General features: G+C 37.3%; 2 protein-coding genes and 1 non-coding gene across 3 annotated transcripts in view; 2 read left to right on the forward strand and 1 right to left on the reverse strand.

Moving 5' to 3' along the window:
• Positions 1-3,110, forward strand: part of Rab39b (RAB39B, member RAS oncogene family) — a 6,057-nt gene extending 2,947 nt beyond the window's left edge. The window contains exon 2 of the mRNA XM_046452295.2: positions 1-3,110. This exon is cut by the window's left edge and continues 18 nt beyond it. Coding sequence (XP_046308251.1) covers positions 1-409 — 409 coding nt within the window. The 3' untranslated portion in view covers positions 410-3,110.
• Positions 3,111-24,034: 20,924 nt separating this feature from the next.
• On the reverse strand, positions 24,035-59,389 carry Vbp1 (VHL binding protein 1). The gene is made up of 6 exons (XM_046452300.2): positions 59,234-59,389; positions 52,699-52,823; positions 42,580-42,646; positions 40,710-40,808; positions 27,234-27,372; positions 24,035-25,044 (listed from the first exon to the last, which is right to left on the reverse strand). Exons 1-6 carry the CDS (start codon positions 59,321-59,323, stop codon positions 24,974-24,976), a joined length of 591 nt encoding a protein of 196 aa, XP_046308256.1. The 5' UTR covers positions 59,324-59,389; the 3' UTR covers positions 24,035-24,973.
• On the forward strand, positions 29,385-29,492 carry LOC124098873 (U6 spliceosomal RNA). The gene has a single exon (XR_006853731.1). It is a non-coding gene; the product is annotated as a U6 spliceosomal RNA (small nuclear RNA).
• Positions 59,390-70,626: the final 11,237 nt, after the last annotated feature.

Here is a 70,626-nt window from a genome sequence, read left to right on the forward strand (position 1 = left end):
CTACAGGAACTCAGTAGGTGGTCTTCTCTTATTTGACATTACCAACCGCAGGTCCTTCCAGAATGTCCATGAGTGGTTAGAAGAGACCAAAGTACATGTTCAGCCCTACCAAATTGTATTTGTTCTGGTGGGTCACAAGTGTGACCTGGATACACAGAGGCAAGTGACTCGCCACGAGGCCGAGAAACTGGCTGCTGCATACGGCATGAAGTACATTGAGACGTCAGCCCGAGATGCCATTAATGTGGAGAAAGCCTTCACAGACCTGACCAGAGACATATATGAACTGGTTAAAAGGGGAGAGATTACAATCCAGGAGGGTTGGGAAGGGGTGAAGAGTGGATTTGTACCAAATGTGGTCCACTCTTCAGAAGAAGTTGTCAAATCAGAAAGGAGATGTTTGTGCTAGTCAGCCCTTTTACTTCCAAAACATGCTCTCCCATTGGAACTTAAAAGTGATTGAAACAAATAGAATTCTTATGTGACTGAAGAGAATTGAACCTTTCGATACCAACTGAGCCTCCTTCCTGAGAGTTGGGAGGGTGACAACAGGCCCACATGTGGATAGATGGGGGAGCTTGGGTACTGTCATTGAGATTAAATTGCTGACATGAGTTGGGCCAGACACTGTTTTGTGGCTCATACTTGGTAATGGCTACTTGTGTGCCCTTTGTGGACCACATGTGAAGGGCCTGGGGTTTGGGAAGCTAGGTCCTAGGAAAACATACCTACAGACAGGACAACTGTTCCTTGGTATTTAAGTTTATTCTTAGGTCATGAACAAAGAAATATATAAAGGGGAAAAAGTATCACATTGGGAATAATTAACATAACTAAAAAAGAGTAAGAGATAAAGTTACTCAATGAGAATATCTTATGCCAAATGTGTGTGCTGGATTTGGTTAAATATTACCAATTAGCTTCTAGAAGCTCACTTGCAAAATCAGGGACAGGGACCAGCTATTTGCCAAGGCCCTTTGAAGATATGATATCCTAGTACAAATGATGTGAATATGAAAAAGGAGACCATTTGAAAAAATGTACACCCTTATGATAGAGTTACCAGCTGTGTCAAAGAAGTTGTCCTATGCAAGTAGAAAAGAAAACACCATAATCCAATTGCCCTTTCACCTCTGACCACACATGGGGTTTCACTGCATTGGCAACTGCTTCTTCAGTTATCAGAAAGTGACAATATAGGGGTTGTCTATGAAAAGAACCTGAGGCAAACCCTAGCTCATCAATCCTGTTTAATAGGAGGCACTGTTAACCCTTACAAACACATCATAATCACTTACATAATTTATTTGATCATCACAACAGGTCTGTGAGGTTTTGGTCCCCATTTTATGGAATAGTAATCTAATAGCCAGGATACTCACTTGGCCAAAGTTAAGGACTCCTGATTCATAGTTCATCTGTCTGATGATTAAATTATTAATTTGTTTACTTTGGAAGACATAATGACTGTAAATAAACGTTCTTTACGTGTTAGGATATATTTTCCTTATTAATTACAACACAGCTAGAATCATGAGGGAACCTGGGAATGAATGAAAGGTAAAGTCCATTCAGGTATTATTGACAAGAGGGCTTTAAACGAGTGATTAATTGCACAATGAAAATACATTATAACTGTGTGGACTATACCATTGAAACACAATGGACATTTTATTGAAAGGAACCAAATACAGCAATGGGAAGTGGGATGGGGAGAAAAAATACTCACCCCACAATGACCTTGGCCACCTGTCTGCCATATACCTACACTGGGTTCCTATCTATCCTAGAGAGTCAACTCTTAATTCTCAGGTGAACAGACAGCTAAGTGCATCAGCAAATTGGAATGGCTGGCTTGAAGGTTCCATTATCTTCTTGAAGACAGGTGATGCTTTAAATTACTTTTGGGATTGTAGCCAGTTCAGCCAGGCAAAAAGCCATACTTTTAACATTAAGAACACTATTCTGAATAGAGTCAGGATTCTTATAATCATTGTGGTACAAAAGCCTAAGGATGGCAAATTGCTTTGAGTTATCATAATGAACTTCAGTATCAATGTGATTAAATCTGAGAGTTTGGGAATTTGCTTCATCCAGAATAAAGAAGCCAAATAATGAAAATTATAAAACACTATTCTGCTATCTATATCCCAACTTGGATGAGCAAACCACTTTGACCAATTCACAGTAAACTGAACATTTTCGCTGTATTCATTTTACACAACCAGGCTTGGGTAGAGTAGATTGTCAATTTCTTTTTTAGAAGGCAAATAAAAGACAGTTAGTTGGTTCAATACAAATTTCAACTACTAATGTCTACAAGATTCTGAAAGCAAGATCATCCAATGGATAGATAAGAGTTGATTAGGTTCTTGACAGTTCAATAAAAAGGATAGAAACAAAACTTCTCTGCAGTTTTCCTGATTAAAATACATTAACTATACACTTTTCAATTCCTGGTATTTTATAAGCAGGTTTTAAAAATACTCAGCATAGATCCAGCAGAAGTGGCTGAACTTAATTGCTTAAATGAGTTCTAGAAATTTTAAAATCATTTTAGTAGAATTCAGTGCTGTTGTCACTGCAATAAGTGGGTTTTAGAAAATAAGTGTGAAAAATCAGGTGTTAATATAATACTAAGGATAAAGCTTTAGGAGCTATTTTACTACATAGGTAAAGAAAAGATTAACTTGTAACAAAGACCACAACTGCATGTTGGATTAGATTGTCTTATATTCCAAAATAAAATGTACTGTATACTTTTCTTCACTTTGTTGTGCAGTGTAATGAAATGTGAAAAATTCTTTATTTAGTTGTATGTGAATGAAAACATGCCTGTATTTAGTAAAATTATTGATTATGTGACTGTGAGATTCTAAGTGTGTGTTGTAACTATTTCCAGAATTTTGTCATTTCAGTGCAGCAACCACTACCAAGGATATCAGTAAGGTATGACACATATTTTGCACAATAGTATTCACCAGTATCTCAAAGCCAGAAAGAGAATATGATTTTTGGAAGTTTTATTATGACGATATCAAGTCATATAAACTTCATGGTCAGCCCTTGCCAATATAGGAAAAGTTGATTCTGTTAAGCCTAAATCTTCATTATCACAATTTTTAATCAATTTAATAACTTAATTATGTCACCAGGTAATTGATGACCACTATGTTCTTCCCTGGAAAGTGTTTTCGATTGCTAAATTGCTTTGGATTTTTCAAATCCTACTATGGCACACTTTTCATGTCAGGATTACTTGGAGTATAGGTCCCAGATTGAAACACAATCATTTAGGGCATTTCCTATACTGGGTTGATAGTATATATGTTGGGGAGGATATAAAAGGGAAAGATGTTTGACTCTTCAATAAATGGCAAGTTTTTGCTGCCATTTATTCCAAAAATTTGTAGTAATTCATCCTTAACTCCTTTTTTTTCATAGCCTACATCTAATCTATCTGGAAATTATGCTATCTTTACCTTAAAAGTATAACCAGAATCTTTTCATCATTGTCATTGTTAACCCACTTATTACTGAGTTATTGTGATAGCTGGTGTCCCTGCAGCCATTCTTGTCCCCTCAACTCACTACCAGTTTATTCTCTACACAGCAGCCAGATGGAACCTGATAAAACATTAGTTATAAGAAACAATCTGGGGCTGGGGTTGTGGCTCAGTGGTAGAGAACTTGCCTCACACGTGTGAGGCACTGGGTTTAATCCTCAGCACCACATAAACATAAATAAATAAACAAACAAAATAAAGATTTTTTTAAAAAAAGAAACAATCTACTCATAATTCTCCTATGGTTATCCATTTTACTCAGCTTAAAATGCAAATGGTCTACAGAAGAACCAACCCTTAAAAATGAATTCCATCTTCATCCCACCACCTCTGTAATCTCATTTCTTACTGCTTATCCTTTATTCATTTTTACTCCAGCTACATAGTTTCCTTTCCTGTCCTTCAAACACACTAACCACATTACCCACCTTAAGGCTTTTATGCTTGCTCTTTCCTGGTATGTCTGCATGAATTGCTCCCTCATACCTATCAAGTTCTAGAACTAGCAGCTTCCAGATCCTAGGGAAGATGTGGCTCCAGAAGTCATTATTGACAACTCAACCCAGAGTCTTACTCTTTAGACTTTTCTGGAGAACAACAAATTTAGTGTATACAAAAAAGGGAAAGGCAAGTTTAGAAAATAATGGAGATCTTAGACATTACAGTTTCACAGGAAGGAGTGAACAGTAGCATCATAATACAGCAGTGAATTCAGGAGGATAAAAACTACAATGTACCCATAGGATTTGAAGGAGCAGGAAGTCATGATAATATTATTGTTGGTGGAATGATTTATTGCCTTAACCAAACGTCTCAGGAATTTGTTCTCATTTATGTCAGAGGCCAGTTGTGTTTTTTTTTTTTTTCTCTCCATCCTTTCTTCAATTACTGCTTTTGCATTTCTGACTCTCAAATGAAGGACTTCAGCCCACGGTTTGAACATTATACCACAAATTTCTCAAAAGGCAAAATATCCAATGCTAAAATCAACATCTATCAAAATGTGCTCCATCTACCTGTCATCCTCATCTCTATTCCTTTCTTTCACTATTCACAACCATGCTTAACACAGAAACTTAGAAGTTATCCTTAATTCTTTTTTTTTTATTTTTTAGTTGTAGATGGACACAACACAATGCCTTTATTTTCATGTGGTGCTGAGGATCGAATCCAGGTCCCACCCGTGCTAGATGAGCACTCTACCACTGAGCCACAATCCCAGCCCATCCTTAATTCTTTACTTCCACTCACCTCTCATCAAATTAATCATCATATTCTATGTACATATATGATACACCACAATGAATATCACCACCATGATCTCTCCACAAGACACTAATTAAAAAGGAAAACTATGGGTGAATGGCACAAAGATCAATAGAGGGAAGGGAGCAGGGGGTGGGGAGGGGAGGTGCAGGAGAGGTACTGGGGTCTGAATTAGAACAAGATATATTCCATGCTCTTATAATTATGTCAAAATGGATTCTACTGTCATGTGTAACTAAAAAGAACCAATTTTTAAAAAAGAACTGTTAAGTCTATCTTCAAAATACACCTATCCAAAAAAAAAAAATCCATCCACCATTTTTCTCCGTACTCATTGCTATCACCTTTGTCCAAGCCACCATCAACTCTTATCCAATATCATAATTGTTCATCTCCCTACTTCTGATCTTGTTCCCACACCCATGATACTCTCCCAGCATAAGAGCCAGAGTGATCCTTTCACAATGTAAGGTAGATGAACTCTACTGATGTTTTCTCACCAATTTTTTAAGCATAAGTTTGCATACCCTTTAAATATTAAACATAGCTACAGGACTCTGCATTATTTTGCCTCAACAGCTATGAGTTCTATAAGGGTAAAAATCTCACTCATTTTGTTCAATAGTATTTATCCAACCTGTAGCATAGATACGTGCTTGAATAATCAATAAATACATGAATGAATAATTTTATTGCCCTCCAATGACCTTGAGAGTTTATTTCAATAAAGGACACATATTGCTCTGTCCCAAAGTATTATTAAATTGTATATAGCCTCTGGAATTCTTCCATAATTCTAAATTCTTCTATGATTTCAAGCTCGTTTTGTCCACTGTCTTCCATAAGCCCCGTTTTAAACTTCTTTAGGACCTTCAGGTAATGAACCACTGCTCATTGCCAGTATACCAAGGTAGCCTTTGACTTTGTTTCCCTGTATCCTTCTCTTGGCCTCTGTAATCAACTGCATTCAAAGGAAATGATTATTAAAATTTAGTCTATTTTCTAGATCTTTATACTTCATTTTTCAAAAGTTTGCTTAACAGAGTGAATAAGAATATAGATTTAGTAAAACATGGGTTCACATTCTGACTCTCCTAGTAATTATACTAGTAGATGGTTCAAAATTTCTGAGTCCCAGTTTATGTACACACACACACACACACACACATATACGTAATTGGATAATGATGGTATTTAACTTATAGATTTGTTGTGAGGATAAACTTACATAATCCATATAAATGTACTTAATAAACATCATATAATACTCACAAAATGTTAGGCATTATAATATGATTGCACCCAGAAAAAGAGAAAACAGAAAATAAAAACAAAAAAGAAACAAATAATACATTTGCATCTAAAAATATTTTTCATAAATGAATTATTAGATAGTTAGTCACTAATGGGTGAGCAGGGAAAAGAAAATGGATAGCCACAGGGAGCATTATCTGACAGAAAAGCACCTGGAGAATGGAGGTTTGGTATGTTAAAACCTCTCCAGCCTTAACATTTGGTGTTTCTGCCAGGTTACAATCAGTTACCCCAATTCTTTTCTGGTTACTTTCATCACCTCAGATTTTGGTGACTAGAGAAAAGATCTTTAGGTAAGAGATGGATTTTTGGCTAGAGTACACTCTGGTAAAGACCCAAATACCAAATATCTCTTGATTGGAACTCAGATGCCACAGCCTTTAGAGAACATCTTAGGACTTCACTCAAGGCTCAAATCAGTGGGAACTCTAATTTGTGTCTAAGTAAAGATATACCCTCCATCTCTGGGTCAGGGTGCCTTATTTAATGCTCTTTGCCTCTCATGTTCAAAATGGCAGGTTTCCTTGATGCTTAGCTGCCTATCATATATATATATATATATATATATATATATATATATATATATATATATATATTCATTCCAGATGCCACAGATATATATATCTGTGGTATCTGGAATGTAAGCTATGTAAGCAAATGTCCAAAATTGGTTTGATATCAGGAAAAAACAAGTGCCACTTTTAAATCCAAGTCACTGTGGAACACAAATGGCTGTTTTCTCTTTTCTTATACTCTGGGTTCTGCTTGCACAGTAAATTGCTCCCTAAATGCTAGAGAAATGGAGTGACAGAGGGTAAGAGATCTAGAAAGGCTGAATGCACCAGGTCCCAGACATTTTGAGGATGCTTAATAAGTCTACATTTTCCTTTAGGGACAATAAAGGCATTTTCCCAAAACAAGCCCAGGAATGTCAGGGATACTGTACTACCTGTTAGATTTTCTCTTCTCTCCCGATGGGCATAGGGAAGGAGAATGGAAAGATCCTATATGTACAAATTTTCTTTTTCTTGGAAACTTTTCCTGAGTTCCATCTTCTCCCTAGACCTTACGTGCTCCCACATTCTTTAAATATCTGGGCTTACTCCAATCTGATCCAAAAGTGCACTCTGGTCTGATATAGATGTTCCACATGCTCCCTTACTAGAGTGATTATGGCTGGGTCATTTTTTTAAAAGCCTCTTTTTAAAAATATTTTTTAGATGTTGATAAACTCTTATTTTATTTATTTTTATGTGGTGCTGAAACTTGAACCCAGTTCCTCACACATGCTAGGCAAGCACTCTACCCCTGAGCCACAACCCCAGCCTCCTCTGTCTTTTTTGACCTCAAGATTTTTCTTGTGAATTCACCTTTGGTTGTGCACATCTAAATTAATGTATTTTTATCATTGGTCTTGTTTTTATTTTTTTCCAAACTGGAGTTTTTTAGCCCTCTGTTTTTTATTGCCATTTTGATTCAGAGGTCAATTATTCAAGAGTTTACTCTCAAATACACTGGGAAGAGATTGTCCCCTGTAGAAGGTCCTAAAAAGGAGAATAAACAGTGATAATCACTGACATGTATCTACCTTACAGATGGACAAGTGGCCACCTGAACAATTATTCAGTGTCCACACTTGATTGGTAGACTCTGCCTCAGCCATCCCCAACTGCACAGGCCTCACCCAGGTCTATGTCATCTATTCTATAATCTATTGCTCACTGTGTCACACAAGACAAATTGTGACAGGCTATTTTAATCAAAAGAGTTAATCTGATAGAGATGTTTGTAATAAACATCTGTAGCTCTTTTTCATCCTACCTTTGGGAATCTAATATCTGATAAAAAAGCTGTAAAAGTTTTGTTCCTTTTTTGTATATATATATATATATATATATATATATATATATATATATATTTGTAGATACCTGTGTATAATATGTTGTATCTCCACATATATTTTATTCACATGACACCAAAATTGGCTTATAGATGAATGAGTAATCATATTTTATTTTAGAAAAGAAAGGGAGAATGGATCCAAATGCCTTTTAGTTCACATGACTTAAACCTTTAACCAAAAGGTCAATTTAAATTGGTTAAATAGATAATAGTAAAGATATCTTTTAAATTACTAACTCACATGGTTTTCTAGGTGGTTAGTCAATTAAGAAAGTGTTGGTTTCTATAAAATGTTTAAAGTGTAATGTTCACTGCTTTTAGGATTTTTCATTGGCAGGATAAAGATGGCTTAACATGTTAACTAGGCTTGTCTGATCTTGGTTTTCATGAGTAACATAAAATTCACAGTTAAAATTGGGTAAAATAGATTTTACATAATTGAATTTGTTATGGGAGACATCTGATTAACTTGCAAAGTTGATTACTCTCTTAGCCTATGTTAATTTGCAAAATTAATCGCTCTCTTAGTCTCTCTATTTGATTCATGTTTCAGATGTAATGTTGTATTATGTTAACTGATATTCACATAGACTCAGGAAACAATACACAAGAACTCTGTAGATTGATATTTAAAAGGGGGCAAAAGTGAACTTCAGAAATAAAACACTTTACTTAATATTTGTCAAGAGGCCAGCCTTACCTGAGGTAAGACTCTGGCCCTCACCCTCCATGTCAAGATGGCTCCAAAGTGCGCTAGAATTAAAGTTACTTAACGTTGTGTTCAAAAGATAGATCTTTTTTTGTTGTAAAGATTACTATAATCTCAAAATAAACAGGGGGTATGAAACAAAAGTTAAGTAAAGGTTTTGGCAAATTGTAAAAGTTATGTAGGTTTCTTAAGAGTTTTAAAAGAAAATAAACTTATAAAGGGTTTCATATGTGATTGGTTTCATATGTAATTTCTATAATAACCTTAGTGTTATTATAGAAATTGTTTTTTGGTTTGAAGCTATTATACAAATGATGTTTTTACTCTGGTTAATTTCATTTTGAATTTTCTAAAATATTTATTTTTTAATTTTAGGTGGACACAATATCTTTATTTTTATGCAGTGCTTAGGATTGAATCCAGTGCCTTATGTATTCTAGGCCAGCACTCTACCACTGAACAACAACCTCAGCCCTCATTTTGTATTTTCTTTTTTTTAAAAGAGAGAAAGAGAGAGAGAGAATTTTTAATATTTATTTTTTAGTTTTCGGCAGACACAACATCTTTGTTTGTATGTGGTGCTGAGGATCGAACCCGGGCCGCACGCATGCCAGGCGAGTGCGCTACCGCTTGAGCCACATCCCCAGCCCTCATTTTGTATTTTCTTTGTAACACTTTTTAAACATTTCCTGTTAGAGTCTGGCAGAAGTACTACTTCTAATAGGACAACCTGAGTTTATTTGAGACAATTAGCCATCACCTACAGGACAAATGAGATTACAGTACTAATGCTGACCCCAATTAAATGGAAGGGGTAATTATAAAATTATAGCTATTGAAGTTAAAATCCAGTATCCTAACTTCAAGACTGGTGATACTGACCTGCTGGATATATTTAAAACCAAAACTTGGAGACCAAAGTTAAGGAAGTAAAAGAGCCAAGGAAAAAGCAGGCAATATTTTGCCCCTGTACCTCTAAGATCAGACAGCACCCTTCTCAGGGCTGTGAAACTCCAGTGAGTCATCTGACCTCCCGAACAGGGGGATTGAGATGACCCTAGAGAACAGGAAACCAACCAGGACACATTCTGCAAGGGGGGGCCATTGGAAAGAGAAATATCCCTGATGCTTCAAAAGGAAGCCACATGTGGTCAGCAAGACCCTGATCCATCCTGGCAGATGACACAACTGGTAGAGGAAATGGTAAAGGAGCCAAGAGGCTTCTCACAAGTTCCCAAGAGTGATCCCTGACAAATCTCAACTGACTCTAACAGTGGATGGAAAGAAGTCAATTTTGACCAACTTGATCTTAAACACCTGGCAGGAGAGTATAACCAAAGCACAGCCTTACATGGACATTTAAAAGATAAAATATGGTTCTTATAAACTTGAAATGTACACTTGTGTCAGTCCTACCAAAAGTAAGTAAAGACAGGAGGAGCCTAAAAAGGAAAGATTCTTATAGAGGAGTGCCTGAAAATGACTATCACAAAAGACACTACCAGTGTCACAAGTTTGTCCTGCATTAATTTTAAGTCCAATGTTACAGACCACAACTCTTCCTCACATCCTACCCGGGTACACTTGATCTGTTTTTCACTGGTATCATTATATAGCCCCAATATTTACACCTCATATTGGCCTAAAAGATGTAATGTGGCATATATAAGCCCTAATTTACTTTATCAAGAGAGCCCTAAGTGACACACTAAAGGGATCCCTCTATTAAACACAGAGGTAACACTAATAAGAAATCTGTTTTACAAAATTAGATAGCATTAGATATCTTAACTATAACTTAAAAAGGACACCTGTGCCATTATAAAAACTAAATGTGTGTTTCTAAAAACTCTGCTCATGTTTCTAAAGCCTTATATGGCTTCCACTAACAAATCATTGGCATGTTGGACCCCACCTTAAGCTTTAATGAGTTGCTGTCTTCATGATTTTCAGAGACGGACTGGTAATATTAATTGCTTTTATGCTAATAGTTTACAAAAACAGTAATGCTTTGTTGTCTTTATTGTTGTCTTAACATGATCCCTTCCCTATGTATGCCTTGTCCAGTCACCTGCCATCTGCCACTGTGGACCTCTGGACTGCTCTGAAGCTGAATGCCCTTAACTGTCCACGTCCCATCTGATATAGAACAAGGACTTTGGGTGACTTCCCTCAACTTTACCCTCTCTTAGCAGGAAGCAGCCGGATCCAGTCAATGTCCAAATATCCTAAAATAATTGAGGGACACAAGTTGTTAGGAGGGGAATGTTAGGTAACTAGTCATGAATGGGTAAGCAGGGAAAAGACAATAAATTGTGACTGAAATTTACCAGAAGCCTTCTCTAACAGAAAGAGCACCTAGAAGATTCGAGCTTGGTATGTTAAAAACTATCCCAGCCCTGTAACCATATCATGTAACACACTGTGCTGTTACCTTTTTCACATACAGTATATTTTTGTAAATACACAAGGACAGGGGCTATATCTGTTTTTGCTAATCATTATATAACCAAAGTCAATCAGTATCTTAAAAATGTATTGGACATCTTCAGGAGAACAATTAGTTGACATACTGAAGATGGCAGCACAGAGATGAAAGAAAATTTGATCCTTGGTGATATCATTAAGCAACAGATTTAACTACACTGAAGGCACCTTATATAACACTCCTGTTTTTGTTTCTGCATCTTGAGTCTGTTGCCTCAGGTCTGGTGTCATGAAGTCTCTCTGGAAGCTAGCTATAGTTAATCTCCTGTTGCTGTGACTTTGGGTACAATGCACAAATAGGCCATAAAGTCTACCATATTCTCACTTATTTCAAGTCAACTGAAAAGTGCTGACAATTGGTGATAGGTATTTGCTTCCCAATGAGATATTTCTGGGATATGGATGTCCTATAACCAACGTGGGACAGTGTGTGTGTGTGTGTGTGTTTGTTATATACATAAAGTTACATTTTGTTCTTTTTGTTTGAATGAATTAATATTTCCTTGGTTCTTCATATGCCAAGTAATATTTTTTTTCAGAGTTGGGGATTGAACCCAGGGTTGTTCTACCACTGAGCTACATCCCCAACCCCCGTTTTGTTTTGACTGAGACAGGACCTTGCTGTCTCAGCTAAGTTGCTTAGGGTCTCATTAAGTTGCTGAGACTAGACTCCAATTTGTGATCCTATTGTCTCATCCTCCCTAGTCACTAGGATTACAGGTTGTAACAGAATATTATATATATTCATGTTATAAGATTATAAGTCTTGATTAAATTCTATGGATAATGTATTGATATTTTCATTTTAGCAGGCAATCAGCCTGGGTAAATTCAAGTCACACGTTCTGACCAGCTCTCTGTGGGCTATGGTTCTACTGTCAGTTCATCTTTGAAAGCTTTCCTGTGTTCGTGCACCAACCAGTGGCTAGTTTTGGAATTGAGCCATGGTCTATCCTTTTGCACTTCTGAGAATCTAGGAACAACATATCCAAGGACATGCAACTTGGAGGGAGATCTGGGCATTCATAATCAACACTATTGAGTGGCTTTCTAGAAGTCTTCCCCCTACATGTTCCCTACCCCCTGGTACTTCCCATTTTCCTGGGGGCTACCCTTTTGTGTTCCAGGAAGAAACCTGGGGGTTTTCATTATTTTGCTGTGCTGCACCTTAGGAGCCATGTGGCAAGATTAGATGGAAAACAATGTCAAGCTCACAGCATAACTTTGAACTCTGTTTTTTTTTTTTTCTTTCCTGCTGGCCTACTGATATTTCCTTTCAGTGTGCAAAAATAACTGTTCCATGCATTCCATCTAGGTTTTATAGCTACATTCAGTGGGGGAGACAGGGGACTGTACTTCCTTCATTTATCAGTTTATTCTTGACAAAGGTACCAAGGTGATTTCATGGAGAAAGGATAACATTTTTAACAAGTTGTACTGAAAGAATTGGGCATGCATATGCAAATAAATGAACTTCAACTCTTGCCTTACACCATACACAAAAATTAAGTAAAAATAGAATGTAGAACTAAATGTGAGAGATAAAACTAAAATTTCTAGAAGAAACCAAATAGAAATTTAGATAGGATAAAAACCAAGACAGGGGCTGGGGTTGTGGCTCAGTGGTAGAGTGCTTGCCTAGCATGTGTGAGGCACTGGTTTGATTCTCAGCACTGCATAAAAATAAAAAATAAAGGTTCATCAACAACTAAAAAAAACAAAAACAAGAGTTTTTTAAATGAAAAAAATTACCAAAATTGAAAACTTGTTTCTCAAATGACTGCTCAGAAAATGAAGTCAAACCACTGTCCTAGAAAAAAGGATTTGCAAAATCTAATAAAATTCTTATATCTAGAATATATAAAGAATTCTCAAACTCACTTCTGTAAACAACACAATCACTGTACATGATGAATATTAATATGATCACAGAAGAGACTGGTATACTTACTTCTTGCTAAAAGTGTAATTTTCTCTCACAGCTCGAGGCAATGCGTATCTACATATTTCTCTAAGCCATAAAATGCTTTTTCCTTTCTCAACTTTTAAGCAAATTTCTATTCAATACCTATTAATACCTGATCCAAATATCAATTTGCAGAAATTTTCTCACCTCATTAAGCAATATTCAGAGGTCTCTAGATTGGGGAGACTGGTGGAAGATAAAGATTTTTATATTAGAAGAGATATCACACTGTATCGTAACTGTATCTATTGTAAATTTGATTTTATTATGAAAACACAAGCTCTTCAAATTTTAAAAAAAACTTTTTTTGGGGAGTGCTGGGGATTGAACTCAGGGGCACTTGACCACTGAACCACATCCCCAGCCCTATTTTGTATTTTATTTATGGACACAGTCTCAGTGAGTTTTGCTGAGGCTGGCTTTGAACTCTCAATCCTCCTGGCTCAGCCTCCCAAGCTGCTGGGATTATAGGTGTACTAAAAATTTATTGAGGAAGAAATAGAGCTGAAACCTGAAAATAAATTTTATGTCAAGAAGGCACTGACAGCAGGGCACAGTGGCACATGCCTGCAATCCCAGTGGCTCGGGAGGCTAAGGCAGGAGGATTTTGAGTTCAAAGCCAGCCTCAGCAACTGCGAGACTCCAAGCAAGTTAGTTCAATCCTTGAGTTCAATCCCTGGTAACCGCCCCCCACCCGCGCCAAATACGACACTGACAAACTAAACAGAAAAGAATTCATTTTGAATTTAAGAAATCTCAAATTTTTCTTGGGACATAATGAACTACAGGATAATGTTTTGGGCCAACTATTAAACTTCCACACTTTGTGTATATTCTAGCTTCCAACAGTTTCATAAATGTGTTTTGTTTTTCTACACCAACAGCAATTTCAAGGACATTTGTTCTCATAAATGCTTCTATAAAGAGGCCAAATTCAGACTTCTTTTTAGATATTTAAGCATATTTTATCATACAGAACCAGTTTTTAAACATTTCATTCATGCATGCAATATTTGAATTGTCACTATATGCCAAGCACTGTTAATAGATACTAGGGATAGGTGAAGAATAGAACATAAATCCTTACCATCAGAACTTATATTGTACGGCAAGAGAAACACAACAATTAAGATCAATGAAATATATAGCATGTCAGATTTGGTTAAGTAGGTTAGCCACATAGCTTATCAATAGGGATGGGACACTACTCAAAGTAGAAAGGGGTGTCCCTGGTAAATGATGGTATAAAAATACCCTAGAGCTAAGTACTAAGGGGGAAGTAAAGCAAGGAAAATATACTAGCATGCATTCATATGGGGAAAGAAGTAATAATTGCAAATTTACAATCGAAGCTTATATGTGAAATTATATTTATGTACAGACCAAACAGAGTTGAGGAGCACACCATGTAGAGATATCTGTATGTTCCTGGAGAAGCACTTTCATGAAAGAGAATAAGTAGAAAAGTCCTGTAGTAGGAGGTATGTTCCAGAAACAGCCAAGAGACAAGTGTGTTGAAGTAGAATCAGCAAGACTAGCAGGGGGTAAATAAGACATCAGGGGACTGGTTCATGTAGATGCATGTAGAGGAAATGGGAGGCCCAGATTGGGTACAAGTCTTTCTTTACAGAACATTGCAAGGACTCTGGTTTTGCTCTAAGATGGAAGGCACAGAAAAGTTTTGAGTGCATGTGACATCTGATCATAATTATACTGGACTGAATGGGGGCAAGAGTTGAAGTAGAGAGCCAAATTGGAAGGCTGTTGCAGTGATCCAATTAGAGATGTTGGTGACTTGGACCAGAATGGTGCCTGAGGAGGTAACAAGAGGCAGTCAAATTATGGATATGCTATAAAGTTAGAGTCAGAATTTGCTGATGTACTAAGAACAATATGTAAGAGCTTGGATGGGATTTAAGATGAAGAGAAGGAAGAAAAATCAGAAGTTTTTTAACAAATTAAATTTGAGATATTAAGTTTTGCAGATGAAGATGTCAAGTAGGCAATCAAATGTGAATCTGAAATTCTGAAATCTAGATGCCCATACTAGAGATAAAAATCTGGGCATTCTCAATGCAGAAATAATATTGACACAAGACTGGACGAGCTCCACAAATACATGAGAAAGAGGTCCAAGGTGTACGTTTAAGGAACACCAGAATTTAAAGGTCAAGGAGATAAGTGAAATCACATACAAAACTGAGGAGCCAGTAGGGAGGTGGGAGGAAAACCAGGCTACTTAGGAATCAAGCAGCCAGTGTTAAAGAAAGAGAGCAATCAAGTGTCAGATCCTGTGATCAATATAATAAGATGAAGACTGACCATTGGACTTCACAATGTGCAGGTCTGGAGACCTTGACTGGAGCAGTTTCTGTGGAGTATCACATAAAAAACATGGGGAAAAAGGAATGGTGAGTACAGATAACAATTTCAAGGAAGTTTCTCTGAAGGGAAGAAGATACATAAAGATGACAGCCTCTGGAGATTTCAGAAGAGAAAACTTTTTAAAGATTAAGATGCAGCGGAGAAAGATTGAAGATCCACAAGAGAAACAAGTTGAAAGGGAGAATCTTTCTTCTCTACAAGATTTCAGGGATGGTTTATCCATAGCAACAGAAGGGGAAGTAGGGTGCAGAGGGCTCTGCTATGTACTACAATGAAATGTGTGTGGTTCTAAAACATGAACATTCTGAAAAATCACACCTACTTTTAGTGGTTGAATTGTGTTCCCCAGAAGTTATGTTGAACTCCTAAGCCTAGGTACCTGTAAATGTGACCTTATTTGGAAACAGGTTGATTACAGATGTAATTAGTTAAGATGAAGTCCTAAGGAAATAAGACAGGGCCTCTAATCCAATATGACTAGTGTCTTTATAAAAAAGGGAAATATGGGACTGGGGTTGTGGCTCAGTGGTAGAGCACTTGCCTAGCATGTGTGAGGCAATGGGTTCAATCCTCAGCACCACATAAAAATAAATGAACAAAATAAAGGTCCATCAACAACTAAAAAAATTTTTTTTAAAAAAAACGGGGGAAATATGGAGGGAGACATGCACACAGGGAGAACACCATATGAAGACTGGAGTTATTCAGCCCCAAGTCAAGGAATTCCTAGAAGCCCGGGGAGAGGCCTGGAACTGATTGATGTCTCTAGCTCCTGAAAAGGAAACACAGCATTGTCAACATTTGATCTTGGACTTCAGGCTTCCAGAAACATGAAGTAATAAATTTCTGTGTTTTGTTTAAGCCAACTGGTTTGTGGTACTTTGCGTAAAAGCAGCACTAGCGAATTAAAACACAACAATAACAAGGCATAAGAGGAAAACAAGTTTAGGACATATCATTTAAAATCAATACAATTTTATAGCCAGAACACTCAATAAAAAAGGTCACATGCTGCCAGGCACGGTGGTGCACACCTGTAATCCCAGCCACTCAGAGGCTGAGACAGGAAGATCGTGAGATCAAAGCCATCCTCAGCAATTTAGCAAGGCCCTAAGCAACTCAGCAAGACCCTGTCTCTACATAAAATATTAAAAGGGGCTGGGCATGTAGCTGAGTGGTTAAGCACTTCTGGGTTCAATACCAAGTGCCAAAATTAATAAACAAACAAATAAATAAATACCTAAAATAAACCCTTAAAACATTCAAGGAAAAAAAGGCCATTAGTACCTGGGAATAACATGCACAGTGCCCAGGCCAGAACTTAGCTGTCTGGAGGCTGCACTCAGGATTGTTAAAAATACACCATATAGGACTGGGGTTGTGGCTCAGCAGTACAGCGCTCGCCTACCACGTGTGAGGCCCTGGGTTCGATCCTCAGCACCACATAAAAATAAATAAAATAAAGATTCTGTGTCCAACTACAACTAAAAAAATCATTTAAAAAAATACACCATACACTGCCCTGGAAATGCTTATAATGCTTCGTTTAGGGAAGGAATGGGGGGGGGGGAGTGCTGAGATTAGGAGGATGGAGCAGAACCAGTGGGACAAAGCACAGAGTAGGTGCAGGGGCTTCTCCTGCTAGCAAAGCAGTTGTGCTGAGGGCTTCAGTTATAATTCTTGTGCTATTCTGACCCACCTTGCTGAAAAACTACTTTGGAACCAAACACAGTTTCTATTATATTAATATTGGACACTATTTTTCAGATGAACTTGAACATAGGCTTATAAATACAAGCAGATCAGGGTAGATGTGAGATGATAGAATGTATGGAGATTCCTCCAGTTGCTTCCATCCTTTTGGCCAACAAAGAAGCAGGGACATCAGCTGATAGCAATAATGGATAGAGAATATGTCAGAATTTGAGGCCAAGAAAAAAGGGTACCTACCAGTACTGAAGAAAAGGGGAGCAAGGAGATGACTACACAGTGTCAGTGGCCATTTGCAATCTGCAGTCATGACTTTTTAGCCACATTAAGCTATTCAGGAATTGGATTAAACCAAAACTGTGACCTATCCAAGTCAGTACAACAAAACTGGATGGGGACATAGGTACTAACAACATGTGCAAGGAAGTGATCAGAATGTACCACAAAAGGAGAGAAGTGGGTCTGTGGTTGTGGTTCACTGGTAGAGCACTTGCCTAGTGTGCGTGAAGCACTGGGTTTCACCCTCAGCACCACATGAAAATAAATAAATAAAATAAAGGTATTTTATAATTTAAAAAAAGGAAAGAAGTGATCTCACATATAGAAATCCTAAAGAGTCCACTAAAAACTATTAGAACTGATAAGTTAAAAAAATTAAGTTACAAAAACAAAGTACAAAATCAGTATCATTTCTATATGCTAACGATTAATTGCCTTAAACAGAAACCAAGAAAACAATCCCATTTACAATATTTACAAAAAATAACTAGGAATTAATTTAACCAATGGAGTAAAAGATGCACATACATAATACTATTACAGAAATTGAAGAAAACACAATAGAAAGATATCCCATATTCATGGGTTGGATGAATTAATAATGCTAATTCATATCCAAAGCAATACACAGATTCAAGATGATCACTACTAAAATTCCAATACCATTTTTCACCGAAATAGAAAAAAAATAATCTTAAAGTTTATAAAGAAGCACCAAAAATCCCTAATAGCCAAAGCAATCTTATGTATAAAGAACACAGCCAGGGGGCTGGTGTTGTAGCTCAGTAGTAGAGCACTTGCCTCACATGCATGAGGCTCTAGGTTTGATCCTCAGAACCACATAAAAAATAATAAATAAAGACATTGTGTCCATCTACAACTAAAAAAAAAACTGAAAAAAAGAACACAGCCAGAAACATCATACTACTTGACTTAAAATAAATTATAAAGCCACAATATCAAAACAGACACATAGACCAATGAAACAGAATAGAGCACAGAAATAAATCCATCTACTTTCAGTCATTTTTTTTTTACAAAGTTACCAAGAACACATAATGAGGAGAGGAAACTCTTTAATAAATGGTGCTGGAAAACTGGATCTCCATATGCAGAAGAATCAAAATAGAACCTCATATCTTCCCATATACAAAATTTAGTTCAAAATGTATTAAAGATGTAAGATAAAAAACCGTAAACATTACTAGAAGAAAGCACGGGGGAAAGTGTTATGGTTTGGACAATATTTTTGTTTTTCTGGATAGAACTCCAAAAGCATAATACAGTAAAAGCAAAAATAACAAAATGTTTTTTTTTAATTTTTTGTTATGTTTTTTCAAAGTAAAAATCTTCAGAGTGAAAGAAACAATTAACAGAATGAAAAATATGGAATAGAATATATTTTTGCAAAATATACATCTGATAGTAAGTTAATAACCAAAATACATAAGGAACAACTCAATAATAAGAAAATCCATTTTAAAAATGGCAAAGAAGCCAGGCGTGATGGTGCACCCCTGTAATCCCAGCAGTTTGGGAGGCTGAGGCAGGAGGATCATGAGATCAAAGCCAGCCTCAGCAAAAGTGAGGCACTAAGCAACTCAGTGAGACCCTGTCTCTAAATAAAATACAAAACAGGGCTGGGGATGTGGCTCAGTGGTTGAGTTCCCCTGAGTTCAATCTCCAGCAGCCGCCTGCCACCCCAACCACCAAAAAAAAAAAAAAAGGCAAAGAAGTCAGGTGCAGTGGCACACACCTGTAATCCCTGCAGCTCAGGAGGCTGAGGTAAGAGGATTGCCAAGTTCAAAGTCAGCCTCAGCAACTTAGCCAGGCCTATCTCAAAATAAATAAACGAAATGAAAAGGGATAGGGGTGTGGCTAAATGGTTAAGCACCCAAGTTCAATCCTTGGTACCAAAAAAAAAAAAAAAATGTTAAAGAACCTGAACAGACATTTCTGAAAAGACAGATAAATGAGCAACAAGTATATATGATAAAAGGCTCAACACCACTAATGAGGGAAACGTAACCCAAAACCACGACTTACCGCCTCACTTTTGTCAGAGTAGCTTTACAAAAAATATGAAACATAAATGTTGGTGAGGATTTGGAGAAAACCTTGTATGTTGGTGGTGAGAATATAAATTAGTACAGCCATTATGGAAAACAGTATAGAGTTCCTTAAAAAAATAGAACTATGGTATAATCCAGCAATCTTGCTACTGGGTATATTATCCAAATGATACAGAATCAGTACAAAGATACCTACAGTCATATGTTCACTGCAGCATTATTCACATTAGCTAAGTAGGGGCTAGGGAGTGGGGTGATATTTGCCAAAGGATACAAATTTTCACTTAGGAGGAATAAGTTCAAGAAATCCATTGTACATCATGGTGACTATAATTAATAAAGTAGTTTGTGTACTTGAAAACTGCCAAGAGTACATTTTGGTGTTGTCACATTAAATAAATTAAGTATATGAATGTATTGGTGGGCTTGTGTTACCATAATGAAATACCTGAGACAAGTTATTTTATAAAGAAGTTTATTTAGCTTAGAGTTTTGGAGGCTGAAAGTTCAAATGGCATAATGCAGCCTTGGTAAAGGCCACCCTTCAGTTGTTATCACCTCCTGTAGCAGGCAGCAAAAGCAAGAACCAAGCAAATGATAACTTCTCAAATCAGATCAGAGAGAAGCTGGGTGGGGCCAGACTCACTCCTTTTATAAATTCTCCTGAGAACTACCTTCAGAAGGCATGACCATGACATCACAGCAGAAGTACATGCAAGAGGGAGAAATCACATACCAAGACAAAAACAAAACAAAACAAAAAACAGATATTCAGGGACTAGGCTTATTCTTCTTATAACTCACATAAAACATATAGGATTCCATAAGGAGTACATTAATCTTGTCTAAGGGCAGTAACTCTAATGACCTAATCATCTTGCACTAGACTCCAGCTATTAAAGGATCCACTACATGTCACCAATGTCACACTGATGATCAAACTTCCCACATTAAACTTTGGAGGACACACTCAAACCATGGCACCCCACGAGGCAAAAAAAATGCCACACAATCACCCAAAACAAAACTGTTTTAAAACCATAGCCAAGAGGCATGATCTTAGGGGATTGGGGATGCAGCTCAATGGTAGAGTTCTTGTTACGGTTAAAGCATGATTTTTTATAAACAAACTGCTCATATATACTGTGAACACCAGGTCCATCCTTTGGCTTAATGTGTCTATAACCATATCTGACATCAGACAAGTCAGAAGGACACAAATAAAAGTATGTTCTTTAACTGAATTTCAGTTTTCATATGCAGAAAAACCCTAGGCAATCTGCTAACACCCAAACAAAATGAGCTCTGTGCACATAACACATGAACCAATTTTTCCATCCTTTAATATTTCTAATTTCAAACTGGCAGCATCTCACAATTGGTCCTGTAAGCAACTCTCCCCAGGTACAGAAAAGAATATTAACATACAAAAATATGGTTAATTAGCAGGCCTATGTACTCTATGACACTGGTTGTACTGATCCTAACCTGGACAGAAATGCTCCCATCTGGCCCTTTAAAATACATAAACTATTACTACCTTTTCTGCAGAGGCAGTTATTAGCTAAGGGACCTTACAAAAGGAACCAAAAATGCAAGCGGACCAATATAAAAAACAGGGCCATGATTATGCAATACATAACAGGTTAGGTGGGATGTTCCAATCTCCATTCTCCTACAAGGGATAGAACTGACCTTGGTTTAGCTTTCTAGCTCAGTTCCCTGAAAATCAGCTGTATGACTAAGCAAACCTGCTTTTGGTAGAATGCCCTGCATCCAAGTGCAAAGAGCTGTAAATGATCATAAATATCTGCTAGGCTCCACAGCTTGGGCTCTTTGAATTCGTGTACTAATTGTTCCTACCCTTGTCCCTGGTCAGGACTCAAAGACACTATAAACACAGGGCTGTTAAAAAGGGGAGTAGTCCCTTATGGACTCTACAGCTAGAGTTGACACATTTTGGGTGTTTATTTATATTTGCTGAATGACTGATTTTTGCCCTGCATCCTTCTATGTAGTCTGTGGGCACTGTTGTGATATTTCCCATGGAGGCAATGTACACTTAAGTTGCCCCGGCAAGTTCCCTGACCTTCACAAAGTAAAGTGGTGCAAGATGTGGTCCTTCCAGGTCCTGGGAGTTTGTATAGTTGAACCCAACCAGCTATGATGGGTGTTGCACACACATCAGCAGTCTTTAGAGACAACCCCATCCCACATTAACACCATGCATAGACATGGCTACCAAATGGATTTGGGATTAGAACAAAGGAAGACAGATCTTTGAAATATGGGTTACAACCTTAAAGATATCACAAAGGTTTGGGAATAAATATGGCAAATATACAGAGAGAGGATAATATTTATCCATTAAGAGATTGCACTTAACATACTTAGCCATTAGCTGTTTCTAAAGGATGTGGGTTTTGTTCCAGTTGTGTATGTAATCACTACATGTTTTTATATGTAAGAAGAGAGGTAAGGGAAACAGGGAATGTCAGGAAACACAAATCAAGTGAGTGTGAATTTTTAAAAATGTTACATAAAAACAACAGCTAGAGGAAAGAAAACATTAGTTTCACTTGTGTCTGTTTTAAATTGTCAAATCTGCAAAAGAACATCACAATACTAAGCTTTTAGAATGAGAATAAAAACCATTTTTTAAGCTTCTGCCTGTTGCTCTTAACAATATTTCAATCACTTATCAACATACTCATCAGCCTCTATATTAAAATTACTCTCTAGTTAAGTCAGTAACAAAATGCTAAAATCTCTGACTCCATTAATTATATTTCTGGTAATCTAGACTCAGGGAAAAATCCTAAATATAAGAAAAAGTGTTTATAAAAACATAAACTGCTAAATTATTTACTTATAATATAAAAATTTTATATACAACCCAAGTATCTAACTAGAAGAGAATGGCAATTTATTATGGCTCAGTCATGAGAATACTAATATAAAACTACTAAAATGATGTGAGTACAACAGCATTATGTGATAAGTACATTTCATGTTAAGTGAAGAAACTATGAATAAAATTATAAAGACAATGGGCTGGGGTTGTGGCTCAGCGGTAGCACTGTGAGAGGCCCTGGGTTCAATTCTCAGTACCACATTAAAATAAAGGTATTGTGTCCAACTACAACTAAAAAATAAATGTTAAAAAATTTATAAAGACAAATCAATTCACCTGTTTTTAAAAATCTATATGAAAAAAGAAGCCATAGAAATGTTAAGGAGAACTATAAGTGAAACTTAAACATCTTTTCTTTTTCTGTTTTCTGAATTTTCCCAAATGAACATCTGTTTTATAATGGAAAACACATTACACAGTATCAAGTTTTGTAGTCAATCTTTTGCCCAATCTATTCTCAGTATACTGTACCAATATTAAGCTTAAGGATTTCACATCAAACCAGGTTATGTTATTCTGAAAATGTAAACCACTACAATACAAACAATCTAGCAGAGGCAGGATTTAAATAAATTTCTTTAATTTAACTAGCAGAGCCTAACACCATTATTGACATATATTGGGTGTTTATTTATATTTGCTGAATGATTAATTTTTGCCCTGTAATTCATATCTCTAAAGAGCTTTATTTCTTGGTATTTCTTGCATTACCTAAAAATATTTAGTTTAGCTCTATATGAACTTTTAAGAAGTTCACAGAAAATCATTCCTGTTCTAATATTAACAGGGACAATTTGTACCAATATATTTACCATAATAAAATTTGGAGAAAATAGCACTTGCAATAATTCAAGATCAAATTCTGAAATACGAGAGTTTAAAATAATGAAAGAAAAACTGAATCAAGGAACTCTGGTATCTTTCAGCTTAACCTCTTAATTGCTGTATCCATATTTCTTCCAAAGGGATTTTATGTTGTTTCTACAAATATAAGAAGTCTTGGAACATGCTAGTTATGTATAAGTAAATAAACTCCACAAATACGTGGAAAGATCCATGTTAACTTTAGAAATATGCTGTATGAGTGTTTGTGTAGTCCCCAAATTTTTATGTCGAAATCCTAACTCCCAAGGTAATAGATTTAGGATGTGGGACCTTCGGGTAGAGCGTAGATTATAAGGACTCATGAATAGGACCGATCAGTGCTTACATTAAAAAAAAAAAAAAATCCTGGCCCCTTCCACCATGTGAGGACACCATGAAAAGGTGCTATCTATGAACCAGAAACTAGACCTCACTAGACACATAATCTGCAAGCACCTAGATCATGGGTTTCCCAGTCTTCAGAAATGTGTAAGATTGATGTCTGCTATTGATAAGCCACCCAGTCTATGGTATTCTGTTCTAGCAACCTGAACAGATTAAGATAAAAGAGAATCTATGAAAAAAATATCATGACACAGCTTCAACATCAGTGTTTTAATAATATGAAATACAAGTACAAAACATTGTACAAGTATACTTTTCACTACATGGAGATGGAATAATATATTTTTGTGTTTCTGCCAGAATCGGTATCATCCAGTACTTTCCACTGTACCAATGGCTTTCCCCAGGGATTCTTTTTACTATTCATATACAGTTTTATTATCATGAATAAAAAAGCTCACAAGTTTTTTAAATCATTGCAAATATTCAAGATGCTTTGGAGAACTGTTATGAAATACAGAATCACTTTAGCTCATGAGCTTTGAAATGGGTAATATTATTTCACATCAGCCAAGATCTCCCTTATATTAGCATTGCAAAGACACTGTGCACTTATTTAGGGTTTTAAAGTATCGTCTCAACTATGAAGGAAGGCAAATTGCCATTTTCTGAAAAGTCCAAATATCTTGATACTTATTGTTTAAGAAGAACTCATATAAACCCCACTTACAGAAGACAATGGCAACAAAGGACCATAAAAGTTCTACAAGTACTAAAGAAAAAAAAGTTTACATATACTGAAACTGTCTTTTCTATTTCCAAAGTGGTTGAACCACATCAAGTACAGGTAAGATCAATCAATAAAGAAAAAGTAAACTGTGCTAGTTCCCAACAGTCAGCCTCCATGGCATACCTCACAGTTTTCGGCCAATTTCAGTTAAGAGTTGTCTTATGACAGACAAAATTATGAAAGCAGTATGAATTTTGCTGGGAAATGTGAAAAGAAAATACTGTAATTTCATAAAATATTTGTAACTTATTTTATTTTTATAAATAAATAAAATGGTGTTTATTTTTAAGGTTTTGATCAGTTGCTGTTAAAAAAAACAAAGTTATGTTACTCTTTACGGATAAATGCTGGAGTATTTAAAATAACATGTTTGAAAAACTGAAACACATTTTTAATTTTCAGCATTACGCTTTGTTCTTGGTAGAATCGTCTTTGTTTCTTCTCTTTACATCCCAATTATAAACCCTGGCCATATCTGCAAGAATTGTCAAAGAAAATGCAAAAGCAGTTCTAAAGAAAACATATACAATGGCTAAGCCTTCAATCACACAATGAATCAAAGACCAAAATCATACGTACACAAATACTGATTATAACTAGGGTTGCCAGCCATCCTGCTATAGTATCAATTGCTAAAAAAGTAATAGAATTAAATTCTACCAAAACCAAGTTAAGAACTACAATCAACAATTGTCAACTATGGTAGTATATTTAACAAGTACATGCCAGAAACTCTCAATATTTTCTTTTTTTGTTTTGTTGATAAAAGGTCTCACTACATTGTCTAGGCTGTCCTGGAATTCCTGGGCTCAAATGATCCTCATACCTCAGCTGCCCAAGTAGCTGGGACTAGAGCTGTGCACCACTGTGCCTGGTTCAATAGCTTTAAAGACAGTCTGTCATCCATGAAATTTCAAAGATCACTCAGCACATATCTTGCCATATAAGAAATTAGTACAAATTTCAATAACTTCATCTCGTATCCTCTCTTTAGCTTAACAGGGCGTTCAGTTTATTAAGCACCTATTGTGTTTCCAACTAGACATTATACAAAACCTTGATTTCCAGTCAGTGTTATCAGAGACTGGATGCCCTAACTTACTCCCATGTCTGTACACCATGCTATCTTTTCAAGCTCTAGCAATAACAAAGCTTGCAGTCAATCTTATGATCCCCCCCCGCTTTTTTTTGGTTCCTGTAAGTCAATAGATCCTGTTTTTCTCTCACATTTAACATCTTCTCCTTTCCAGAAATACCAGTTCTCCTAGGTCCTTGTCATCTCACAGTTGAACGAAGTCTCTCCACATCACCAGTTAAGTGATGATCCCTACACTAGCCCTCAAATTGGCTGCCTTCCCTCACCCACGCACTAAGCACCTGTCACACACTCATGCTACACAATGGAGAAAAGGGCAGCTCCTATACTTGAAGAGCTCATGGTTGCACAAGGAAAACAAAGTACTAAGTTCAAAGGTTCAAAGTGCTAAATAAGCACAGAGGGACAAAAAAATATCCTGAGGGGATTAGAAAATATTCAGTGATGTTCTGATGCTTGAACTAAGATATGAAAGATAAAGGAATACCTGCAGGCAAATAAGGGGAAGTCATGCCAGGTAGGAGAAACAGTGTGTGGAAATGCAAAAGGCATTCTACATTTTAGGGGTGAGAAGACCAACTGGAGTTATTTGGACCCTACTGTGCACTGGGGAAGAATCACAGCAGAAAAGTCAATGGCATGAGGCAAGACTGGCTGGGGACACTTCAGAGTGTCTATATGCATACCTTACATACAATAAACAACCACTGAAATATCATAACCAGAGAACTAAAAATAAGATACATTAATGACTTAGTAAATTCATGCTGGGGATAGCATGAAGGACAGTTAGAAAACTACTAAGTGCATGCTCTAGAAAGCCAGAACTAGAATAACTAATGGCACTGGGCAGAGAGATTTATGAATGAAATTTGACAAGAATCTGGTCATTAATTCACTCTTAGTAGTGAGGAAGAGAGATATGTGAAGGATAACCCTCCTCACCAAGGTTTTTGTCTTTAAACATGACAGGAATAGGAGGAAGATACACATCAGAAGAGAAAGGCAAAGAGCTTGACTAGAACACCCCACCTCACTTCTCTGCTGATGTAAATTCTATACTTCCTGTTTCATCTTCTCAACAAAGCCTTCCCTGACCTAACTCCAGTTCACATCTCTTTTCTAAACGTCAAATACCCTTGGTGCTACATATATGAACTTAACACTTTGCTATGACATTATCATTTAGCTCTTTGGCATGTGCAGTTTTAATACAGAAAGACTTTGTCACTCCCTGCTCACCCCGCCCCACTGATTTCTCTATCTTATATGGGTTAGAACAGTTACAAGAACACAGAAGACTTTTAATTTATAAATGCTTATAGAATTAAACTATCCAACTAGCTATAAAAGTGTTAGGAAAGTATTCAAAAGAAAAATACTCAATCACCAAGGTGAATTTGCTTTTTCCAAATGTTCACATTTCAAATTTCTTGATCAACCTATAAAGTTACTCATGTCTAAGTTTCAAATATGTTATTTCCTATGACATCTACAACCTCACAATAGCCTTAAGGACATTCTTCACATTATTTTTTTTTTCTCTTTGTGTTTTTAAGAAAGGATACTGACTTCTGTAGTAGTAAATTGATCTCGAAGAAAGTCAAGGTCTTCCTCAAGAGAATCAAGATTCTTTGTAGCAGTTGATAAATTCTTTTCCAACAATGCCTGAGCTTCATCAATATCATATTCAAGCATTACATTAGCCTAGAGAGAAAAAAAATCATGATAGTTACTAAACAGTCACATAATACTTTTTAGGTTAAAGCAGGTATCTGAAAAGTATAGCCCTCAGGCCAAATCCAGTCTGCTGCCTTAAACTCTCCTGCCACTGTGGCAGAGCTAAGTGTTGGGGAAAAAAATCATGTGGTTGGCACAACAAAAAAAATTATTATTTGGTCTTTTACACAAGTTAGATGACCTCTGGGTTAGATTCTAGATGCACGAGGGTGCATGTGTGCGTGTGCATGCACAAAACCCTACCTTTCTACTACCTCCATCATGACACTGAACAGTTATTACTTTTGAAAATTTAAATAGTTATTTTTAAGCTATAGATACATTGATTTGAAAGTTTCAAGACTTTTTTTTTTTAATCTAAATTTGATCAGGTAGAAAACAGCTTAAATTTTACTGACCCCTTCCTACTACCTCCTATAGATGCTAGGGGCAAGATGAAGTGATACTGTCAATACTGGGGAAAACAGACTAAATGAGACAACATGAAAGTGTTGGGCATAAAGTAAGTGCAAGATAAATACAGAGGGCTGGGGATGTGGCTCAAGCGGTAGCGCGCTCGCCCGGCATGCGTGCGGCCCGGGTTCGATCCTCAGCACCACATACAAACAAAGATGTTGTGTCCGCCGAAAAAGTAAAAAATAAATATTAAAAAAAAAAAAATCTCTCTCTCTCTCTCCCTCTCTCCACTCTGTCTTAAAAAAAAAAGATAAATACAGAATAACCCACTCTAATAATTAGAAAATTGTAAAATTCATATAGGACAAAAAGTATTCAATCAAAAATATATGAGCTGGGTGCAGTGATGAAAGCCTAAAATCCCAGCGGCTTGGGAGGCCGAGACAGGAGAATCGCAAGTTCAAAACCAGCCTCAGCAATGGTGCGGCGCTAAGCAACTCAGTGAGACCCTGTGTCTAAATAAAATACAAAATGGGGCTGGGGATGTGGCTCAGTGGCTGAGTGCCCCTGGTATCTGACTCCCTCCCCCACCAAAAAAGTACATGATGGGCTGGTGTGGTGTGTGTAATCCCAGCCACTTGGGAGAGTGAGACAGGAAGATTGAAAGTTCAAGGCTAGCCTAAAAAATTTGGCAGGATTGTCAGCAACTTAGTGAGACCCTGTCTCAAAATAAAAATAAAAAGGGCTGGGGATGCCCCCAAAAAACAAACGGCAAATGTTTTCTGATATAAGGTGACTGATTCACAGTTGGGTAAAGAGAGGCAGCATGGGAGGAATTGATGAACTCTAGATAGGGCAGAGGGGTGGGAGAGGAAGAGAAGGGGCAGGGGTTTAGCAATGATGGAGGAATGTGATGGACATCATTATCCAAAGTACACGTATGAAGACATGAACTGGTGTGAACATACTTTATATACAGAGATATGAAAAATTGTTCTATATGTGTAATAAGAATTGTAATACATTCCACTGTCATGTATTTAAAAAATAAAACCAATAAATAAATAATTTCTTTAAAAAAAAGCAAGGAAAAAATAAACACACACACACACACACAGGGATGCTTTACCACTGAGCTACATCCCTACTCCTTTTACATTTTATTTTGAAACAGGGTCTCACTAAATTGTTGAGGGTCTCACTAAGCTGCTGGGGCTGGCCTTCAACTTGCCATCCTTCTGCCTTTCAACTTCCTGAGTCGATGGGATTACAGGCATGTGCCACCATGGCTGGCAGATTTGCTGTGTTAATAATTCTAACTTGAAATTTGTATTGATATCTTTTATTTAATTTAAATAACATACCCAATGATCATTAAAGACTTATGAATTTAAAAAAAGGGGGCTGGGGATGCAACTCTAGTAAAGCACCCTAGGTTAGATCCCCAGTACCAAAAAAAAAAAAAAAAAAAAAAAAAAGGACATGTTGGGCTGGGATTTTAGCTCAGTGGTAAAGTGCTAAAGTGCTTGCTTAGCATGTGTGAGGCCCTGGGTTTAATCCCCAGCACCACAAAAAAAAATGTCTTTCCAGAACTCAATTCAGTAACACATACTAAAATTGGAATGATACAGATATTAGCATGGCCACTGTAGAAGGATGACAATCAAATTCGTGAAGCAGTCCATATAAAAAATAGAGAAAAAGATGTCTTTCCAATTGCAGGCTCCCAAGCTCCCAATTTAATTGTGAGGGTCAATTACTATTGTTTCTTATGATTTATTTTCCAGAAATTGTTGACACTATGGAATTTCTATATTTATTACTTCATTTTAATTATCCATAACTGTGGTGTTCATTTTGACATATTCATGAATATATAATAACAGTTTGCTCCATTTTGATCCCCAGTATTTCCCTCTTCTCTGTCCCTGATCTCCTTTCTCTACATTATTGGTCTCCATTCATTTATTTATTTTTCCAATTGGTACATTATAGTTACATGACTGGAATACACTGTGATATATTCATGCATGCACGTAGCATAATTTGGTGAACTTAATTCCCCAGTTCTTCCCCTTTTCCACCCCTCCTCACTCCCCCTTGGTTCCCTGCTTCTTTTCTACTGATCTCCTTTCCATTTGCCTAAGATCCCTTTTTTTATTACTTTTTTCTCTCTAGCTTCTGCATATGAGAAAAACACTCAACCCTTGACTTTCTGAGTCTGGCTTATTTCACTTAGCAGGATGTTCTCCAGTTCCACTCATTTGCTAGCAAATAACATCATTTCGTTCTTCTTTATGACTGAGTAAAACTTCATTGTGTGTATATACACCACAATTTCTTTATCCATTCATCTGTTGATGGGTACCTAGTCTGGTTCCATAATTCAGTTATTGTGAATTGTGTGCTGCTACAAATATCAATGTGACTATGAGTATAGTATGCTGCCTTTAGTTCTTTTGCATAAATACCAAGGAATAGGACAGCTAGATAATATGGTGGACCTATTCTTAGTCATTTGAAGAATTTCTGTACTATTTTCCAAAGCAGTTACAATAATTTGAAGTCTCCCCAATAATGAATGAGTGTGTCTTTTCCCCCATATCCTCACCAGCAATGGGTTACTTGTATTCTTGATGACTGACATTCTAACTGGGGTAGGATGAAATCTCAGTGTAGTTTTGATTTTCATTTCCATGATTGCTAAGAATATTGAACATTTTTCCATATATCTGTTGGCCATTTGTATTTTTTTCTTTTGAGAACTGTCTATTTAGGTCATTTGCCCATTTATTGAGTGGGTTATTAGGTTTTTTTTGGTGTTAAGTTTTTTTGAGTTCTTTATTATCATTCTAGTTATTCATTGCACTGGAAGAGTATCTGGCAAAGACCTTCTCCCATCGTAGGCTCTCTCTTCATACTCTTGTACAAGTGAAAACTAGAAGACACTTAAAGAGATTTCATTCATTAAAAAAACATTCATCATTCATTCAGCATGTACTCTATGATAAGTATTTCTCCTTAGCTGATTCTCTAAAATATAGCCTTCCCAGCTTCTCACTTGACATCTCAAGAATGACATGCCCCAAACACAACTCCAACTTAAACCTGGCTCCTCCCCCATTCTTCCCAAGTCAGTAAACTACACAGCTATCCACCCATTGGTTCAATCCATAGGGGTCATCCTATAAATCCTCTTTTTCCTTTAGTCTACATTCCATCAGCACACGGGGGCAAGATGATTTTATAAATAAGACTGGGAAAACAGGGAGTTCTCTAATAAGAATTAGAGCTAGGGCCCACATCATAGAGGATGAATTATATGGATCAGATACTTACATGGAAATAATAACATCATCAAAGTACTGTGTCTAAATATTTTGAAACACTGGAAAGAAGATAGTTTTTCTAGAACACAAAACCCAGGAACCATAAGCAAAGTCAAAAGACAAACAATGAACAGGAAAAATGTTTGTAACTAATTTCCCCTAACATATATAAATCTTTAAGCAAAAGACCAAGTAGCCCATAGTCCAACAGAAAGCTAGGCAAAGGACATGAGCAGAGTTCACAGTAAAGAAATTAAAAATCTGGGAGTGTAGTTCAGTGGAGGGCACTGTTTATGTGTTTCCACAGGGAGAACAGCAGCCAATTTGGATTCCAGAGAGATTAACTAAAGCGATTTCTACAGACCAAAAAGAAGATGATTTGGCTCAAATCCATAACAGCTGATATCCAGAACTCCTGTTTGGCTATCCTTACATCTGCGACAGTGGTTCTCCCACACCTGGAGGCTAATGAAACCAGGATTTTTTTTTCCAAGCAGAAAAGGCAAAGAACCTCACCCCACCACTAGTACAAAGGTCTATCCACAGGTGTGGCTGTATGCTAGACTGGTAGTCAATGAAGGGTAAATCCAATTGCAATGGTACCAACCTAAGACAGGAGGCTGACACCTTGAGGTCAGATAATCCAATGACAGGTAAGGACCATATGTAGTATTGGACAACCTAAGGCAGGCACGGTCCCTAAGCCACATGCTTGTTGTTTAATTAAACAGAGAGGGGGAGATGTTGAGAGCCACAGCCTAAGCGGCCCCAGCAAACTTCCAGCTGATTGGCTCACCATGGCCCCAGCAAGCTTCCAGCTGATTGGCTCCTCTGTGGTGATGCTCATTGGGCTGTTTCCCCACCCTTTCAGACCACGGAGCTGCTCATTGGGGGACTCTTTTGGCTCCGCCCATGCGACCCAGCCAATCGGCCTCAAGAGCAGGAGGAGTGGGGGGGTTGAGAGGCTCGCTGGAAGCCCGAGGTGGCAGTTGGGCTCTGAGGGAATTCCTGAAGAGCTCCTGTGGTTCAGCGTGTGTTTTAAAAATAAAGTTCGTTTCTGCTTGACAAGTGGCTCGTGAATTGTGCCCAGCCAGGCTGCGGCATTGGCACATCCACAGGTCACCATTTGTGTATAAAAGGCGGAAGATTATATATATATATATATATAATTTCTCCAGAAGGATACCAAGAAATGAATTTTGTTGATTGCTTAACAGGAGGTTACTAGGCTAGTAAGGATAGGTATACCCTTGCTAGAGTTATAATTTATGTCTCTCAAAATTCATGTGTTGGAACTTAATCCCCAAATTCATGTGTTAATGGTAATTACAGTGGGACCTCTGGGGGGAGATAATTCATTTTAGATGAGGTCCTGAAAATGGGGGCCCCAATGATGGTATGAATGGCTTTGGAAGTAGAGGCAGAGAAACCCAAGCTAGCACACTTGTTTTGTCTCATTATGTGATGTCCTCCACCATGTTATGATGCAGCATATAGCTCTCGCCAGATGCCAATGTCATGTTCTTGTACTTTGCAGATTCAAGATCCATGAGCCAAATATATCCCTATTCTTCATAATTTACCTAGTTTGTGGTATTCAGTTATAGCAGACAGTCTTTCTGTACCTTTTTTAAGGACATGTAAGTGTATTAACAGTCTAAAAGTTGTACCAAAACCAAATATCTGACAAATTTCTGTCTCCAAAAAGAAAAAGCTAATTTGAAAAAACAGTTTATCTACCCACAATTATTATATTATTATACAACTATTATACAACCATTTCAAAAGTGAATGTATATATAACAAATTAGAATAAAAAGTTTTTCAAAAAAGTGAATGGAGGCAGGAGTGGTGGCGCATGCCTATAATCCCAGCAGCTTGGGAGGCTGAGACAGGAGTATTGTGGGTTCAAAGTTAGCCTCAGCAAAAGTTAGGCACTAAGCAATTCAGTGAGACCCTGTCTCTAAATACAAAATAGGGCTGGGGATGTGGCTCAGTGGTCAAGTGCCCCTGGGTTCAATCCCCAGTACCAAAAAAAAAAAAAAAAAAAAAAAAAAAAGCAAATAGAGCCAGGCACAGTGGCACAGGCCTGTAATCCCATTGACTCAGGAGCCTAAGTCAGGAGGATGACAAGTTTGAGGCCAAACTTATCTCAAAATTTAAAAAAAAATAAAAAGGGCTAAAGATGTAGCTCTGTGGTAAAGCACCTCTAGGGTTCAATCCCTAGTACCAAAAGAAAGTGATTTTAAAAATCAGCTCCTGACAGGGCTGGGGATGTGGTCAAGCGGTAGCGCGCTCTCCTGGCATGTGTGCGGCCTGGGTTCAATCCTCAGCACCACATACAAAGATGTTGTGTCCGCCGAAAACTAAAAAATAAATATATATATTTAAAAAAAAAAAAATCAGCTCCTGCCACTTCGGTCTAAAATTTTTCAATAGCCTAAAATCTTTCAATAGCTTCCGATTGCATTTAACATGAAACCCTTCAGCTAATATCACTTGTTTTTGCCCCACCATCTAGCACTCTCACCCTCCATTGCAGTACCAAAGTCAAACAAACCTGGCCTTCCTTCTGTCTGTCCCTTCAAGGCAGGTCCTGCTTTGAGGGCCTCTGAACGTACTATTACATTACCTGGAAAACCCTCTTATCCTTTTGCAAAAGCAGCTCCTTTGGTCACTGTGATATTGATTAGGAATAGACAAACAGAACAAAGGAACAGAAAAGAACCCAGGCAGATAGGAAAACTCAATCTGTAGAGAGAGAAGGGACAATTCAACAAATGGTGCTGGGACTAGTAGCTATCCACTTGAGAGAATAGACATCAAAGTTAACACTCCTCCTTCACAGTGTTTATTAAAATAGTTTCCAGATTAATTAGGGCTCTAAATTAAAATAAAACCAAGCAAAGCCAGGGAGAAGATGGTGGCAGCAGTGGCAATTGTTGAATCTACTGTTACTTTAAAAACTCCACAAAAACTAACATTAACAATCAGGACAAATATATACCCAAGATAACTGAAAACATATGTCTGTACAAAAACTTGTACGCAAACTTTCACAGCAAAATTATTCACAATAGCCAAAAAAGATAGAAACAAACCTAATATCTATCAGCTGATAATGAATCAATAAAATGTCTATATATACAAAGGAATACTTTGGCAATAAAAGAAGAAGCTCTGACACATGTCTCTACATTGATAAACCTTAAAAATATGATGCTCAGTGAAAGACCACAAAAGACCATATATTGTATAATTCCATTCATGTGAAATGTCCAGCATAGGTAAATCCATAGAAACAAAGTAAATTAGTGGTTACAAGAGGCTGAGAGAAGAAAGAATGAGGAGTGAATGCTAATAGGTATGGAGTATTTTGGGGAGGGGGGGGTGAATAAAATGTTCTAGACCTAGACAGAAGTGATGGTTGCAGAACTCTGTGAATATACTAAAAATCACTGAGCTATACACTGTAAAATAGTGAATTTTATGGTATGTGAATGACATCTTAATAAAACTGTTAAAGTAGATCTGAATGTAGAATAGTGCTTATTAGAGGTTGGGAAGCAGGGGTCAAGAGAAGTTGGATCATGGGTAGCAAAAAAAGTTCTAGTGTTCTAAAGCACAGTAGGGGGACTATAAATTACAATAAACTGTTACATATTTTATGAAAAAGTATGAGAGAGGAGGTCTAAAGATCCAAAAACAAATAACAAAAAACAGACAAAAAATAAAAATATAATAAATATCTCACAGAAAAAAAAGTACAAAATAACAATAAGGAGATGGAAACATTAATTACTATGATTTGATCAATATACATATTATGTATACATATTAAATTATCACATAGTACTCCATAAATATATATAATTAAAATAACAATTTTTTGCAATTATTTATTTATTTTTTAATATTTATTTTTTAGTTCTCGGCGGACACAACATCTTTGTTGTATGTGGTGCTGAGGACCGAACCCGGGCCGCACGCATGCCAGGCGAGCACGCTACCGCTTGAGCCACATCCCCAGCCCCAACAATTAATTTTAAAAAGACTAAAAGTGGCTTGCATGCTCTCAGAGCAGACTGGTATAGGGGTATTCTAGGTACACCTAGCCTTACACACTTCCTTACCCACAGGGCCTCACAGTGAGGAAAATGAAAAAAAAAAAAAAAAAGATTCAACTCATTCTAGCTACAAAAATTACTAAAACATCTGGGAATGACCTTAATAAGAAATAACAAAACAGCCAGGCATGATGGCACACTCCTGTAATCCCAGCTACTCAGAAAGCTGAGGCAGGAGGATCCGAATTTTGAGGCCAGCTTGGGCACCTTAGTGAGACCCTGTCTCAAAAAAAAAAAAAAAAAGGGCTGGGCTGTAGCTCAGTGAAGCATCCCTGGGTTCAATCCACAGAACAGGGAAGAAAAAACAGCCCTGTATCTTCAAGTCAAAGGTCTCAGCAACTGTTTACTTTTACCACTTTACATAAAAAACAAAAGGGAACTTTAGAATTATTTCTCCATTCTAAAAACTGTCCATAGAAATGAACTAAGTCAAATCAAATGCAAAGTTCTAAAAAGAAAGAGAATAAGCAACAGAATAACATCTTTACAATGTAAGCAAAACAGACATTCCAACAAAATAAGTGAAAACTATAAGGTATCCAAATAATAACATTAAGAAAATGAATACAAGATAGGAAAAGACAAACATAAAACCAGAATTAGAAAATTCAGATAAGGTGACAGAATTCAGAAAAGAATTAGAAATAAAAAAACATTTACTTGGGCTGGGGATGTGGCTCAAGTGGTAACGCGCTCGCCTGGCATGCGTGAGGCACTGGGTTCAATTCTCAGCACCATGTAAAAATTAAATAAAGATATTGTGTCCACCTAAAACTAAAAATAAATATTAAAAAAAAACATTTACTTCAGAAAATATGACTAAACTAGAAGAAAGACAGATGCAAATATTTATAATATACAAAACCTTAAGATTCACAGAATATGAGGAAATTTCATAAAAATATTTAAAAAAAGAATGGAGAAAATGGATTAAAGAGAAAGTGACAAGAGTTGGAACACAGGCAAAGACTGAACATAAACATAATAGGAATTCCCAAAGAAAACCAAAGATGGCACTAAAAACAAAAATTCTGAACAGTTCATTTCAACAAAATGTTCTTAAAATATCACACAAACACAGGCACATGTGTAGAGAATCAGATGTGACTGTGTTACTATTACTGTCCTTGATGGAGTCTGCCTGCAAACGGGATATTCTGTCAAGGTGTAGATAGGTAACAGCGGACATGCTTGAAAAGGAGGTGTCTGCTGTCCTTGGGAGGGCCTGCTCGAAAATGAGAGGCTCCTTCACGGTTTAGATAAGGTAACAGCAGACATGCTTGAAAACAAGGTGTCTGCCGTCCTTGGGAGGACTTGCCTGCAAACGGGATGTTCTGCCAAGTGGGCTAGGAGGGCGCTGAGAAAAATTTTATTATCTGTTCTTAACAAGAGCAAAGCTCAGCATACTCCAGGCTGAGAGTAGATTAGCCATGAGAAGCGGGTCACTTCTGATTAGAAAGTAAAACTTCTGTGTGCTATGTTTAATTAGCTGAAAGACCTGATTTATTGCTGTTGGAAGGCTGCCTTCTTTGTTCACAAGACTATAAAAAGATTGCTGTACACAATAAAGGACTTTTTTTCTGCTGCAGCTTTGCTTGCTCTGCTTCTTCTTTCTATCTCATGCTGACCTGCACCTGAATTACTGCAACACACATGCCTTCATGCACATGCACACTTGTGCACACATCGCGCAGTGCGTGCACACACACACACACACACACAAAATGAAGGGGCACACTATATACCTGGGCAAATTGACCCAGAAGTCTTTTTGATACCCAGACAAAAAAAATAAGTCATTTATTAAGGGGAGAAAATTGGTTTGTCATCAAAACTTTTTGAGAAACACGTTATGACAAAAAAATGGAGCAAAATATACAGTGTTCAAGGATATAAAATGTGAGCTGAGGGTTTTATATTCAGCAAGAGTGATTTTTAAGTACAAAGGCTACAGAATAATTGTTAGTAACATTTGAGAACTCAAGGAATATTGTGTCCCAAAATCTGAAGGAATGTAGTAGAGTATCAGACGACCAAAATAACTAGGGGAATATCAGTATGATGATATGCATTCTATACATATTTTCAGAGAGAACAAGGGTAAATGAAGGGCACAAGTAAGCAAGAGAGCAAGCAGAGTACATAATGGCTTTGGGCACCATTATGAATAATATGAGCACATCCCTGTAAAGAATAGGAAAGGACAGAAAGAATACATGAAAAACATTCCTGTAATAGCATTTGGTCATGTTATTCTAAGAACATTTTTTGTATGATAAGGTATAAAACAAATGAATAATATTACATAGTGTAATTCTATCACCTCTGGTACTTTGAGAACCAGATACTCTCAATATAGAATACAGAAGAAACAGAGGAACAAGTTGAGTAAAAACTCTGTTGCCGGGGCTGGGGATATGACTCACGTAGTAGCACGCTTGCCTGGCATGCGTGAAGCACTGGGTTCGATCCTCAGCACCACAGAAAAATAAAATAAAGATATTGTGTCCACCTAAAGCTAAAAAATAAATATTAAAACAAAAACAAAAACAAAAAAAACCTCTGTTGCCCTGAATTTGAACTGGAAAGAACACTATGAATTCATGAGTTATTACACACAAATACACACACCAACTTGTATGTTAGTACACAAGTTTATATGTAGGCTAGCCATATCCTACTGGTTCTGTTTCTCTAGTGGAACCCTGACTGGTAACAAATTAACTTGTAATTTGTTTTGTGCAGTTATCTTATTTTGTCTATATGTAAACATATATACATATAGAAAAGTTTGCACATCATAAACATACAACTTTATGCATCTTCACAAACTCATAACACCCATGGGACCAGCATCTAGATCAATGAAGACATGTTCATCAGCATTCCAGAAGGCTCCTCATGGATCCTTCCAGTAAATCACCAACATCTTAATCCCAAAGGGAATCATTTTTCTGGCTTCTAACAGTGTAATTTGGCCTATGTTTGAACTTTACACAAATGGAATCAAATAGTATGTGTTCTTTCATGACTGATTTCTGCAGTATACAGAATTAGGACTCCCTAAACCCACATTGTCCTAGCCTAATCCCTGGAACATTTGAATCTGATGAGGTATATCATTTGTCTGTTAATGCTAATGAATGGGTATTACCTGAATAGGTCTAATGTAATTACATGAGCTCTTCAGATCAGAGAACTTTCTCTAGTGGCAGAAGGAAAAGCTGGAAAGATTTGAAGTTTAAGACGATATTCACTGCTTCTTTAAAGACAGAAAATGTCTAAGAGCCAAGGAATGTAGGTGGCCTCTAGAAGCCAGGGATCCAAGAAAACAGGGATCTCAGACCTACAACCACACAGAACTACAATCTGACAACAATCTGAATGAGACTGAAGTGGAATCACCCCCAAGCTTCTAATAAGGAGTACATCCTTCCTGGTACTTTAATGTTGGCCCTGTGAGAACCTGACCAGAGGACCCATCCAGGTACATCTAGACTTCTGACATACAGAAGGAGATGACAAAAGAGAAAATTTTAGACGCTGGAGCATTCAGGATTTCAGATTGGGGAATTAGTGATGTTTACTCTGTTTTGCCCTGCCATTCTGGTAAGTGCAAAATGCAAATGCACAGTGCTTTTAATTTGCATCTCCCTGTTTGCTAATGAAGCTAAACAATTTTCATGTGGCTACTGGCCACTGGGTATTCTCTTCTCAGAAAAAACTATTTTATATACCCCTTATTCTATTGAGTAGCTTGCCTTTTCACATGATCCTCAACAAATGAGTATTTGAGCAAAAAATATCAGAAACCTATTTATATATTTATGAACTGAGTGAAAGGAGTGCAGTTAACATAAATGAAATCATAAATGCTTAATGAACTTTATTTCATTAAAAATGAAAAGTTCTCAAGGGCTGGGGCTGTGGCTCAGTGGTAGAATGCTTGCCTAGCATGTGTGAGGCACTGAGTTCGATCCTCAGCACCACATACAAATAAATAAAGGTCCATCAACAACTAATAATATATCTTTTTAAAAAAATTAAAAGTTCTCTATAAGAAGTACCATAAACAAAAGACAAGCAAAACCTCATAAAAAATATCTGCATTATATAAAAGAAGACTGTATCCCAAATACATAATATATAAAGATCTAAATATCTATTAACAAGCAAACAAAGACTATAACAGAAAAATATAGCAAGGACATAATCAGGCAGGCAAATTGAAGAGAAATACAAATGATCATTTTGTCAAACAAAAAATTTTGATAGCATTTCCATGTATAAAATTAACAAAAATCTAAATGTATAAAATCTAAATGTATAAATCTAAATGTATAAAGGATACTTTATACACTGTGGGAGAAAAATGTAAATTGGTACAGTCTTTGTTGAGAGCAATGCGGCAGTATCTTTCAAAATATTAAATGTTTTGTGTTGTGTGTGCATGTGTGTGTGTATACACACACACGTTTATTGTTAGACCCAACAATTCCATCTCAAAGTGGCATACAGGGCTAGCGACATGGCTGAGTGGTAGAGCACTTGCCTAGCATGAGTGAGGCCCTTGGTTAAATTCCCAGAAAAAAAAAATTAAAGCGTATACAAAAAATAAATATTTTATATGTGCACTTTTTTATATAGCACTGTTCCCTCTAAAACAAACATAAAAACAACCTAATATTATTATTATGCCATAGCCCTGCCACACAATAACAAGAAGCCAACAAAACCAAGCAGCAAATCCTAATACTACTCAAAAGAAAAGGTATGTAATGCTAAGTGAAAAGTCAAGTAGTGCCAGAGAGGAAGTGGGACTAGCTTATGACAGGGGAAACTACTAAAGTCCTAGTAACATAATCTGATATGTTTAAATCTAGCAACTTAAGTAGAGGAAAGAGCCAGAATAAAATCTTTGAGGCAGGGCCATTCCAGGCATTGTCTAGGTCAAGCAAGAAGTCTAAGTGTAGCCAACCAAGGAAGTAAGGTATTACGCAAGAGAAGTATCAAGGAGTACCAAACTGTGGAGGCATTTGTAAGCCATTCAAAGAACTTGGGCTTTTCCTCAGAATGAGATGAGAAACCACTGGAAATTTTTGGAGAGAATATGGAATCACTTCACAGATTTTAATGGATCACTCTGTCCACTGTGCTAGAAAAAATTTAGGAAGGCAAGGACAGAACTGAGGGTGAATTAAAATGTAATTATGAGTTGAACTGTGTAAACCCAAAACATACACTGAAATCCTAACCCCTGGTGCCTGTGAATGTAACCTTATAAGGAATAAGTTATAACAGATTGAACTATATCTCCCTTACAAAAAAATGTTTGTCCCTTCCTTCCTTCCACAATGAGGGAACACTTTTACACATCTCAAGCAATACTGTTTTGCTATGCAAAACACACTGGTTTACAAATACGTCAGCTGTGGCTACAGCATTTACTTACCCCCAACCACAGACAAACTTTATCAGTAGGAGGAACCGAAGCTTTGCAGTACAGGTTATCTGCCAGTAAGAATCTGGTCTCTAGTGAACTGGTGGACTCCTTTAAAAAAAAAAATGACAGTGCCAAAAACAAACCAGTTTGATATCAAAGTTATAAAGAAGAAATTCCATAGCTGGACCTAAGACATTTAAAACAATACCATCATGTGAACTAAATGTAAAGGTAAAGGTAAAAGAAATGAACACTACTGCCAGATGGCTGGGCATGGACTCTGGTTCAGCTACTTACCAGCTGTGTAAATTTTGGCATCTCACTTAATCTTTCCATGCCTCATGTTCCTCACCTATAAAATTAAAAAATAACCATCCTCGCACAGCCAGTATAGTGGCATACACCTATAATCCCAGTGACTTGAGGGGTGCTAAGGCAATAGAATTCCAAGTTCCAGGCTAACGTGGGCAACTTAGTGAGACCCCGTCTCAGAATAAAAAATAAAATGAGCTGTGGCTATAACTCAGAGGTAGAATGCTCCTGAGTTTAATTCCCAGTACCAGGGCAAAGGCAAAGGTAAGCACTGACTTCCCTAATGCTTACACACAGAACAGTGCCTGGCATATATAAATTATATCAATATTATAGAAGAATTAGCTGTTATTTTTACTTCATCAGTGCTTCATGCCCAATTCAGGTTCTGAAGTCTCTCAAAAAATTCACCACATATAATAATCTAATAGAAATCTAGTTATTCTTCAAATAATAAATCACATGTGTACACAATCTGTTCAAAACAATATTCTTATAAAATTTAATCTTGGGGTTGGGGATATGGCTCAAGTAGTAGCACGCTCGCCTGGCATGTGTGAGGCACTGGGTTCGATCCTTAGTACCACATAAAAATAAAGATATTATGTCCACCTAAAGCTAAAAAATGAATATTTTTTAAAGAGAGAGAGAGAGAGAGAGAGAGAGAGAGAATTTTTTAATATTTTTTAGTTTTCGGTGGACACAACATCCCTGTTTGTATGTGGTGCTGAGGATCGAACCCGGGCTGCACGCATGCCTGGCGAGCGCACTACCACTTGAGCCACATCTCCAGCCCTAAAAAATGAATATTTTTTTTAAATTTAATCTTTACAGCCTGATTTTATTTAATGAATACTGAATTGAGACTTGGAAGACTCAAAATTAGTTCTTCCAGTACTAAGTAGCTATGTGAAACCAACTAAGCATAACTAACCTCTAAATAGTTATTTCCTAAACTGTGAAATAAGAACCTGAAAATGGTAATCTCTTAAGATTTTTTCAAGCTCTATAAATCTTGGGCTTACTCCTTATTCTTAGGGAGGACAACCATCACTATGAAAAAAAAAAAAACAAAACAACTGGCCATGTGTGGTGGTACATGCCTACAATTCCAGATGCTCAGGAAACTGAGGCAGGAGGATAGGAGGATCGCGAATTCAAAGCCAGCTCAGCAAAAGCAAGGAGCTAAGTGACTCAGTGAGACCATGTCTCTAAATAAAATACAGATATGGCTCAGCGGCCAAGGGCCCCTGAGTTCAATCCCTTTTACCCACCCACCCCCCAAAAAAGAAAACTGTGATGTTACCACCTCAAAATAACTTAAAACATTTTCTGATTATATTTAAATTTTGTAAACACTACATATAAATAAAGTAATCCAAGTGCTAGCCTTTTAAGGAAAAGTCACAAAGCCACAATTTTTACACAAAATTCTGGTACATTAGTGTATATGCTCAAGAAGGAAGAATGGATCCTACAGCACAGATCAAATACCAAAGAATCAAGGAAGATGAAACTCTGCTAATATATCCTGGTTTACTTGTATTTTAAAGAAAAATGCACTTACTTTTTTCTTCTGCATGTATTTTAGAATCTCCAGAGTCTGCTTAATTTCAGGAATCTGACCTTTTAGCCTATGAACAAGAAAAAGGTTAATATACTATTTCACAAGTAAAAATAAACACCAAGATATGGTCTTACTAACTTTACCTTGTCTATTAATATATTCTTTTTTTTTTTTTTTGTAGTGCTGGGGATTGAACCTAGGGCCTTGTGAATGCAAGGTAAGCACTCTACCAACTAGCCCCAGCCCCTACTGATATATTCTTGAAGACTAATTATAAATATAAAATATTTAATATACACTAATCTTATTTCATAAATTTAATTTTTTAAAATACTTAGGAAATTTTAGGTGTAACACAAAGTACTTAAGATACAAATGTTGGGGCTGGGGTTGTGGCTCAGTGATAGAGTGCTTGCCTGGCATGTGTGAGGCACTGGGATCATTCTCAGCACCACATATAAATAAATGAATAAAATAAAAGTCCATCAACCTTTAAAGAAAGATACAAATGTTTATAAAAATAAAATATTCAATAAAATACTTCAAAAATAAAATGCATTTAATAAAACATTTTTAAAATATTAAAGGCATAAACATTTAATAAAATATTTAAGATATAATAACAAAGATGTATAGAATGCATGTTTTGAACAAAGCCCTGTTCTATACATCAAAATCCCCACTGTTAATAAACGTTTCTAGAAGCAGACCATATTCCACAGAGGTGATTCAGAGATTCTCCATTTGATTAGACTTGTATTTTAAATAGATTAATTTTAAAGGTAATCTTAAAAATAACAGGGGCTGGGGTTGTGGCTCAGTAGTAGAGTGCTTGCCCAGCATGTGTGACATACTGGGTTCGATTCTCAGCACCACATACAAATAAATTAAAAAATTCATCAACTAATAAAAATATTTAAAAAAAAATAACATACATTCAGGCAGGCGTGGTGGTGCACCCCTGTAATTCCAGCAGCTCAGGAGGCTGAGGCAGGAGGATCACAAGTGCAAAGCCAGCCTCAGCAAAATCTAGGTGCTAAGCAACTCAGTGAGACCCTGTATCTAAATAAAATGCAAAATAGGGATGAGGATGTGGCTCAGGGGCTAAGTATTCCTGGGTTCAATCCCCAGTACAAAAAAAAAAAAAAAAAACACACACATTCAAATACATTATACACCAAATTTGAAACCACCGACTCTCCACCCCGTGCTGCATGCAGCTGCTTCTGGCAAGCATATTCATTACAAGCACATCAGAGTCAGCTAAATGCCAGGCAAATCATAGTGGCATCTTCTCAGTGTGTACACTTGTCACATTGTTAAAAAAAAAAAAAAGTATCAAATCACACGAATGCCTTCTGAATCTATCCCATCACTGATACAGGGTAGAAAAAGGACAAAAATTGGCCAGAGGCAGGAAGAGGGCCAAGCAGTGAAGCTGAAAGTGACAAGTACTGGCCCCCAACAGATCTGTTTTCCCCCACTCCTTTTCCGTTGGATAATGACAGTAAAGAAAGCCAAGGCCTATTTTTTCTTCTATTCGGCTCAGGGTCTCTGTTCTAGTGACTAAGTCTTTGATCCACTTTGAGTTGATTTTTGTGCAGGGTGAGAGATAGAGGTTTGATTTCATTTTGCTACATATGGATTTCCAGTTTCCCCAGCACCATTTATTGAAGAGGCTATCTTTTCTCCAGTGCATGTTTTTGGTGCCCTTGTCTAGTATGAGATAAGTGTATTTATGTGGGTTTGTCTCTGTGTCCTCTATTCTGTACCATTGGTCTACAAGTCTATTTTGGCACCAATACCATGCTGTTTTTGTTACTATAGCTCTGTAGTATAGTTTAAGGTCTGGTATAGTGATGCCTCCTGCTTCACTCTTCCTGCTTGGAATTGCTTTAGATATTCTGGGTCTTTTATTTTTTCAAATAAGTTTCATGATTGCTTTTTCTATTTCCATGAACAATGTCATTGGGATTTTAATAGGAATTGCATTAAATCTGTACAGTGCTTTTGGTAGTATGGCCATTTTGACAATACTAATTCTGCCTATCAAGAAGCAAGGTGGATCTTTCCATCTTCTGAGGTTTTCATCAATTTCTTTCTTTATTGTTCTGTAGTTTTCATTGTAGAGGTCTTTTACCTCTTTTGTTAGATTGATTCCCAGGTATTTTTTTGGAGGCTTATCATGAATGGAGTAGTTTTCCTAATTGCTCTTTCAGTGTATTCATCGCTGATGTCTAAGAATACATTTGAATTATGGGTGTTGATTTTAATGAATAAAGAAAATATGGTATATATACTCAATGGAATATTACTCAGCTTTAAAGAAGAGTAAAATTATGGCATTTTCCAGTAAATGGTTGAAGTTGGAGAATATCATGCTAAGCAAAATAAGCCAATCCCATAAAACCAAAGGCCAAATGTTTTCTCTAGTATGCGGATACTAATTCACAATAAGGTGGAGGGCACTAGGGAAGAATAGTGTTACCTTAGATTAGGTGGAGGGGAGGGGTAGGGAGGGGATGTGAGGATAGGAAAGATAGTAGAATGAAACAGACATTATTACTGTATGTATATATTGGACTGCATGAACAATATGATTCTACAACATGTACACTCAGAAAAATGAGAAATTATATCCTATCTATGTATGATATAGCAAAGTGCATAAATGCATTCTACTATCATGTATAACTAATTAAAAAAAATTTAAAAAAGAAAGAAAGCCAAGGGCCTGGGAACAGAAAGAATCCCTCAGAAGCAGTATTTCCTGATTGGGGAGAGGGAGTATTTGTCTGGTGGCTATACCCTAGACTATAACACCAGCAGCATTCTTCCACTCCTATCTACCACCAAGAGGAACTTAAATTATTCCTACCCTCCACATAATGGCAAAAGCAGGTGATATCCCTGAAGGAATATGAGCTGACAGAAAACAAATGAAAGTGTGATAAACTCCACTACAATAATATAAAGACAACAAACTCAACAATCTATCACATTAAACAAACAAATACTCAAAGAAAACATACAATAAGTATTTAAAAACATCTTAAAGAGAAAAGAAAGAATATTGGTCAATACAAAGAAGGAGCAAATAGTTGTTAAGAAGATCCAAAACTACAAGTTACAGCTGGGTACGGTGGCATATGCCTATAATCTCAGCAGCTCAGGAGGCTGAGGCAGGAGGATCTCAAGTTCAAAACCAGCCTTAGCAACTTAGTGAGGCCCTAAGCAACTTAGTGAAATCCTGTGTCTAAATAAAAGTACAAAAAAAAAAAGGGCTGGGAATGTGGCTCAGTGGTTTAAGTACCCCCAGGGTTAAATTCCTGGTAACAACAATAACAATAAAAAAAATACAAGGTACAAAAACATAAGAGACGAAATAAAGAAAACATAAAGTCAGGTGCAATGGCATAGGCCTATCATCTCAGTGACTTGGGAGGCTGAGGAAAGAGGATCACAAGACTGAGGCCAGCCTCGGCAACTTAGTGAGACTGTATCAAATTTTTTTAAAAAGGGCTAGGGATGTAGCTCAGTGATAAGTGCCCCTGGGTTCAACTGCCAGTATTAAAAAAAGAACACATGGATATCCATCTAGTTGCCAAAAAACAAATGACAAAGACAGTTAAAAAAAAAGGAAATAATAAAGAGAAATGGATGGCAGAATTACAAGTGTTCAACATCCGTAAACAAGATATCCCAGGAGAAAGGAAAAAATTTACAGAGAAGAAAGATGATAACCACAAAATCTCCAAGATTAAAGATTGATAAAAGGCCTCAGATTCATATATCAAAAAGGAGATTATCATACCTAAATTAATTCTGGGTATATAGCCAAAGGAAATGATGCATGCCCATGTTTATTGCAGGACTGTTTACAATAGCCAAGATATGAAATCAACCAACAGGTGAAAGGGTAGAGAAAATGTGGTATGACAGTGGAATATTATTCTGCCATTAAAAAAGAATGAAATCTTTTTACCTCTGCCAACTTGATGGACCTGGAAGACATTATACTAAGTGAAATAAGCCACACATAGAAAGACAAATATTGAGCTAGGGTTGTGGCTCAGTGGTAGAGCACTCGCCTGGCACATGCGATGCCCCTGGGTTCAATCCTCAGCACCACATAAAAATAAATAAAATAAAGGTATGGAGTCCAACTACAACTAAAAAATAAATATTAAAAAAAGAAAGACAAATATCACATGTTGTCTAACATTTGGGGAATCTAAAAAAATTGATCACAAAGAAGAAAAGAACAAAATAGTGATTACTACATGTAAGGAAGGGGAATAGAGGGAGGATAGATAAAGGGCATCAAAATACAGTTACACAGGAGGAATAAATTCTAGTGGTTTATATCACAGTAGAGTGACTATAGTTTAAAACAATTTATTTTATATTTTACAAAGAACTAGAAGAGAGGAGCTTTAAGGCTCCAAATAAAGGCATGATAGGAGATGCAAATGCTAATTACACTGATTTGATCATTACACATTATATACATATATTAAAATATCACACTGTACTCTATAAATAATGTCAATTATTATGTGGTAGTTACAAAGACAAAATCAAATTAGAGGGAAAAAAGCTAAGCATCATTATATCTATGAACCCAATGACTGAGGAGGTTGGGGCAGGAAGATCACAAGTTTGAGGCCAACCTTAACAACTTAGGCAGACCCTACCTCAAAATAAAAAACTAAAAAGAGCTAGTGATATAGTTTCATGGTAGAGCAACCTTAAGCTTAATCCCTATTATTGTTTTAAAAAAGTTTGGGGGCTGGGGTTGTGGATCAGTGGTAGAGTGTTCGCCTAGCATGTGTGAGGAACTGGGTTCAATTCCCATTACCACATATAAAAAAATAAAATAACGGTCCACTGACAACTAAAAATATTTTTAAAAAAAGTTTGGGGCTGGGGTTGTGGCTCAGCGGCAGAGTGCTCGCCTAGCACATGAGACATTCAATCCTCAGCACCACATAAAAATAAATAAATAAAATGAAGGTATTAAAAAAAGTTTGAAGAATAGTCAATGAAAACAGGAGAATATACATAGAGAATTATGAAATATTAAAAACTTCAAACAGCTTGAAGGTAAAATTAAATTACAGACTGCAAGAAAGGATTTATAACAAATATGAAGAAAAGGTTTAGCATTCAAACTCCATATAGATCATGCACAAAAACAGAACTGCTATGCAGCTGATATCACGGGGGTGAGATAAATTCCAGAAAAAATAAAAAGGGAAATAACCAGAAAAGACCCTGAGTTGAGCGAAGGTAGTAGTGTCAATGAGAACAGGTGCACATTCCAACTGCAAATCTGAGCCCAGTTCACAGATGAAATGTAAGAACCGGGAACTAGATTCAAGTGGTCTGAAACTGGTATCAACTCATAGCTCCTGACAAAAGCAAAAACTTCCATGTATAAAGGCAAAGTACACAGGCATCCATAATTACAGGAAACTAACATATGTCAACTAATTTAAGAAAATATCCACAAAAAGACAAATTATACTGAAATAACAAAAGAATAGTTGATTTTTAAAGTAACCAAAAGACAAATTATCTAAAAAGGCTAGCATTAAAAACAACCACCATCTGTTGTTTACAAGAATATGTTTAGAGGGGCTGGAGTTGTGGCTCAGTGGTAGTGTGCTCGCCTAGCATGTGCGAGGCCCAGGGTTCAATACTCAGCACCACATAAAAATAAATAAATAAAAATTGTGTCTAACTAAAACTAAAAAATAAATATTAAAAAAATACGTTTAGATACAATAAATAGGTTGAAAGAAATTAGAAAAAGACACACCAACAAAATATTAGTCTAAAGAAAAGCGAGGGCTACTATAAGTGAACAAAAAAAATCAGACTCTGATACTATTAAGCATTATTATATATAGGATTAAAACCAAGAAGACCTAATACTCCTCAAATACCACGTATCTAATAGAGTAAAAAATACAAAAAGAGACACAAAGTGTTTGGTGTAAGATGAATAGCTGGCAGCAAACCAGCATTCCCACCTCTATCCACTCCCAATAGCCAGAGAAAATATACAAATCCTCTTTTGGAAGACAGCAGAGACTTACTGAGGTGATAGGAAGTATGGGGCTAACTCTTGCTAAGAAAGAAACTTTGAGAAATGAACTGATTTTGTGCAGACAGTTTTGCCAAATAGTACATGCGGGGAGGCATTTATTTTTATAGAAATATGCCAGCTTAGAGCTGGGGTTGTAGCTCAGTGGTAGAAACGCTCGCCTCACATATGGGAGACCCTGGGTTCAATCCTCAGCACCACATAAAAGTAAATAAATAAAAATAAAGATATTGTGTCCGTCTACAACTAAAAAAAAATTAAGAAAATAAATATGCCAGCTTACTAATAAATGAAAAAGAAACAGTAGAACATCATCATGTTGCAATTCAAAATTAATGGGCCTAGGCATTAAGCATCATAAAAGGAAGACAAAGGATATCTCTGCCTCTTCATGAAAGAATACACAAACCTAAGAAGAGGTACTGTTCAAAAAAAACCAAAAATCAAGTCTGAATGTGATCAAGACAATCCACCTATTTTTATTTATTTTATTTGTTTGTTTGTTTACTGACAGGAGTATGTAAATGACAATTTATTTAGTTGAAAATCCTCTCGTACTTTCTAGACTGTAAAATTGCTTTTAAAAAAAGTCCAATTTTGGTTTACCATGTAACAATTTTTGAGCAGCTATTGATTCAATAGTAGAACAACACCATCAGGAAAGAATGAGAGAAATCACAGGGTGGGGTCTCTATTTTTGAAGTCTGAAGATTCTAAAACTCCTAATTAAAGTCACATGAAAGAAGATAGTCTATATTCCAACCATTTACTATTTCTATCTCCTAGTGACAAAGAAACATTTAAATATATATTTCAAACTATAGATCCACCATTTTATAGTAAACATGAGACAAAGAAACGGTCTTGAAAATCATATAATTGCTTTGAAATTTAGCAACCCATGTTTAATAACCCATGGATTATAGTATCTCCATGTAAAATATATAACAAAGCTTTTTGAAGAAAATACAGGAAGTTATCTTTATGAATTAGGGATAAGCAAACAATTCCTAAACAAGATACAAAAACCAAAATGCATTAAGAAAAAAGATTATTAAACCAGACTATATTAACATTAAGTGATACTAAGCCAATAGTAAGCCAAAATATATTTACTTACAAAAAAAAATTCAGGGCTGGGGATGTAGCTCAGTTGGTAGAGTGCTTGCTTCGCATGCACTAGGCCCTGGATTCAATCCCCAGAACCACATAAAAATATAAAATAAAAATAAATAAATTGGAATCCTCCCACACACTAAACATAAAAAAAAAAAAAAATTTCTAAGGGATTAAGACTCATATATTTGGAGCTGGGGCGGGGGCTGGGGCTCAGTGGAAGCCCTCTTGCCTGGCATGTGTGAGGCACTGGGTTCGATTCTCAGCACCGCATAAAAATAAATAAAATAGGGCTGGGTATGTGGCTCAAGCGGTAGCGCACTCGCCTGGCATGCACGGGGCGCTGGGTTTGATCATCAGCACCACATAAAAAAAAAAAAAATTAAAAAGATGTTGTGTCCACTGAAAACTAAAAAATAAACATTAAAAAAATTTTCTTTCTCTAAACAAATAAATAAAACAAAGGTCTGTCAACAACTTAAAGAAAAAAGACTCATATATTTAATTGTCTATTTAACATTTCCACTTGGATGTCCAAAAGAATCTCTGAACTTCAGAGCTCCTCAACAAACCTATTCCATCCAATCTTCCCCATGCCCCCATCTCAGATGGCTTGGCCTCAAGGCACATTTTCCTATCTAAACTCCCTATTGGTGATTCCTAATCCAATGGCTTCATTTTATTATCACAAAAAGCTGTACATGCACATGTTGAAAAATTAAAGAATAAAAATAAGAAAAATACCACATTCTTACCATCCAGAGATTATCCCTGATAATACATCTTTAATGAAGATCATTATATGTATTTCTATTAATTATACTTTTGCCAATATGAAAGCATACTATTCTTAGTATTTCCTATTCTGGATTTTGTTAATATTTTTCATCTTTCCATGTCTATGATTTTTTGTCTCATGTAATACCCACCCCATATTCAAATTTCTCCAATTATCAAATGAGAAAGTTTAATCCCAGCAACTCAAGAAGCTGAGGCAGGAGGACCTCAAATTCAAAGCCAGCTTCAGCAACTTAGATAGTCTCTGAGGAACTGAGCAAGACCCTGTCTCTAAATAAAATATTAAAAAAGGCTGGAGAGGGCTGGGGATGTGGCTCAAGCAGTAGCACGCTCGCCTGGCATGCATGGGGCGCTGGGTTCTATCCTCAGCACCACATTAAAAAAAAAAAAAGATGTTCTGTCCACTGAAAACTAAAAAACAACTATTAAAAATTCTCTCTCTCTGTATCTATCTATCTCTCTCTCTTTAAAAAAAAAAGGCTGGGGAGGGTTGGGGTTGTGGCTCAGTGGTAGAACACTCACATAGCATGTTCAAGGCCCTGGGTTTGATCCTCAGCACCATATAGAAAAAAAAAAAAAAAACAAATAAATAAAGGTATTGTGTCCATCTACAACTAAAAAATAAATATTTTTTAAAAAGGGCTGGGGATATGGCTCAACAGTTAAGCACCCCTGGGCTCAATCCCTGGTACAAAATAATAATAATAACAACAACAACAACAACAACAAAAATAAAAATAAAAACAAAATTGTGTTGCTTATGCCCAAACTACTCTTTCTTGCTCTAGTCTGTCTTTAAACTCATAACCAACCTTTGAAATTCTATAGCAATCTAGTCCTCTTGGAACTTCCCCTGAAACTCCTTGCTCTCTTCCTTCCCCAATGCTAATTCACTGTATTGTACCAAAGCATCTCTACTGTTCTACGTTATGTACTTTAAAGAATTCATCAATCCCCCCAAGATGTATCCATGTTAAAAGTTGGTATCGGACTTTACTTCACCCAAAATTGTTATCTAGCACATGGTTAGAATTTCCTAAGTATTTAACTGACAGAAGCATTCTGGAACATAAACATAGCAAATATCCACAAATATTTATTACAAGGAATTGACTTTATGAGCTATATAAAAGGATATGTATGGAGAAATAAGAGTTGAGAGTGAGGATTTCTTTGACTACACCTATTAATTATGTATTATTGGGAAAGTGGGTCTGTAGGTCTTTCATCTCATTAGCAAAATTAGAAGAATGAACTATACATCTAAGATGTTATAATCTTAGATTCTTTGGAATAAGGTCTTTAATATTCATTCCATGGTTTTTGAAATTATCTTTAGACTGGCAATACTAAATGTTTGTAAAGATGTGGAACAACTAGAATTCTTATACATTGACTTTTGGCAGTTTCTCATAAAATCGAACCTAAACTTCAGCAACTGTACCCCTAGTATTTACCCAGGAGGAATGAAAATATATGTCCACATAAACACTTAGAGCCAAAAAGGAAAATAACCGAAATGTCCATCAATATTAAAATAGATAAAAATATACTAAAGTCATAGTATACCTATACACAATGGAATGGAATTCAGCACTAAAAAGGAACTAATTTACTGATACACACAATAGCATGAATGACTCTTTAAAGCATTACACTAAGTGTAAGAAGGTTGACACAAAACTATATGCTTCTACTCATATGAAGTTCAAACAGATAACAAAAGGTTGCTGGGGAGGGAATAACTGGAAAGGGTTTAGAGGGAACTTCCTGGGGTAATGAAAGATATTGATCTGGACAAGAATCAATTCTGGGCAGAATCGGATATATTTGTCAAAATTTATCAAACTGAACACTTGACAAGCAGACATTTTATAAAGTATATCTCGATGTTTTAAAAGTTCAAGTCACGGGCTGAGGTTGTGGCTCAGTGGTAGAGTGCTCGCCTAACATGCATGAGGCACTGGGCTAGATTCTCAGCACCACACAAAAATAAAAGAAACATATTGTATCCACCTAAAACTAAAAAATAAATATTAAAAAAAGTTCAAGTCATGTAAAATTTTTAAAAACTTAGAAATTTTTATACTTACCTTCTTTTCTTTTGAGCAAGGTTGAGTTCCATAAACTTATACTTTTGGTATTGTTCATCCAGCTTCTTTAGTACTGTATCTGCAGTCTCATTCCCAGGCTGTTTCATGAAGGAGTCTACATCTTCCTTTAAGATCAAAAATAACATGAAAATTTTAGAATTTATACTACTCAATCTGAGTTTTTGACAACTTTGTTTTTAAAATATTAAAAAAAAAGTTTATCCCAAAGTTTTGTTGTTAACTAAAAGAGTAACTATAAAAAGACAAAGACTAGTAGTGGCCGGGTTGTGGCTCAGTAGTAGAGTGCTTGCCTAGCATGCGTGAGGCACTGGGTTCCATCCCTAGCACCACATAAAAATAAGAACAAATAAAATAAATATGTTGTGTGTTGTGTCCATCTACAACAAAAAAAGAATTAAAAAAAAAAAAAAAACAGATAAAGAACAGCCAGGCATAGTGGCACATGCCTGTGGCACAGCCCAATACCTGGGGAGGCTAAGGCAGGGGAACCACAAGTTCAAAGTCAGCCTTAGTAACTTAGTGAGACCCTAAGCAACTTAGTGAGACCCTGTCTCTAAATAAAACATTTAAAAAGCCAGGCACAGTGGCACACGCCTGTAATCCCAGTGGCTGAGGAGGCTGAAGCAAGAGGATCATGAGTTCAAAGCCAGCCTCAGCAATGGTGAGACGCTAGGCAACTCAGTGAGACCCTGTCTCTAAATAAAATACAAAATAGGGCTGGGGGTGTGGCTCAGTGGTCCAGTTCCCCTGGGTTCAATCCCTGGTACCACCCCCCGCCAAATTTAAAAATATGCTGGCAGCAGCTCAGGAGGCTGAGGCAGGAGGATCGTGAGTTCAAAGCCAGACTCAGTAATGGCGATGTACTAAGCACCTCAGTGAGACCCTGTCTCTAAATAAAATATAAAATGGGGCTGTGGATGTGGCTCAGTGGTTGAATGCCCCTGAATCCAATCACCAGTACTAAAAAAAGAAAACAATATGCTGGGAATGTGACTCAGTGGTTGAGTGCTCCTGGGTTCAATTCCTGTTGGTACCAAATAAAATTAAATATCACTTTTTAGACAGTACACATACATTATGAAGCCAATTTATTATTCTTTCACAATTCTATTTTATTCATTTTCATTATTTATTTTTTGTGCCTGAAGACTAAACCCAGAGGGCTTTACCACTGAGCAACATCCCCAGCCCTTTATATTGTTTATTTTGAGACAGTCTCACTAGTTGAGTAAGGGCCTCACTTAGTCACTGAGACTTGTTGAGAGCCACAGCCAAAGGGGCCCCAGCAAACTTCCAGCTGCTGGCTGATGACTGGCTCACAGCGGCCCCAGCAACATCTAGCTGATTGGCTCCTCGGCCCCAGCAACATCTAGCTGATTGGCTCCTCTGCGGTGATGCTCATTGGGCTGTTTCCCTGCCCTTTCAGACCAGGGAGCTGCTCATTGGGGGACTTTTTTGGCTCCGCCCACGTGACCCAGCCAATCGGCCTCAAGAGCAGGAGGATTGTGGGAGGTGGGGAGAAGCTTGTGTGGGAGAGAGAGGCTTGTGGAAAGCCGGTGGTGGCAGTTGAGGCTCTGAGGGTTTTTCCTGAGAGGCTGTTTTGTTTGGCGTGTGTGGTTCTAAAAATAAAGTTAGTTTCTTTTGACAAGTGGCTCCTGATTGTGCCCAGCCAGACTGCGGCAGAGACTGGCCTCAAACTTGTAATCCTCCTTCCGTAGCCTCCCAAATCACTGGGATTACAGGTGTGCACCAGTGTACCTAGACCTATTTAATTTTCATTTACAAACAGGGGGGAATGATGACCTTTCCTGTTTTATGCATTTCCCATGTGGCCCTATAGTAAATATAAAATTTACCAGCAACCAAACATATTCCTTATTCATACATACTAATCTCAAAATGATTCAACAGGTTGTGTGCCAAAATTACCAATTTTCCTACTTATTTTTAATTCAACATGTTCTGCCATAGAAAGCATGTTAAATATGATCATTAGGTTTCCAAGGCAAACTGCAAATGCTTCCTTAAGTATCAAGAAGTTCAAATAAAATAAAATTGTTTTGAAATGAATAATAAAGCAAAAGAAAAACAGTAATACCAATGCTAAATTTCTTCAAAAAATATATACCTGGTCTTTGGGAAAAAAAAGCTAGTTAATTAGATAAGGATCAGAAGCTACATGAAAATACATGGAGGGGCTGGGGCTGTAGCTCAGCGGCAGAGCACTCGCCTAGCATGTGTTAACTTTAGTTAATTATAAGAAACTTCAATTATCTTATGATTTCTGTGACCTTCACATCATTATTCATATTTATGCTTATTAGCTATCAAGGAATATTTTAGCTCAAAGAAGTCCATGAAGAAAAAGAAAAACACAACAAGGGACTTAACTATGATGCCACCAAGGCTAAATTCACCAAGGAGAATTCAGCGAGGAGAATTGCAGCAGCCTAAGACGTGGTTAAGACACAGGGGAATAAACTTAACCAAGGAGATAAAATGCTTCTACAATGAAAATTAAAGAACACTGAAGGAAGACATTAGAGAAGACCTCAGAAGATGATAAGACCTCCCCATGCTCTTGGATAGGTAGAATTAATATTGTTAAAATGGCCATACTACCAAAATCATTACACAGATTCACTGCGTTCCCCATCAAAATACCAATGACATTCTTCACAGAACTAGGGAAAAAAAAACAGTTCTAAAATTCATTTGGAAGAATAAAAGACCCAGAATAGCCAAAGCAATTCTAAGCCAAAAGAGCAATGCTGGAGCCATCACAATACCTGACTTCAAATTATACTACAGAGCTATAGTAACAAAACCTTCATGGTACTGGAAACAAAATAGGAGACACAGAGACAAACACACATATTTATAGTCATCTAATACTTGACAAATGTGCCAAAAACATACACTGGAAGAAGTACAGACTTTTTAACACATAGTGCTGGGAAAACTGGTTATCCATATGTAGAATGAAACTGTATCCCTATCCCTCACCCTGCACAAAAATCAACTCAAAGTGGATCAAAGACCTAGAATATAGACCATAAATATTGCAACTTCTAGAAAAAAAAAATAGGGTCAGCACTTCAACATACTGGTGTAGGCGAACTTCTTCACCAAAACTCCTAAAGAGCAAGAAATAAAACCAAGAATTACCAAGTGGGATGAATCTCACATTAAAAAGCAAAAGAAACAAATAAGATCATAAAGAGAGAGCCTACAGAATGGCAAAAAAATCTTTCCCAGCTACTCTTCTGAAAGGGGATTAATAGCCAGAATATATAAAGAACTGAAAAATCACCAAATATGTAAATAACCGATCAACAAATGGGTAAAATGACCTCAACAGACATTGCTCAAAAGAAGAAATATAAATAGTCAACAAATATATGAAAAACTGTTCAACACCTCAGTAATCAGGAAGATGCAAATCAAAACCACATTGAGGGGGCTAAGGTTGTGTCTCAGTGGTAGAGCAATTGCCTAGCACAGTGAGGCCCTGGGTTCAATCCTCAACACCATATAAAAATAAATAAATAAAGGTATTGTGTCCATCTACAATGAAAAATATTTTTTAAAAAAACAAGTACATTGACATTTTATATCATTCCAGTTAGAATGGCAATGATCAAAAATAGAAATAATTTCTGACAAGGATACGCCATGTACATGTATGAATATATCACAATGAATTTCACTTTTATGTATAGCTACAATGCACCAATCAAAAACAACAATAAATAGACAACTCAGAGAGTAAAGGAAGGGGATCAAGGGGAGGGAGAAGGGGACAGAAAGGGGAAGTACTGGGGACTTAAATGGAGCAAATTATCTTATATGCATTTGTGAATATATAAAAATGAACCCCACTATAATGTACAATTAGAATGAACTAATAAAAAGATTTTTAAAAAGAGACAGGGATTGCCTAGTTTGAATACTGGCTTTACCACATATTAGATATGTTGACCTCTCCTTGCCTCAATTTCTTGATTTATATAATGAAATTAGAGTGCCTTTTCCAGGCTGTGATTGTGGCTCGGTGGCAGAGCACTTGCCTCACAGTACAAGGCACTGGGTTTGAGCCTCAGCATCACATGAAAATAAATAAATAAATAAAGGTATTGTGTCCATCTACAACTAAAAAAATATTTAAAAAAAATAAAGTGCCTTTTCCTCACAGGGAATTAAAAGAGTTAGACTGTGTGAAATGCTTAGGAGACTATGTATAACTGTGCAGTAGTGAGTAATGAGCAAACATTAGCTATGTGTACAACATATGCTGTGGGGATACAGATGAAAAGTTCCACGAATTTTGTTCTGGGGTTGAAGTTAGGAAAATCTACAGGGAGGTAATATCCAAAGCAGATACTAAAAGTTGATAAGGGCATCAGATAAACAATGGTGGAGGGATAATTCAAGCAGAGAAAAATAAAATTATTCTAAAAGTAAGATTGAAGGAAAAGCCAGGTCTGACTTTTAACCACTATGATATATAGATGGCTTCCTGCCATAGGGGATTAGACTAACACTTACTAAGCACGTACTATACCTGCAATACTGAAAGCATGCTTTTTTTTGTCATAAGTAGTGTCATTCTCATTTCAGTTAAAGAAACAGGTTCAAAGTAGTAAAACAATATGGTTAAGGCTGAATAGCAATGGGAAACCAGAGGCAAGTGTCAAACTATTATTTATACAAAATCTGATGCCCTTTCTAAAACCATGTCACTCATTAATTTGAGACCATAAAAAGATGTAAAATTTGGGTTCCTTATTATATCATGCTGGTAGGGATTTTAGGGTCTAAAAAAATAACTCATAAAATTTTAGGGGAGGGGGCTGGGGTTGTGGCTCAGTGGTAGAATGTTTGCCTACGACATGTGAGGCCCTGGGTTCGATCTTCAGCACCACAAATAAATAAATAAAGGTATTGTGTCCAACTACAATTAAAAAATTTTTAGGGAAAACAATGTATTTTAAGACAAAACTTAAGATAAAGCCCCTTCTTGAATTAGATTTTTGAGGCCATCTCTAGCTAAGTAGTATGAATGTTGTATTTAAGGCACTATGGAAATTTAACTATACAAGTATCAAGTTATACTATATGCCAGGCACCATGCTAGGATTAGGATAAATGGCACAAACCAAGAGAATTACCTCAATTTTGTCCCAGAGCAGAACATGAGAGGGGTAAGTAGAGGCTCTGGAGCCCCACAATTTGCTGAAGTTCAAATTGTAAATATCTCATTTACATTCTGTCTGACCTTGAGAAAGATACTCAAGGGGTCTATTTTTCAATTTCAACATGTACAATATGGGAATTATAATAGCTAACTATCCCCTAGAATTCTGTAAAGTCATTGAGAAAGTGCCTGGCAATCAGCAAATTTTATTTCTTGCTACCATCAGTTGAGAGATAAATGTAAAGAAATGTGGCATATCTCGGAAAGAAAACGTGAAATAATTAAAAATTAAGGAAAATAATTACAGAATTCAAGCATCAAATGCAAATAAGGCGTGTTCTAAATACAAGAAATATATCTTTAGAAAGATATAAGACATAATTAACAAAAAGAAGACAATATAGTATATCTTTTGGTTCAAATTAAAAGATGGACAAAATTCCATTAAGTTTTCATAGTAGCTTAGTACAACTAAATGAAGAAAGACAGTTGATGCTGGCCTGGAATGCCATTCAGAGGTTTTCTGTCATAATTCCAGTAGTTTTACAACGCTGCTTTTAGAATAGTTAGATATGTAAAAACGACAGGGTTGACAGCTTCTACTTGCTTCTCTTTGTTTAAACATGGGGTTGGTCTCCCTGTTCCGTGAAATCTCCAAATTATGTCCCCCACCTCCTCTAAACTGCACATAATTCATTCTTTAGTAAATATGATCATATCATGGTCTCATGTACATACCTTGTGTAATGACAGTTCGTTGCCTACTGGATAAGTCCTTGATTCCTTAGCAAGACACAAGGATTTTACACCGTTACCCTAACAACATCTCCTTCCATTTCCCAGAGGCAAGAGACCTCTGCATTCCTTAAACTGACAAGGTACCATTCCTTAATTAACATCTTACCACCAACTGTTCTGCCTACTCACTGTATTCTAAGTGTTCACTTATCTGTCTTTACAGCATCTAGGCTGAGGTGCGATCACTCACTACCTCGCGTTTTCTAAAGGGACCTGGCAATAAAGGAGCGGTCCCTCAAGACATCCAGCTCAAGCCCCCTCACTCTGACCTTGCTCTCGCTCCCCAGTCCTCCTGTCCCAGGCCCTGTTTCTTTTAGGACCTGCTCGGCCTGCGTTTATTCAGAGCGACCTGCAACAGAGCTCAATCGCTTCAGATATCCGGAGGGAAAGCGGACGATCGCTCCCTTCCTGGTCCTTCAGTTCAGTCCCTTCCCCCAACAGTCCGAGCTCGGGTAGGGGCTGGAAAGGAAGCAGACTTCAGCCTCCGGCCAACATACCAGGGAACAGCGCGACCCTTACCACAAATACAGCCTCAGGAATCCCCAGGTGGAGCCGCCGCCCATTCCCTGCAGCCACTTCGACGCCGCAACCGTCCTTAGAGGCCGCCATCTTGAGAAAGCAAGCCCTCGGCTAACTGCCTTGCTGAGGGGCCAGCCACCCGTGATCAGTGATTAGCTGGATTGCACCCACAGACCCCTCCCTCCCCCGTGAGTCTTGCGCACTCATTGGTGACTACGCAAGAGTCACCGCCTCTCCTTTGGCCGACTAAGCCCAACCTCTACATGCTAATTGGCTGCACAGAAGTGAATGACAAGCGTAGAAGCGACACAGAAGAAAATCAGAAGCTGCAGGAAGGACCAATAGGGACTTCTGGGAAAACGTACTAGAGATTTGAGTGGGCAGGGTTAAAACCCTAGGCTACCGGACCACGCCAAAACAGGGAACACCCTTTACAATGGCTTATGGAGCGACCCCATGTTTATTTGCACACCAGCGAACCTGGGACCTAGACGCCAATATGAATATCGCCTTTCTATTCCCATTATCCCCTTGAAGGTGACTTGTTTTGTGTCTGTTTCAGAGTACAGCCATTGGCCTAATGATAATAAATACCCCACCGATGGCACCAACCTTTCTCTAAAGCCACTTTTGCACAGAATCCAGCCACATCACAAAACTAAACTTCAGAGTTTACATCCTAAGAACTCCATCTAGGCTACTAGACTAAAGGACTTACCCAACATTACCCTCCACTATAACCCTTTAAAAGCTAGTGCATCATACAGGCCCACATAAGTATTCTTTGATCTCTTTTCAGACATCTAATACAGTGTTTGTCCCTGACTTTGCTTTCACAGAACTGTTTTTCAGGACTTCAGCCCCTCCCACAACTTCTACCGCAAACATAGGAATGTTTGCTTAGCAAAATCCGTCTCCCTTCTCAGAGGCAATCGTTGTAAACCAGTTTGTCTCCACGGATAATTAATACATGATCATGCATACAGGCATACGTAGAAATACCTGTCTTTATATTAAAAAGCAGGACATTGGCATCCTACTATTGTAAATAAGGGAACTAAGGCTCAGAGAGTTTGCAGTATCTCCAAAATCGTACAGGTAGAAATTAAATGAAGCTGAAATTCCAAACTACCTCTCTAAAGACTTCCAGGCTATTTGCCTTGGAAGAGTAAAGACCTGTCAACCTCTGGCCAACAGCTTTAAGGACCACAATGCTCTATTCCAACAAAGAAAAATAGATTCGAACTGTATTCTTTAAAACTATTCCTGATCTCAACACCGTCCAAAAACGAGGGGAAAAAAGTGAAAAATAGGTAATGTTTCTACAGGAAAACATTTACATAAAACAATCTCCCATCTTTCCTTCCCCACCTCCCTCCCACACACACAATTTGATTCCACTTAATTAACCCATATCTATATTCATATTTGTTATTACTAATACTGTCTTTACTCCAGACTTTAAAAACATTTTTCCAAATCATCACTAAATCCAATCTGTAATAATTCATGTAAGAGATATATTATTTGGGTCTTACAGCAAGGTTTTATTCTATTCCTTGGAACAAAAATCTTACCTTATGTTTTACTCCCTTACAGGTATAGAAAAATTATTTCTATATTACACTGCAGAATATATTTCCTTTCTAGGTTTCTCTTAATTACAAAGTTATATGCAAGTTCATTCTGACTCCTTACTTTTTTTCATCACATGGCAACAGCTTTTCCAACAGTACACTAAGCTTATCAACTCTAAATGTCACTTTTTTATCTCCCGCTTTAAAAAAAATATCTGGGGGCTAGGGTTGTGGCTCAGAGGTAGAGTGCTTACCTAGCATGTGTGAGGCACTGGGTTCAATCCTCAGCACCACATACAAAAACAAAGATGTTGGGTCCGCCGAAAACTAAAAAATAAATATTAAAAAGTTCTCCCTCTCTCTCTTAAAAAAATAAAAAAAAATTTAACATGAATGTTGGTTGATGTTTTCCTTTTTCTTCTTTTTATTTTTTTTTCCCGGCTGGGGGTGGGGGTGCTGGAGATTGAACCCAGGGATGCTTAACCACTGAGCCACATCCCCAGCCCTTTTTTGTTTTTTATTAGACACAGGGTCTCTTTGAATTGCTTAGGGTCTCACTAAGTTTCTGAGGCTAGCTTTGAACTTGAGATCCTCCTGCCTCAGCCTCCCTAAATCACTGGGATTACAAGAATGCACCATGGCACCCAACTTGATGTTTTCATTTTAAGTAATAAGAAAAGTAATATGGAAAAAATGTATGTCTTGGCAATTTAGTCATTCATCAATGATATGTGATTCCTTTGCTGAACTGGATACTGGTTTTCAAATACCAGAAAATAATTGCCTCATTTTTGTGTTTTTCACAACGTAATGGCTACATACATAACCTACTTTAAAATAAAATCTACATTTAGTCACAGTTCCTCTATCACTTTCTTAAGTCTGGAGTGACAAGCCATAAATCAAGCTTTATTTTGTAACATTTGCCTATTTCTGTGAGATAAACACTACTACCACAGCTGATATCAAGTCATATGGATTTGAGAAGACATACCCAATACCATAGCATTACAAAGTACAGTACAATAGATGTAAGTAATTGTTGAGAGCCACAGCCGAAGGGGCCCCAGCAAACTTCCAGCTGCCGGCTGATGATTGGCTCACAGTGGCCCCAGCAACATCTAGCTGATTGGCTCCTCTGCGGTGATGCTCATTGGGCTGTTTCCCCGCCCTTTCAGACCACGGAGCTGCTCATTGGGGGACTTTTTTGGCTCCGCCCACGTGACCCAGCCAATCGGCCTCAAGAGCAGGAGGATTGTGGGAGGTGGAGAGAAGCTTGGGTGGGAGAGAGAGGCTTGTGGAAAGAACTGAAGGTATCAGTTGGCATAATATTGATTATATTGATAATACTTGTTGCATAAAACTTATTAGCAAAAAAAACCAACAGGACTGCTCCATCTTTTGGATGAAGAAAGCAATTTTCCACAGGCAACAAATCAGACATTGCTAGACAAGTTTAAGCATCAACATGAAGAGAATTCTTACATTGAATTTCCAGCTGTGATGGAGCCTGCTTTCACCATAAAACACTATGCTGGAAAAGTAAATTATGGAGTAAAGGATTTTCGGGAAAAAAATACAGATCATATGCGCCCAGACATTGTAGCTCTTCTGAGAAGTAGCAAGAATGCATTTATCTCTGGGATGATTGGAATTGATCCTGTGGCTGTATTCCGATGGGCAGTTCTCCAGCCTTTTTCAGAGCCATAGTTGCTTTCAGGGAAGCTGGGAAAAGACACATTCAGAGAAAGACTGGACATGATGATACAGCGCCATGTGCGGTTTTGAAAAGTATGGATAGTTTTAGCTTTCTTCAACACCCAGTCCACGAGAGGAGCTTAGAGATTCCGCAGAGGAGCCAATCAGCTAGATGTTGCTGGGGCCACTGTGAGCCAATCATCAGCCGGCAGCTGGAAGTTTGCTGGGGCCCCTTCCGCTGTGGCTCACAGGAGTATTTTGGCAAGAAGGTCCATTATTATGGATACATTTATCTTATTCTCCTAACACTATTCTTACTAGGTATCCTGAGGCTGTAGGACAATTAATACTCAAAGGAATAAAAGCAGCAAAGGGAGTGTTTGGAATTTCTCCCAATAAAATTATTACTCCATATACTATGAATCAAATTGATGAGTTAGCTAATGAGTTAAATACTTGGGCAATAATCATGTGCAAATCTAATGTTTCATTTGATAACCACTTACCATCTAATCCTTTATTGTCTTTTTGGTCACTGCATCCTGTAATTTTTCCAAAAATGACAAGAAAAACACCTATCATGAATGCTCCAAATATATTCACTGATGGGTCAAATAATGGTACAGCAGCAGTAGTTACCCCTGATCAAACTTTTACATTTTTAGTACCCAAACAATCAGCTCAAAAGGTAGAGCTTAATGCAGTTTTACAAGCTTTTGTGATGTTTAAAGATTCTGTATTTAATTTATTTTCTGATAGTCAGTATGTAGTTAATGCTATAGTATCTCTTGAAGATGCTGGTAGGATTTCCCCTTCTTCTACTGTTTTCTCTTTGCTTTCCACTATACAAAGTCTAATCTGGGACAGAAAAGATCCATTCTTTATAGGACATATCAGGGCACATACAGGATTGCCTGGAGCCCTTAGTTTGGGCAATGATTTAGCAGATAAAACTACACATGACATACATATTTTCTCTACACTAGAAGAAGCTATAAATTTTCATAAAAAGTTCCATGTCAATGCTAATACTTTACAAAAGCGTTTTAAAATAACTAAGGAACAAGCTAGACAAATAATAAAACAATGTCAAAATTGTGTGACCTTTTTACCACAAGTTAATCTTGGAGTCAATCCTAGAGGACTGATACCTAACCATATTTGGCAGATGGACGTCACACACTTGCCAGAATTTGGAAAATTAAAATATTTGCATGTTACAGTTGATACTTCTTCTGGATTTTTGATGGGCTCCCTTCATGCCGGAGAAAAAACTAAAGATGTTATAGCTCATTGCTTACAAACTTTTGCCACTGTGGGTGTTCCAAAACAGTTAAAAACAGATAATGCCCCTGGTTATACTTCTACCTCTTTTAAACAATTTTGCTCAACATTTGGCATTACTCATATAACAGGAATCCCATACAATCCACAGGGACAAGGCATAGTTGAAAGAGCTCATCAAACTATTAAAATGTACTTATTAAAGCAAAAAGAAGGAATTGGGAAGGGGTATATATTCCCCAAAGATAAACTTAAAATAACCGTTTTTACTCTAAACTTTTTAAATTTGGATTCATCAGGACTTAGTGCTGCGGAAAGGCATATGTGTCCAAAAAATGTGCATAAGCCCAAGGTACTTTGGAAGGATATTCTAACAGGACAATGGAAAGGTCCTGACCCAGTAATTGTCTGCAGTCGAGGGTCTGTTTGTGTGTTTCCACAGGGAGAACAGCAGCCGATTTGGATTCCAGAGAGATTAACCAAGGTCCTGACCCAGTGATTGTCTGGAGTCGGGGGTCTGTTTATGTGTTTCCACAGGGAGAACAGCAGCCGATTTGGATTCCAGAAAGATTAACTAAAGCGATTTCTACAGACCAAAAAGAAGATGATTTGGCTCAAATCCATAACAACTGATATCCAAAACTCCAGTTTGGCTATTCTTACATCTGCAACAGAACCAGGATGCTTTTTTCAATATCTATTTTATTATTGCCCTTTGCCATATCATGAAGTTCTATTTTGTTTTTTGAGCTCATACAGACCTAGGTTAATGTTTTGCTGATCAGTTCTATTTTTTGACTATAGAGTTTTTAAACATTGCAATGGAGATTTCACCTGTAAAAAGTTATAAGGCCTTTACTATAATGTTATGTGTTGTATGTATTATATTATGTGTGCACACTTGTGTTTTGTGTTATATGTTTGAATGTACGTATGTCCATATATCATATATGATGAGCGCTCATGATAAAATGGATCCAAATATTTTTTTTTTCACGTGATTTATATGGTTTAATTTAAATTGGGTAAACAACTGTTGAGGATTGTTTTAATATGTAAACAAAAAAGAAGGTTAACAGATCTGTTTGTTTACTTTCACCTTTCCTTTTCATTATATTTAATAATTCTCTTAAAGATAATGTAAATTGTTAAGAAAATTGTTTTCTTTTAGTGCCTTCTGTAATGTTACATAATTTTTTCTTTAGCCATTATTGCCAGAATTCCTATCTTCATCCCAGTGCCGGTGAAGACAATGTAAATTGTTAAGAAAATTGTTTTCTTTTAGTGCCTTCTGTAATGTTACATAATTTTTTCTTTAGCCATTATTGCCAGAATTCCTATCTTCATCCCAGTGCTGGTGAAGTCAAAGATAAAACCAATCTACAGCTTCTACAATAGCCATCACTGAACTGCTTGCAGAACTTGCCTGGACACATTGTGAGCTCACCTGTATGCATTGTGAACTATCTGTTGGTGCAGCGACTTGTGGTAGTGTTGGGGTATTTTCGCTGATGATGTCATTGGTGGTACAATTTTTCCAAAAGGAGCCGTCAATTGGCTTGGTGTATCTTCCTCCCTTCTGCTTGTCATGATCGTCCAGCTAAAATTTGGGGGCCAACAGAGGTGAGGCAAAGAACCTCACCCCCCCCCCCCGCTGGTACAAAGACCTCTCCACAGGTGTGGCTGTATACTGGACCGGTAGTCAGTGACGGGTAAGATCCAATTGCAATCGTACCAACCTAAGGACCATATGTACTATTGGACAACCTAAGGCAGGCACGGTCCCTAAGCCACATGCTTGTTGTTTAAACAGAGAGGGGGAGATGTTGAGAGCCACAGCCGAAGGGGCCCCAGCAAACTTCCAGCTGCCGGCTGATGATTGGCTCACAGTGGCCCCAGCAACATCTAGCTGATTGGCTCCTCTGCGGTGATGCTCATTGGGCTGTTTCCCTGCCCTTTCAGACCACGGAGCTGCTCATTGGGGGACTTTTTTGGCTCCGCCCACGTGACCCAGCCAATCGGCCTCAAGAGCAGGAGGATTGTGGGAGGTGGAGAGAAGCTTGTGGGGGGAGAGAGAGGCTTGTGGAAAGCCGGTGGTGGCAGTTGAGGCTCTGAGGGTTTTTCCTGAGAGGCTGTTTTGTTTGGCGTGTGTGGTTCTAAAAATAAAGTTAGTTTCTTTTGACAAGTGGCTCCTGATTGTGCCCAGCCAGACTGCGGCAAGTAATCTCAAGAGCATATATATAACATTTAAATGCATAAAAACATAATTTTTAACTGATAACATGTATTGAGGACTTACTAGGTATCAAGCACAAAGCCAAATAATTTATAGATGTAATTCCATGTAACACCCACTTAATACTGCCTAAAGCCTTATTATTATGCATATTTTAAAACACAGAAAACTGAGCCTTAACAATGTTAAAATAACTGGCCTAAGATTCCATAGCTTATAAATAATCAGATCTGTCCCCAAGCTGACTGCAAAGCATATGCTCTTAGTTTTAATGACTCCATTGATAATACCCACATGAGCTTATGTTACTGAGGGCCCCTGGTCCTAGCAGGGAATCATGAGCAACCATTGCCCTCTGCTTGCATTTGCTTAGAAAGCTACTACATCTATTATATGCTGAGAGGCCAGAAGGTCCAACCAGGAAATAACATGTCAGAAATGATACAACGATCCTCTCTATGAGGACAGGAAGAGGTAAATTTTTACCCCATGGCAACTCCCAGGGGATGAGGCCCTGAGCTTCCACCTAAGGGACTGGCTTTGTCTTAAATGAGAGTCATAACTAGATTTGAAGCAACACCTATATGGGCCAAACAACTGGTGAAAAATGATGCGAGGTAAGTCCTCTTATGTAGGTAATGAGGATTCTCAGAGGGCCCACCGTTGACACACATGTCTTAAATTAGGTTGACAGCAGCACTAACTTTCTCTTCTTAGACTCAGTATGTCCCACATCCCCATCTCCTACTACCCTCTCCTTAGTCCTCCAATTCTACCCCATTTTCTTAGTCCTCCAACTGTACTCCTTCCCCCAGTCCTCTAGTTCCTCTCACTTCCCAGGCTCCTCAGTCATGCCACATTTTCTCAGTCCTCCAACCCTGCCTCTTCTCCAACCCCAACCTCTTCTCAGTCATGATCATCTAGATCTACTCATCCTCCAATCATTCTACATTATCTCAGTCCTATATACTTCAAGTCTCTCCCATCCTCCAACCTTGCCCTTTCTCCCAAATCCTCCAACTACTTTCACCTTAGCCTCCAGCCCCTCCCTCAGTCATCCAGATGGTACTTTCTATGCATTACTCCAACCCCACATTTTCTCAGTCCTCCAGCCAAGCATTTCCCCTCAGACATTCAGCTCCACCAGTCTCCTCCTTCCCCCTAGGCCCATCTTCTTCTCAGTGTTCCAATGTCACCCAGTGTTCTCAGTCATCCAGACCAACACTTAGGCCCCTTCCTTCTTTATTATATGGCATCATGTATTAGTTTGCTCAGACTGACTACTATGAAATACCACAGACTAAGTGACTTAAATAACAGAATGGTATTTTCTCACACTTCTGGAAGGTGAAGGTCCAAGGTCAAGATCCAGCATAGTGAGGGTATTCTGTCTCTTCTTTTTATAAGGCATTAGCCCTGTCAAATTAGGGCACCACACTTATGATACATTTAAACTTTATCACCTCTTCACAGTTCTAGAACACATAATTCTTGACAATTTATTCCCTTAATAAAATGTGTTTCCCACAAGAACAGACTACTTAGATCTTCCATCAGATCCTCCACTCTCCTGCCAACTTCCTGAGTCCATTCACACTGAACTAACACTCCCTCTCTGTCTCTATCCCTCTCTCCTGGGTCTGTGAACCCACCAAATTCTTCCCCACCAAAGCCTTTGCCTATGTTGTATCATCTGCCTGGAATGTCTCATCTTTGGACCTTTTGTATTTCAAGGACCAAATCAAGTGTCCTCTCTGTGTAACCTTCTAAAACCTTCCATTCAAAGCTATATAGAGGGCTTCCTATTCATATTCCTATGTCATTTAGTACATCACATTGCATCATATGGTAATCACATAACTGCTGTATTTTTAAATCATTTTCCCAACTAATCAAAAGTTTTGAGGGGACAAGGACTTTTCTTTCTCTTTGTGTTCCCAGTGCCTCCTTGAAGTTGCATTCTCAAAGAACTGACTTAGTTAATTAGTTCATGTGAACATGAAGACTAAGCTCACTAGCAAATTCTGCCACTGAACGTATCTCATAAACCAGGTGTCATGTTTGTTACAAGGTATTCTATCCTTTCTATGGGTATTCTATCCCATACATTGTAAATTCCCATCATTTCCCATACATTTATATGTATTCATATGTGGATATGTTTAGTAATGATTTTATTTATAATAATCTTTATTATATTTATTAATATATCTATATAAAATTTTACATAAGAAATTTTATATATATATATATATATATATATATATATATATATATATATAATAAATTACTTTGAAAGTGCCTAAGAAGTGGAACTACAGGCTGTCCCTATATACACAGAGGCACCATACATATTTGATAATGCATACATTCTTTTATATTTTTGGGGGGGGGGTTGAAGAAAAATTAAGGTAAAAAAGTAGCTAAAGCAGCAAAGATTATAGTTAATATGACAAAACTTGTGTGCAATATGAAAACGCAGCCCCCAAGTAGACACAACTAGAGTATGGGAAGAGTAGGAAGATGAAGATGCCTGATGTGAGAAATATGAATTGGCCTTTCTTGGGAAAGGAGCTAGAGACAGGAACAATGCCAGAAACAACAGGAAATCAGAGCACAGCAGAGGCATATAGTTAGAAATGAGGAACTGAGTTATGCCTTGATCATCCTGGAGAGAAGCAACTGGGGCAATTAAATAACGGTTTGGAGTCCATCTCCTTCCAAGACTAAGGACCTTCAAGGCAGGAGCCTTGCCCTTATTATCCATTTTTTTCAATCATAGTAATCTGTCACAGGGCATTTTTAAACATTTGAACTTATCTCAAATTGAAGGGCAGAATGACAGAAGAGGAAAAGCACCAGAAACATCTCTCAGAGCCTATTTTTAGTTATCGTTGCAAAAATTTTGGTGGTGTTTTCCCAGTGTGCCCCAAGGACCTACAATGTTCCATCTAATTTAATCTATACACAAGCCTGGGAACACTCCCTATGTCTGAAATATTTTATCTCCTTATCTCACTACCCACCAAGTAAACACCACATACTGTTCAGGTCTAGGTTCCTGAAGGAAAACCTTCCTGACCCTGTGGACCATTTCCAGCTTTATGTAGCATTTGTAATGACCCCATGCAAGTTAGTCTCCTTTCATTCACCACTAGCTACAAAAGCCATATCAGCTCTTAACTGGACAAGAGAACTTACTTCCATCAGTCAAATTTTCCTCAGTACAATCTGTTTTCAACACCACAGCCATATAGCTACACTACCCATGGTATCATCAGGAAACAAGAATATTCAATGGATTGACCTCTTCATATCTATAATAGGTTTTAAATCAAACCTTAACAGTTTTATAAGTTGAAAGCTTACAAGGAGAAGAACTTCATTAATTGGAGGGCAAAAATAGAAAGGTACCAAGTATAGACAGCTTTATGGACTAGTTCTACCACATTCAGTGAGCAGATACTTCTTTTGCAATTTTAACTGTTAAAAAGTTAAACTTCACTCTTTGGTTTCTGTCAGAAGGCTTTCAAAACATATTTGGAATTTCTGGGTACCGTTACTTGAGTGCTTACCACATGGCAGATATTACACTAAGCCTTGCCTTATGTGCTCAACCACATGCAATGTGATGGATACATATTATTACTCTTATTTACCAAATGGGGAAGATAGGAGCTTGGAGAATAGAGTGAACAAATTACTTTCCTGTGCTTAAGAGACAGTGTATGGACGAACTGGGGTTGGTGCCCAAGTCTGGCCAGCTTCAATGTCCATGATTATTATTACACTATAATTAACGTTTCCAAAAGTTAAGTCTTTTTCTAAGAACTTTACAAAAAAAAAAAAAGTACAGAAAATGGTCGTGCATGGTGGTGCACATCTGTAATCTCATTGGCTCAGGAGTCTGAGGCAGGAGGATCTCAAGTTGAAAGCTGGCCTCAACAACCTACCGAGGCCCTAAGCAACTTGCATAAACCCTGTCTCTAAATAAAATATAGAAAGTGCTAGGGATGTGGCTCAGTGGTTGAGTGCCCCTGGGTTCAATCCCTGGCAAGAAAAAAAGAAAAAAAAAACCCAAAGTACAGAAAATGATAGGAAGTTCCCCAGGTCATAGAGCACTATTAATATAAAAGCTGATTTTAGCCTGGCGCAGTAGCACACACCTATAATCCCAGCAGCTCGGGAGGCTGAGACGGGAGGATCGTGAGTTCAAAGACAGCCTCAAGCAACAGTGAGATGCTAAGCAACTCAGTGAGACCCTGTCTCTAATGAAATACAAAATAGGGCTGGGGATGTGACTCAGTGGTTGAGTGCCCCTGGGTTCATTCCACAGTACCCCCCCCCCCGAAAAAAAAAACTGATTTTAAAATCAGTTGAAGATGGTCCTCAAAAAGAAAAATACAGACCCCAAGATAGGCAAACTATCTCACCTGTGCACCTGTGTGCCAAATCCAGCTTACCATCTGTTCATGTATGGCCTATGGGCTAAGAACGGTTTTTAAAAGGTTGGGGAAAAATAAAAAGAAATATAATGTTTTAAGACATGTGAAAATTATACAAAATTTAAATTTCAGTGTCCAAAAATAAAGTTTGAG

This window comes from Marmota monax, unplaced genomic scaffold, assembly GCF_021218885.2.
Source record: "Marmota monax isolate L192 unplaced genomic scaffold, Marmota_monax_Labrador192_F-V1.1 WCK01_AAM20220418_F8-fsc00142, whole genome shotgun sequence".
Taxonomy (NCBI): domain Eukaryota; kingdom Metazoa; phylum Chordata; class Mammalia; order Rodentia; family Sciuridae; genus Marmota; species Marmota monax.

Coding starts and splice junctions, on each gene's coding strand:
- Vbp1 (XM_046452300.2), bottom strand. CDS start 59,323: ATGGCGGCCTCTAAGGACGGTTGCGGCGTCGAAGTGGCTGCAGGGAAT. Junction 52,824..59,233: donor TTCCTGAGGCTGTATTTGTG/GTAAGGGTCGCG, acceptor TTGATCTTAAAG/GAAGATGTAGACTCCTTCAT. Junction 25,045..27,233: donor ATTTACTACTACAGAAGTCA/GTATCCTTTCTT, acceptor CAATTCTTGCAG/ATATGGCCAGGGTTTATAAT.